This window comes from Dipteris shenzhenensis, chromosome 30, assembly GCF_047967505.1.
Source record: "Dipteris shenzhenensis isolate YYH24624 ecotype China chromosome 30, Dip_SZ_1.0, whole genome shotgun sequence".
Lineage (NCBI taxonomy): Eukaryota > Viridiplantae > Streptophyta > Polypodiopsida > Gleicheniales > Dipteridaceae > Dipteris > Dipteris shenzhenensis.
This window is the reverse complement of record NC_141625.1, coordinates 18,233,982-18,306,070: the sequence shown is the minus strand read 5'-3', so window position 1 is coordinate 18,306,070 and position 72,089 is coordinate 18,233,982.

The window sequence follows — 72,089 nt, the reverse complement described above, 5'->3', positions numbered from 1 at the left end:
GAAGGATCGGCACAACAATTGAAAGTATACAATGCATGTATCATGTATCATGTTTTGTTGCAACAATGCATGGGTCCCCTACTCGTTTCTATTATTGTCACCTTTTCCTTCATGCCTTTCGTGAATTGTGACAATCGTGTCCCTGGGGCATGGGATGTCGTAGAAAATGTGAGTCATATCTATCTACATAGCCTGCTGAAAAAATAGGGGGACTCTGATCTAATTCAACGGCGTCGAAAAATGGGGGAGGGTAGCTAAATCCTTTTGAGGGCATTCGCATGTGGAGGAGATGGTGGAGCTTTGAAAATGGGAGAGGGTAGCCGAATCCTTTCGAGGGCATTCCCATGTGGAGGAGATGGTGGAGCAAAGCTATGGTGGCGAGAGGAGGATAGGGCACCAGATCAATGGCACCAAGGCATGGTCGTGAAATTTGATGAATAAAATGAAGCAAGAGAAGGCGAGGAAGATGGACGGGAAGCTATGGAGAAGTGAGCAAGAAGAAGCTATGGTGAGCAAGCTTGAAGCAGCAACTATGCAGAGCGAAGCAGAGGTGAGAGAGACGATTGAGAAGAAGAAGAAGAAAAAGGAGGGAAAACATAGAATTTACGCCCAACAAAGTACTATTCTATGGAGAAAAGTGTACCCCCGATGGCTATTCCATGTGGAAAGTCACTCCCAGGCGGCCATTCCATGGAAGAAAGAGATTCTTGGGTGGCGATTCTTTGGCATAATTTAGCTTTCTTCTGGTTTACAAAAGGCTGAGTTATAAGGCAGTTTTTAAAAAACTACCCATCCTTTCCGAAAACCGCTCCTCTGCCTGAAACCACTCTCCAAAAACCGCCCGCCCTTCCCAAAACTGTCTCTTCTAACCACATGTAGGCTTGCCCGCACACATTGAATTCTCTCTTTTTTGGCATTCTCCATCAAAGGTGTCGATTTTCATTCTGAGACTTTTTGGGTGGTTTCATTCGTTTTCAGTGTGAGGATAGAAGATCCCCTTAACATCGCGAAATTGGGTGGAGTCAGCCAGATGAACCTTTTGGAGGTTTTCGGCCAAATATGGAGAAACCACCTTACAACAAAACTAAATGCATGAGAACAACTGCAGAATTGGCGAGCACACATATGACCTTTGCCCCTGCAGTGATGCATTTATGCATGCCACAAAAATGGAGCAGAACTCTCGAGTTTTTGGATTTTCTGGGTGCGAAGGGGTGCCCTTGAGCACCCTCTAGATTGCAAGATAAAGTCTAGTTTGTGAGCTCCAAAACTCATGTGGTAGGCTATCATACACAGACCCTGTATCTATTCAAAATCGTCAAAGGAGTCGCAGGCGTCATCGCATGGGGGCAACTCTAAGCCAACTGTCTAGTGCATTCCCTCTAGGATATATGCTCAATATGGATTCATTAGAAAGTGCACATAGTAAAAGACATGGATAATGTCAGCAATAATCTAAAAAAATACTCCAAGATACAAAATGAGTTTTTATTTATTATTGAAAATGTTGTCGAGAATCCATGACTTATGTGTATGTCATTACATTCTTCCAATCAATATGCTATGCATGCACATGTTTTGGATAACCTTGAATTCATCAAACAACAATTACCATATGAGCCAATCCTTTAGGAGATACTCTAAGCTGCAAAGATTCAATTTCATTTCAAAAATAATTATATTATTAATTAATTGGGCCTATGATCTCTGATCTCTCTCTCTTCTCTCTCTCTCTCTCTCTCTCAGAATCAACATCATAATCAGCTACGGATTCACCTCTAGTTGGATTCACATCTAGTTTCTTATTATTTTTTACATGAACTCACAGCTAGTTCCTTATTTAAATTTTTAACTCCTAGAAAGTACCATAGCCATAGATTTTGATCAAACCCCAATCTATGCAATTGCAAGATTCTACAAGTGTGGATGCTCTTTCTTGCACAAACCTTTGAGTGTTTGGCATCAACAAAGGAGCCTAAAACATTCAAACTCTACATATTGTGTCAATCTATAAATCTAGCTCTTAGTTAGCTATGGTGATCTAGAGAGAAAAAGGATTATCTTGACCATCTAGAATACGTTCCCCCCCTCAAACCTTTTCCTCTAAAAACCTCTACCATCCTCTCTTTTTTCCCTACTCCATGCTACTGACTTCTCTCAAACCCACATCATAACTTCAACTACCCATTCAAGCCCTAACTTTTGTGGACTTTTCCTCCATATCTTTTTCATCCTACCACCTACCATGGCTTTTCAAATTGTTCTTGTTGTCACCTCTATTGATCCAACTTCGTGGACCATTCCACCCCCCCCATTCCTGATGTGAATTTTGCTCTTCATTCTCCTGAATACCACCATTGTGAATGCTCTAATCTCCCTGCCCAAGTTTTCGTATCAGGTTCAGATATTGCCTATATCTCTTAACCCTATGTTAGATTTGTTTGTGATTCTAGCGCAAATTCGATGAAAATTTTGCATTCAAGGAATAATGTTTGAACACGTTCTCATATAGAGGTCTCGCATTCATTTGCCTTTATTAAAACATAAACCTTTTGTTTTTTTCTTCTAGAGTGTAGTAGAAAAACCTGCATACACCATGTGTTCAAGGGTTACCATTGAAACCCCTACTTCCATATAGGTCCTTCATTGCTTTTCCTTTGGAAAAGTTAATTTTATAGTTTTGTGAATCAAAAAATCCAAGTTTATAGGTATTATTTTCTATTTTATTGGATTAAAACACTCCTAGTGTTGGGACCACATAAGTTTGGTTACCTCCAATTTAGGTGGATCTCATAAGTATTCCACTTGTAAGGATTAATGACCAAATCAAATCATAAATTACCAATCCTATATGGGAGTACCACACTCATATATGGGACTTCAAATGTCATGTTCAACAAGATTCCAAATATATTTAAATATCACATTTGGAAATTCAAATATTCCATGTGGGACCATATTGATTCACTCCCAAACTGGACTTCTAAACTTGTATGTGGAACTTTAAATTGATGTTCAGGACTTCAAAGATTTTGTATGGTATATTGATACACTCCTATATGAGAGTACCAAACTCATATGTGGCTCTTCAAATGTCATGTTCAACAAGATTTGAAATACTCATGCAAGGTACTAGTTTAATCCATCAAAGGCTATTGGTTAAAGACTTCAAATACACACACGGGCTATTGGTTAAAGGCTTCAAATATTCACATGGGATAAATTGATTCAAATGTCATATTTAAGGGTTCAAATCTCGGGGGGGTCACTCATCATATGTAACCCTATCACGTGAGTTCAATAGAAGGATATTTTTTATTTCTAAAATTTACAGAAATAAATATACATAAGGGACTATTTTAAATAGTTTTGGAAAAAATTTACAGATTTGTATAGAAAAGGGGTACATTTTATTAATGAAAAATTTACATATAAGGGATTTTAAATATAGTCCTTGAACGCACGTGATATAGAGGGTTTATGCATAGTGACCCCCCTGAGGTTCAAATACTCAAGCGAGATATTGATTCAAATGTCATGTTTAAGACTTCAAATATTCATATGGGATATTCATTTTAAGATGTCACATATGGGGAATTCAAGACTTCAAATATTCATGTGAAAGATATTAACCTTTCCCGATGAACCGAATGGCATATCCCTCTACTTGAATCTCACATTGATATGCTAGGAATACTTGTAGCTCTCTCATAGTCATCACACGACCAATTAAAAACAAGTATACACCTCCATTGGACAACTTCTTGATTTCTAGCTTTGTCGCACGAATGCTAGCCCGCATGCAACTCCATACCACACTCCGTTTTCACATATATCTCTCTTGCTAGGCTCAGCTTCCCACTTAATGACATTCAAATGTCATGTTTAAGACTTTAAGTGGTAATCTGGGATATTGATTCAAACCATCAAGGGCTATTGGTTTATTTCCATAAGGGAGTTCCAACTACCATGCAAGAGATGACACAAAAAAGATGAAATTCCATGAGGGAACTTGAAGTCCCACCATGGAACCTAAAAATGCCTAAAGAAGGATATGGATAGGATATATTATTGAATGATTTTTTTAAATTGGTCCACGGCTTGATATACATATTTTTTCCCCTTTAAAACTTTTTCCATAAGTCTTGCAAGATTCTAAAGAACTTAAGCATACAAATTAATGTCACCAAGATAAGAACTAAAAAGTCTATGTACTTCATGAGGAGCTTGTGAATTTATTCAATATTTCAAATAAATACTTCTATTTGGTTAGCCATAAGAGTTGTATTTTTTCTTAGTTAGTTTATGAGGGATTGGTTCTTATAAAAAATCCCATCAACAAGCTCATGTATTAATATATAGCAATGCTTGGATACTAGAAACCTATATTCTCATTATAGGATATCCAAGTGTTATGATATTTTTGATTATTGGATGTTCATGAGAAAACGCATAAGTTTTTATATAATCCGAATTGAGATGCAATGGGTAATGGAATGAAATAAGGTTGCACGTAAAAGTTTGTAATAATGAAAATAACAAATATTCATTTTAGATATGGGATAGTTTTTATTTTTAAAAAACTTTTGAATAGTATTTAATTCCAAAAATCTTGAAATGATTCTTTAAAAATATTATTTCTTATCAGGTCAAAGAAAACCTTAAAATGTGACTAACTTGCACATGGGACTTTAGGGTGCTTGCAAGCTAACGGTGTCCACCTTTGTGCCACTCCGAGAAAAATGGGACACAAGGGGGACACCAAAGTACAAAGTAATTGAGGGGACATCTGGGGGATGGGCAAGTCGATCGAGATATTGCAAATCAGTAGCATGGCAACATGTGGAAAGGTGCTTAGGCTTGGGTGTTCCTAGGTGGCATCCCCAAAACCTCAATCAAGGTAATGACATGGCATTCCCTAGTGCATTGGCACCTTAGGTACTTAGTTGGTAGGGAAAGCACATGTTGAAGTGGCAAATACCTTAAACGAGGTATCTAGACGTGGCACCCACATAGAGGCTTTGAGTGGCAAATGACATGTCTAGTTGGCACAAATACCGCAATTGAGGTATCTATATGGCACAAATGGCACACATGTGACTTGGTGAGGTGGACAAGGTGGTGCTGAGGTGGCAAGGAATAACTCAATGAAGGTATCCACATGGCATTCATACATGGTGCCCACATGCTTGCCTGACGATTTCGAGCTTGCCAACAAACCTCCAAGATATGCTCAAGAAGACCATTCACTTCTTTCCTGATATGAGAGAAACCTGCAAGTTCTCGCAGGTTCAAGCAGCAATAGAGAAACTGAAAGGACGTGATGTATCTTTCTCAAGGGTGATCTACAAGAGTGTGTTAACCAACGTGAAAAATTGCGTGGATGGCAAATTCAAACTTTCATCTGAGTCCGCTGGAATTGCAAGGCACCTAATGGCATCTACCCTCAAAGGGATTTTTGAGCAATACGATAAGCAGATGTCTCATAAGGTGACTTTTGTACAAGAGAAAGCCACCGATGTAGCAAAGGCAGTGCAACTTGAGAAAAGTTTCAGGGAAGGTGCAGAAGCCAAGGTAGAGGAGGCACAAGCGAGGGCCTTGTAGGCACAAGACCAAGCTGAGGCCGCTACAAAAATGGTCGACATGGAAAGGCATATAAAAGAAGAATCAAAGAAGTGCATGAAGGAGCTCCAAGATAGGCTCAAAGAAGTGAGAAATGATGGGGACATGGCGGACAAGGAGCTAGAAAAGATGCGAAAGGATCTTGAATAATAAAGAGCTGAAAATGACGGTCTTTACAAACGGCTCTGCAACATGAAAAATGCATTGAACATTCAAAAAGACCAAATGATTGAGGAGCTGAAAAGGGAGAATGCAGAAACCAAAAAGGTGATGCAGGAACTATGAGAGAGCTTGAAGGCTAGGAAGGATGGCGCAGAGAGGAAATGGGGTGAAGAAGATAACAAGATAGCTCTCTAGGCTAGGAAGTATGCACAGATTAGCCACGGTGAGGGTTTTTTTTTCGAAACACTGTTGGAAGTATAAAGAGTAAGCTACAAGACCATGTAAGAAGATTACAATAGGGCTGTGCACGAGCTTGTCGTGGCTTTTGACAGTTATGAAAAGTAGTCCATCATCCTGAGGGATTTCCAAACTAGAGTGGAAGTCTTGGAAATGGGCCATGAAGATGTTTTTGAGCAATTTAAGCAGGTTCAACAAATGCTGAGGGATTCAAATGAAGCTATTGCACAGAGTGAGCAAAAAGTAGAGGAGATGAAGGAGAATATCCGCAGCCTTAGGATCAAGGAGAAAGGAATCAAGAAGCAACTTCATCATGTATAGAGCAAGACTATGGTATTGATGGCCGCAATAGTTCAATCGGATGCCTATCTCGCCATGCAGTAGGGTAAAAAATGCATGGTCTTCCATACCCCCATCATAAATGATTGTTGTATCTAATGGTCTGTGTGCTACCACCCTGTGCATGTTTTTTTCTTTGGTGTGTTCGTGCATACAAAATCTAGCTGTATAGAATGCCATTTTCCATTTCCTAGGTCATGCACAGATCAAATGTGCCCACCTGCACTACAGCTATCTACAACGAGCAAGTAGATGATGCAGCTCAATTTGCCATTTGGGCAAAAGATACAAAAGACAAGGAGCTCAAATTGAAGAAGGCCAAGACCGAGCCTGGTTGCAAGGAAAAGGAGCCTGAAGGGAGGAACTAGCCACCTTCAGGAAAGGAGCAAGAAGGGCCGAGCTTGCAAAACCAGGAAGCTTAAATCAAGGAAATAGGAAGCAGCATGAAGGGAGGGGCCGGGCCCTTGGAGGAAGGAACCAGCCCCATTCTGGAAAGGAGTAAGGAGGCCCGAGCCTACAATCAAGGAGCTCAATAAGGAGTCCTTGAGATGTAATGTGAAGTAAAGTAGTCTTTGAGATGTAATCTATGTAATTTGTATGTAATCTATTGAATTGTTAATCTTCTCCAGAGTTTACTTGGGCAATGTTTTCTCAGCTATGTGACTAGATAGTGTCCTTTGATCCATGCCAGTGGGGTGATAATAATGAGAGGAAAGATTTTTATTTGAGAAGGAATGTGAGATGAAAGAATTCGATTAGATCACTAATGTGAAAGTGAAAGATTTCAATTAGTCAACTAATGTGAGACAAAATATTTCGATTAGACAACTAATGTAAGACGAAAGATTTTGATTAGACAACTAACATGAGACTGAATATTGAGAAGGTCGGGCTCAATGAACTCTCTCCCTATTTAAGTGCAATGCAGACACAACTAAGAGCCCATTATGAAATCTAGCCCCAAAACTCTGTACACTGATCCAAACTCTATACACCGATCCCCCTATTGCCAATCCACCTATAGCGAATATATAGCACACCCAAATAACTTTGGAATGCTTTTGTTCTATCTGAAAATGATGTTGGATGGAATCCTCATAGAAACAAGACCCAGAGAAGGAGGAAAATAGTTGCAAGGAGGAAATGCTGCTCATGATGTAGGTTTCTTTTGGCAAGACATGATAGAGGCGTGAAGATGTATAGAGAGCAAATACTAGGATGAAGAGGACCCTCATTGAAAGGAGGAGTTACTACGGGTGTATAAGTCGCCAAAGTCAAGCAAGCAGTGTGTAATTCGAGTGTGTGAAGAGGTCTTACATTGCGCATCGGACTGGCCTACAGAGCTAGGAGATACTTGCTATAGAGAGACATAAGAGAATTGGGAGTCTGGAATTTCCTTGAGCCGCAAAATGTCATTGTATTTTGAGAAAATCTTTCAGAAATTTCTTGGACTTGTGGACTTTCTCATGGTGCTCGTAATACCTGATTTTGTATCGACCTGCTTCCACATTAGTACTTAAATGTTTAAGTAGCCCAATGGTTGAAATCTGACAGTTAACGAAACCAAGTCTAAAGGGCACTATTTTAGTATAGCACTATGCAACAAATTTTAGGATAGCACGGCAGTAGTGCAGGGATAGCACTATGATAATACAGGATAAGTTATTGCCAACGCAGTGATTAGTTGCACTAGGATATTAACAGCCACCACCAGTGTGGTGGTTTGCTTCTATTATTACAAGATGAATGGATTTGTAGGATGTCTAGATTCATTCTAGAAAACCAGTGCGGTGGTTGTTGGGATATACTAAAAACAAGCATGGGATGAAATCTTATGGTTAACGAAACAGTCTAAAGGGCACTTTAGTATAGCACTTTGCAACAAATTTTAGGATTGCACGGCAGTAGTGTAGAGATAGAAAGGCAGTAGTGCAGGATAAGTTATCGCTAGCGCAGTGGTTGGTTGCACTAGGATATTAATAGCCACCAGGGCGATGGTTCACATCTATTACTACAAGATGAATGGATTTGTAGGATGTGTAGATTTGTTATGGGAAACCAACGTAGTGGTTGTTGGGAAATACTAAAAACAAGCATGGGATGAAATCTAACGGTTAATGAAATGATAAATAGTATAAAGGGCACTATTTTAGTATAGCATTGTGCAATAAATTTTAGGATAGCATGGCATAAGTGTAGGGATAGCATGGTAGTAGTGCAAGATAAGTTATCGCCACACGGCGCAGTGTTTGGTTGCACTAGGATATTAATAGCCCCCACCAACACGGTGGTTTGCTTCTATTATTACAAGATGAATGGATTTGTAGGATGCATGGATTCGTAATGGGAAATCAGTGTGGTGTCTGTTGGGATATACTAAAAACAAGCATGGAATTTACCGTTTGCGGTTTACAAAAACAATTTAATAAAACCAACACGGTGGTTGTTTGGGATATACTAAAAAGAAGTAGTCTCAAATACAAATTCCATTTTGTAGGACAAGTGGACATATTGTTTCCTTGCAATGAGACTACATACATTTTCTTAGTACTATCACATTTGTCCTTGTCCACCACTGCAAGACACCCCAATATGTGCTCATGCATGTCTAAATCCAATTTGAAGACACTCTTGCCCTTCTTTTATTGTGGCACAGGTTGCATCTGGAACTTAATAGCTCTTACTAGATGAGAGTACACACATGTTTGTGGAATCTTATGTAGCAGCTCATAATTGTGGCCTCTCTTGGATGTTTTTTTGTACCAAAAAGCTCATACATTGTTCCCCAATTATCCTTAAATGTTTCCTCAACCTTGTGCTTAGGTTTTGTGCACTGCAACAGAAAATATGGGTCATCTTCCTCGTTCTCCCCAGATGCTATAACAACTGCAAAGTTATCCCCCTCTTCCAGACAATCAGTGAGGTCATCGAAACTCTTCCCAAGCTGTGGTGGCAAGTCATTTGTCTCTCCATTGTTTGTCACTCCATCTGAACATCACAGTTGCAATGTTCTCAAAAACAAGAGACAAACATACAGAACAAACATCCACGCACTGCAAAAACAAGAAATTAAAGTTTTCTTATTGTACTACAATATTCTTAAGGCTTTGTTTACTGTATGTTGAATGCACACCTGTGGAGAGGTTGGTTGTAAGCCATGTTACAACATCATGGGCATCATTGAGTTTTTCTTGAGGGCATTCACAACAAGACAAAGCACCCATAGACGTGCGCATAGACGCGTTTCATGAACTAAAATAAAAAACTTACGGGCGCGTCTATTTGCACGTCTGGAGACCCGCGTCTAATTGCATGTCTATATATCAGACTTACGCGCATATAGACGCGCACAAAGACGCGCTTATAAACGCTTTTATAGACGTGTGTATAGACGCAAAACGAACAGACAGACGCGAATATAAACGCGTTTTTAAACGCACTGATAGACGTGCCTTTTTTTTTTATAAATTTTACAGAATAGTGTTTATGTTGTGTATGCTATATAGTTACAAGAATCCCATATCCACATTCTGTAATTCAATTCTTACAGCCAGCCGCATTTTAATTACAATTCCAAATAAAATATTACAACTCCAAATCGCAATAAAATTGAAAGCTCAAAAAAGTGCTTGTATATACATATAGCACGAAGCTAAGCCACGTCATGTGGCTTCAAGTATAAAAAATAAGGAAGCTAAGCCATGTCACGTGGCTTCAAGTACAAAAAATAAGAGGAGTCTATATACAAGAGGCACGAAGCCAAGCCAGTGGCTTTAAGTACAAAAAAGAGTAGCTAGCATTACTTATACGACTAATCTATGTTCTCTAGGTCCTCGCTCCCTTCCACGCTCCCTTCTGCGCTCCCTTCTGCGCCTCCTTCCTCCTCTTCCTCATCGTCTTGTGCACGGGCCTGTAAACAAGGGACAACATATATCAATGTATGAAAAATCAAATCTTTACTTATAATTTTGGCATTATTTAATTACTTTCAAATACCTGGGGGGCCTATCCCCAGTAGCTCGGGTATACTGCTCCTCAGTAATCAACCCGTCATCATAGAAGTGCCTCCATGTATCTCCTCTGCGATGGTGGCGGTGGTAGGCTGTCTCCACTGGAGTAGGGTATCTACCCACGATCTCAAGCTGCATGACCGCGATACACTTTGTGGAGGGATTAGTACAAAGAAACAACCAACCTCCTAATAAACTACATAAGCAATATAATTTGAGATCGATACTTACAAATTGGGCCTCCCATGATTCAACACCCCCTGCTCCAAATTGCGCGCTCCCATATTCCTCCATCTGGATCCTCCGTGCCTCCACGTGCTGCAGACTGGGCTCCTCCCTTGTTGACTTCATTGCCTTCTTCCACTCACGCTTGTGAGCGGTGTGGGGCGGGCCCCTTGGAGGTTGACCTGCCTCAAGTCTGGCAAGCTCCGCTAGTGCCTGCCTCTTAAGGGAAGATCTTTTATTGCTAAGTATCATAACAATCTTTGACTTCCCCCATTTATCTGTGAACTGGCGATTGGGGGGGTTAGGATACCTAGAGTGAACAGTAGCGAGGGTCTCATCAGCCAACCTCTTTGGGTGGTCTTTATAGTGGATAAAACAATCTCTGTAATTGTTAGCAATTACAGAGTGCATGAAGGCCATGATGTCCTTCCCCCGCGCATCCATCAAGATGCCTCTTGTCTGAGTGATGTCATAATAAATCGTACCATCACCCAGAGGCACATCTAAATCATTTGAATCATCCTCCTCCTCATCGCCACATGGCCCAAAGCACTGTGCCATGCATCCGCCACCGCTCTCCCTGCTACTACGCCTGCTACCCTGTCGTGTCGAGCTCGTACGCTGGCCACTTGTAGCTGGGGACTGCACGGGACTACGCTAACCACTCATAGCTGGAGAACCGAGTCTCGATGGCTGGGGAGTACGTCGACGGCTCGTCGAGATAGAAGGACCTCCTGATGGCATGGGGGAAGGGGCATAAGACGGGATGGCAGAAGGGACATAAGACAGCATGGGGGAAGGGGCATAAGACGGTATAGGGGAAGGGGCATAAGACAGGGCATAAGACGGCTGTGCGGACTCCACTGGGGTGATCTCAGCCGGTGTGGGGTGGCTCGGAGTCTGTAGTGCCGACTCCTGGGGAGTGTTAAGGGTACCCGTCATGTACCCGTATAACTCCACAGGACTAGGAGGGTGCCCTAAAATGTTATATAAATCCTTCCATATCGATTCCCGCAGATCAGATGAGCTAGAAGCACTTCCTCCCCACATGTTAAACTGGAAAAAAGGAAACAAATCTATTACTTTGGGAGCTGAGAAGAAAGGGAAAAAAAAAAGAGGCTCTGTCAGAGCGCGTCTATAGACCTGTCTGATCTGCGCGTCTATAGACGCGTCTAACAGAGCGTTTAACAATTCAAGTAAAACCGCGTCTAACAGTTCGTCCAGCAATCCGTCTAACAGTGCGTTTACAAGCGCATCTAACAGCGCGTCTAACAGTCCGTCTAAACATCCGTCTAACAGCGCGTCTAAAAGCGCGTCTAACAATTCGTTTAAAACTCCGTTTAACAGAGCGTCTGTGTGAGCGTCTACATACGCGTCTGTGTGAGCGTCTACATACGCGTCTGTGTGTGTCTATAACAAGCCAGACGCGCAAATAGACGTGCCTATAGACGCGCGTTTAGACGCGCCCTCAGACGCCTCTATACACGCGCTTCGACAGGCGAGAATACTAAAAAGTCGAAAAGGACGTTTCGCCCGACAAAAGAACGTGTCGCTCATACCTAGATGCTGCGTTTCGTGGATGCGAGAAAGTACAAAACTGGAAAGAGCAAGCAAGAACAACTTCAAAAGGACTTACTTGGAAAAAGGTATGGAAGGATCTTTCTTTTCCAAACTTGTTTCTTCTCCTTGTTCGTACTCCTCCTCTTCTTTAGGCTTGGAAGCAAGTGTAGGTACAGTCCCTTTGTCTTGAGTGAAAGCTTGGAACTGTGTATGGGAGGCTCTCTCTTAAGCTTCGAATCTATAGAACTACTAATAAAGAAGGAAGAAAGCCGCTCGCGAAGTTTAAGTAGTCAAAAGAAAAGCAAAGCGAGCGGCGCACCGAAAAGCAGGTTTAAAAGTCGCGTCTGAATACACAGAGTAGATGCGTCTATAGTCGCGTCTATTAGCGCGTCTACAGGCGCGTTTAAATACACAGAGTAGATGCACGTTTAGACGTGCAATTAGACGCGACATTAGACGCGACGATAGACGCGGCGATAGACACAACACAGAGTTTTTAAGTTAAGCATTTGAAGAAGAGCAAATTTGGTGGGTTGTTTGTTTGTAGGATGTCTCCATCTTCAACAAGCAGCTCTAGTGAGGATGAATCCCTCCGTATCCACCATCGCGAAATGTGCTTGGAGCAAAAAATCAAATGTCTGTGTGATCGATGTCGAGGAAACATGTATCGTGCACGTAGGATTACACTCAATCATATCTCAAAGTATGGAGAATGGGATGTGACCGTAAATAGGGTAAGGGTTTGTAAGTTAAGGTTGATTGAGATACCTATCGGTGTTCATATGTTTGAGTTATAATGATCCCGTTTTAATTTGATACAGGATGCAGTGCCACACCCGCACATGTTACCCTATGCCCGTCGTGAGGAGGCGAAGCGTCGGCGATATGAGGTGGGATCTTCAGGAGGGACCGTTACGGATGCATGGAGTGATGGTGATAGTAGCCCTCCACCATTACCTCATGAAGCCATGGAGGAGGAGGTGTTTGATGATATGGTGCGGGATTTATATGTCCATCAAGGGAGGGATAATAGCATGGAGCAGGATGATCTTTTTACCGCAGCATCGACTCCACTGTTTGAGGGGTGCACATTCTCTATTCTACGTGCCTCCCTTGAGTTACTAAACTTGCAAACCATCTATGGATGGAGCAATGCAAGTTTGAATGCATTACTCAAGTAAGCTTTAAAGTCGATTTTGCAAACATGGTGAATTATGCTAGTGGGTCAATTACTCAAATGCTTTTCCTCATTTATGGTCTTCACGTGCAGGCTATTGTGTAAAATGCTTCCAAGGGAGAATAAATTACCGACCTCAAGAGATATGGCAAGGCAACATGTGACCTCTCTTGGAGGATTAGATTACAAGCGCATCCATGCATGTGTCAACGATTGCGTTTTGTTTCGTGGACTACATAAGGATGCAAGAGAGTGTCCTACTTGTGGAGAGGCAAGATATAGAGCAGATCTCAAAACCTTGGACGTGCCTCATAAGGTATTGCGACATTTTCCCATAATCCCTCGCATCCAACATATGTTCAAGTGCAAATCTATTGCAGAGCTCATGTCATGGCATTCCTCCCATCGATCAACCGATGGCAAGTGAACTCCCGCGGACTCTCCTGCGTGGAAGCATATTGAAGACACATGGCCAAGCTTCAAGGAAGAACCTAGGAGCTTGAGACTTGGATTGGGTATGGACGGTGTGAACCCATTTGGTCTCAAAAGCACGTCTTACAGTGTATGGCTAGTGGTATTGGTGAATTACAATCTTCCACCCTCTATGGCTATTAAGAAAGGACATGTCATGCTGTCCCTTCTAATTCCAGGGAAACATAAAGTCAAAAACCCTGATGTTTATTTGGAGCCTTTGATTGATGAGCTAGAGATACTTTGGAAAGGTATCGAGGTGCATGATGTGAGCAGGCCTCCCTCGTCACGAGACTTCAACTGCAAAGCAGTCTTGATGTGGACGATGCATGACTTCCCAGGCTATGGCGAGTGTTCAGGTAAGCATTGCATTTTTTAATTATGAATAGGCAAAGGACGTGGCACCCTAAACCCACCTTCCACTCTTAATTGCATCTATTGTTTCAGGTCTCACTACATCGGGTTACCATGCATGTCCTGTTTGTGGTCCTTCGCTAGTTGCCTCACGGGCAGACGCATTGAATAAGGTCATCTATGAGAATCACCATCGATTTCTCCCACCTGATCATCCTAGATATGTTGCCCCTTGGAATGAAGTCCTCCCACAATCACTCACTGCGGGAGATTGGATGAGAATTTGGGACGGTTCCATGACTCCTCCACCACTTGGCATGAGCCGGTAAGGATTTGTAACTATTGGCTGGAAGTAAAGATTGGCTATATTGGTTGAAAGTGAAGATTGCACGCTAACACTTTATTTTGTTTAGATACTCCATCTTTTATCGTTTACCATATTGGTCCCACCTCAAGATTAATCACCTGCTCGATCCCATGCATATCTTCAAGAATGTGGCATCTACCATTTGGGAGCATTTGAATGGGACACGAGATTCGGCAGGCATAAGGGAGGATCTACGTACCACAGGGAGGATGCGTGAAGCTTGGCCTCAAGAGAGACCAAATGGGCGTGTTTTTTTACCTCGTGCACCGTGGATGTTATCAAAGCTAGAGATGGCGACGGTGAAGCGCGCTATTACTACAATTCGTACTCCCACTGGATGCATGAGGTGTTTGAAGGGAGCCTTTACAAAGAGCAAGAAAAGAGGTGTAGAGCAATTATATGGCTTGAAATCTCATGATTGGCACAAGATGCTCCAAGTAAGTATTTTATATGCATAATATCTTTTTCCTTTCAAATTTGTGAGTGAATAGCTATAAGCAACTAATCAACCACCTCCTCGCGGGTTCAGTTCATACTACCTACTAGCATTTCACGTAGTGCATCAAAGGACGTGAAAGATTGTATTTACAAGATGGGCGAGCTTTTGAGGTATGTGAGCTCAAAGAAAATAGATCCCACCACGCTTGAGAATGCTCGAGTTATGTCAGTGGAGGCGGTTTGTTTAGTGGAGGAGACATTTCCACGTTCTATTCTCACAAGCCAACTACATCTCATAGTACATTTGGTGGATGAGATTGCTATATGCGGTACTATACATGCACGATGGTTGTTCTTCCTCGAGCGCTTCATGAAGACGTTGAAGGGCTTCGTGAGACAAAATGCAAGACCCGAAGGTAGCATGGCCGAGGGTTGGTTGGTACAAGAGTCACTTGTATATATTTCTGAGTTTCTTGTTGATGTGGATAGCTCTCTCCCACGACTATGGAGAGATGATGAAGACCTAAGGATGACCTCTATTGTGCCTCAAGGAAAAGGATGCAGCAAAGTAATAGACACGGAGTTGCGTAATAGTATCAACCTCTTTTGCATGCTTATTAGTGATGTGATGAAAAGATGGGTGACAAGATACGAGGATGCAAAGGCAAGAAGACAAGAAGAAAGGGCCCTCTTTCGTACACACCACGGATCTCGTGTGCCATACCCTCAGCGTCTAAGAGCACTTCCAAAGGATATTCATGTGGATTGGCTACTTGATGAAATGGAGAAAGCAGAGAAAGACGAGGGGATGCATATCACAATGGAAGAATGGGAGTATGCTAGGGGATGCATGAGCAAGGTCGGTATATAGAATGTTATGCATAAGTAGGAGGTTTTTATAATTTAGATTGCTTATTTAATTGATTTTTTCTTGGTGTAGTGCACTATGTTCAATGCTATATGGTGTGAGGGCAAGCATTTTCGAACACAACGGATTGATGATAAGAGAAACACACAAGATTGCGGCATCATTGCTAGCTTTGAGGGAGCCAATGGAGCCATGGATGATTATTGTGGCATAATCCAAGATATCATTATGCTTGACTTTCGACGCTTCTTTGTGTATGTTTTGGATGTAAAGTGGTTTAAGGACGTGGTGGAAAGAGGCCCTAATGCAACAATCAAACGCCATGCAAGTGGCTTTGTAACTATTGACTCCACAAAGTTTTGGCAAAGTAGGAAGGACACACTAGTACTACCGTAACAATGTGAACAGGTACTGTGCACACACATAAAAATACTCGCTTTTAAATATTTGATGCAAGAAAAGTAACATGATTGTATTTGTGTTTGAATTAGGTTGTCTATCAACTAATGGTGGATAATAATAGGTGGTGGCATGTCATACCTATTATGCCACGTTCCAAAGTGATGTATAGTACATTTACTAATATGGAGCGTATGGAGGATGATCATGGCCATGGACGTGATGATGACCGTGATACAAGAGAGGAGAATGATCATGAGATAGGAGATATAGATATTGAGGCCGGCATTACCCGTGAGGACGATCCTACCATTGGAGATCTTGATTTCGATGAGCACATGAGTGGCACAAGTAGTAGTGGGTTGAATGTATTTGTAGATCTAAACACTTGTTTGGATTTTGAAGTAGATAGTTTGGCAAGGGTTGATCTCATTGAGGATGAGATTGAACCGTAGCCCCACAATTGATATTGGCAAAACTATTTTACATATTGTTTCATTCTCCTCATTTCCCTTAATTCTTGTATATGTGGGCTTGCAAAAAATTATGTGCTTTGGTAATCATGGGCAATGTTTGGAAAGCAATGATGTACACCAAAATCTCACTTTCTATATTCTCTGGAGCACGTCTATTTACGCGTCTAAATGCGCGTCTGAGTCTTAGTGTAAACGTGCAAATAAACGCGCAAATACACGCGCAAATAGACGCGCTAATAAACGGGATGTTAGACAGGCCCGTATTTTCTCAGATCTAACGCGCAAATAAACGCGGTGATTTACGCGTAAATAGATGAGCGTTTAGCCGCGCCTATAGATGCGCCCGTAATTTCTCTACTAGAGCAACGCCTATAGACGCGCCCGCTATTTTGTGCGTCTACCAAGCGCGTCTATAGTTTCTTTGTGTTGTTGTGCACATGTAAGTTTTTAACCTTTCTACTTAATTTGGGTATTTATGATCACAATCACTACAAAATGCATCCTCATTGTTTTAATCATGAATGTTCTTTTGTAGTACACAAAGTACAGTGCATTGTGGTCACATGAACGGCATTTTTGTGTCAAATGCATCGATTCAAGGAGAGTCACGTATGATTATGGATTCATGGCTAGCTTTGTACAAGATAGTCGAGAAAGTGCTTCTGATAGTAATATCCTCTCCTCATAGTTAGATTATTGTGGGACCATACGTGACATCTATGAAGTTGATTTTAGATAATTTAGTATTTTCATTCTTGATGTCAAATGGTTAATAACTATCTACAATGGTCCCAATGCTACAGTTGTGGTTTCTTTGCTGTTGACTCCACCAGACCCTGGACTAATGAAAGTGATAATTTTATTCTTCCAGAGCATTGTGAATAGGTACACACTAATGAATTGATTAAAAGCTAATATCTTCATTTTCAAACAAATGGTGGTAGATGATCATAAATACATATTTTTTATACTTGAGCATAAATGAATATAATTACTAGCACCTAATTTGTATTTTCAGATATGTGGTCTTGCATCCGGATCGTTTGGATCCAAGATGGTGGTACATGGTCCAAGTTTCTCCTTGAAGCAAACAACTTTTTGAAGATAGGAATGTGGATACAGAGATGCCAACAGAAGATCCAAATAATGATGCCGATGGGTCTAGGGAAGATGGTGAAGATGATGATATGGGCCACGTAAAAGGTGACAATAATGACACTGAAATGTAGGAAGGTGCAGATCATGAATTTGGGGAAGAAGAGGGAGAACTAGAGCAGCCTGTGAACCAGAGGATCAAGTCTTAGGTAGACATACAATGGGGGATGATGATGTAGGTGATCAATTGTATGTAAACCTTGAGATAGACATATTTGGCGCATAAGACTTGGCTCAAGATGGAAGCCGTCAATATAAATGCTTCTAATTCATAGTTTTGATATTGACAAGATTTCTTATGTGTGATTTGGCCCTCGCATTTTTATAGTAACATTTTGTACATTAATTTGTACGTTAAGTTCACTATCAATATATGACTGTTTTGATCTCAATTTTGGTGTACATACTCTTGTATTTTTTATCTTTCAAATGACGAAACTTGTGGTCCAAACTTATTTTGGGAACCTTGGAAATGACGTTCTGTAAAAACGTTGGTATGGAAAATTGTACCCAGAAGTCGATGAAGGCATCGGTAAAAGCATCGGTGTAAGGGTTGGTAGCAGTCATATGGTAGTTGGTATGTATGTCAGTATAGGGGTCGATATATATGGATCCCTATACCAGCATACATATCGACTACCATATCGGCTACTATTTTGACATCTACACTGACACCTTCCCCACTCGGCAACCATACTGACGATCTTCAAGCCTGCACCTGCAAAGCATCGGTACACATCCTTGGAAAGAGGCCCATGTCTTGTAGTGATATACCAATAACCAGGCTAGCTTGGACTTATGTGATTGTCCTAGACTATCCCGCTGGTTGGAACATCATGCAATATATCACCGAGTTCGTTCTAGGTCAAACAGTAGTTATGTGAATGTTATGAACCAGCATGTTTAAACATAAAATATATAGATATTTATTTCACAAGATCCCTGGTTGCTGTCAAGGCTATAAGAGATAAATAAGCAAATTTTTTCTATAAGTGATATGTTCATTTACGAGCATTTCCATGTTTACATTTCAAGACATTGCTACCATGAAATTTAGGACAAATAACAATATTTAGCTTCATTCGCAGTTCCACATCCAAAAATTGATGTGGCTATTTGGCACATGTAACGTAGAACATATGTAAGCTTGCTAATCCTCAAGAGAGAGAAATAATCCAATTGTCTTGCCCCCTCCCAACATAATTTGATGATTATGAGCATGGTATTCTACCTAGCATGGGATGGCATGCAACCTTTTACCACATCCCTCTCTCTCCCAAGTAAGCATCTATTAGCAACATCATCATTTCCAACATTATGCTATGTGGACAAATGTTGGTATTTCACACACACTAGTGAAATAGATATAAGCATTAATTATAGAAGCACATATATACAAGCACTCTTTTTGCTAGACTCTAAGCTATCATACTTTGTAAACCTCGAGATATCTTTTCCACATAAGTGTGGTTTCATGGGGTACAAATTGTAATATATCAACAAGCTCATATCTAGATTTTCTCACGTGATAACACATGAAAAAGAAGGATCATAAACCTATGTATACTACGATTTATCCACACAAGTGCATCATAATTTTGCGAGTTGCTACAAGCCGGCAATTGCAAGATCCACAACCAGCTAGACTTTGAGCGAGATGAAAACGGCTGACATAGCAAGCCCATAACCATTTCAAGTCAAGTATTCTCTCTACACTCTAGGATTTTTTTAGTACGTTTTTTAAAAGAAAAGAACGTGTTTTTCGAATTAAAAATGGATGTGGATGTTCAAAATGCAAAAAACACATTTTTAATAATCGGTCAACGTGCATCGGTTGACCCGCTATATACCGCTCGATGAAAAAATACTGATCGGTGAATCACTACAATCGGTATATAAAAAACCGATTGGTGAAACAAAACACCGGTCAGTATATTCGCAAAAATACCGATCAGTGTAGTGAAATACTTATCGGTGAACACATGGCGTGCATGCATTGGCGCAAAAATTGACCGGTGTGTAGACGTACCGGCTAGTATGTCGAGTTGGGTTCTATAAAAGGGCACCTTCGCATCATTTTTTCCCACCTCTCACCAAAATTCACCACAGTTTTCCGTTGTTTTGCGCATCCTTGCCGTTTTCCGCTTCTCCTTCAGGATTTTGGTGAGCTTCTAACCTCACTATTGTTCTCAGTTAGGGTGCCTCGGCCGACTGGATTCACCTTACCTCAGCTCAAAGAAAAGAAAGAGAAATATGTCATATGTTTGTGCTTGCTTGCTTCTATGCGTGTGTGTGCTTGCATGATGTGTTTCACTTTAGGGCCAGATGATGACTCGCTTCAGCCATTTGGATTCATCTCACCTCGAGTGATATTCTAGTAGTATCATGATTAAGGTTGGGTGATGGCTCGCTTCAGCCGGTTGGATTCACCTCGTCCTAATTGAGAGAGGAATATGTGTGATGCTTATCACTTGGGGCCGGATGATGACTCGCTTTGGTCCGTTGGATTCATCTTGCCTTGAGTGACGTTCTATAATTAGGTAGTATCATGATCAAGGCCGGGTGATGGCCCGCTCCGGCCGGTTGGATATTCACCTCGCTTTGGTCTAGTATCATATATTCATATATATTGTACGTAGTGATCAATAGAGTTGGTTATTGTTCGGATGATAGCTCACTTTGGCCAGCTGGATTCATCTTGACGACGACCTTCCCAATGAGCTCAAGATGTGTGATCACACAATGTTGATCTAGATCATCTTGGTTCATTACATTGTGATTGCAGTTATATGCTTTCCTGTTTCATCTTTTATAGCCTATCCTTCTTCGACAGCCTGATAGAGTTTCTTGGAGTAATTTGTATGAGGCGTGCTATTGCTTGTAGGTCCACGTTATAATTATCACAATTAGAAATCCATGTTAGCATGTGCATAGATCTCAATTTTATTTCTTAATTTTTTTGCATTTGTTTTTGTAATGACTGTTGAGTGTTAACGTAATGCATTACGATAGGGCCTAGATGTCTCAATTACTTAATTGCTATGCATTGGTTTTTGTATGTACACGTCGTGACTCATCGTGGTAGTAGAATCTCATGAGTGCTTACGTAATGATTGTTGTGTGAATTAGATCCATACCTCTACCTTCCACATATTATATCATTGAGTGAGGAGAAAATAAGAGATATTTCGCGTACCAAGTCTAAGCTGGATGAAATGCATCAGTGCATACTTGCTCAATTTGAGGCGCAGGTGGTTACTTGTCGAAATAGCCAACTTCCTTGTGGGGGTGCAGGTCCGCACTGTCAAGTGATGAACTATACTTAGGGCATTTAATCAAGCCGTTATGGGATTGTAAACTCCACTTGTGCCAGAATGAGCCTTGGGAACGGATGATAATGGAATCGCTGCTAACTGAACTTCACACGCACTGTGTTGATGAACATGACGCAATGCGTCCAATGGACGATATGAGAACGTATATATAAAATTGTAATTTTGACATATTGTCATATTTCTAGCAAGTCCCCTAGTCTTTAAATATTCTTTAATTAAATTTTGCACTATTTTGAAACGGATGTTGGATAACACCATTGGTTGTTTAGGGTTTATGTTTTGAAATTTTGAGAAAACAATCTTCTACATTAGGATAAGAAGCAAATGTGTTTGAATGTATGCATGTATCATGTCCTGAACTCATATCTTTGCTATTATGTTTAGGGTTTAGCATTTCACCAAAACAATGGCATCGTTATCAAGAACACCCTCTTGACCATCCACACAGGCTGAGTACCAAGCCCAAGATGAAGGCACATGTAGTAGTGAAGCAATGAAGTTCATGATGGATGTGGTTGACGCTACCACGCATCTATCACTCAGAGAGCAAACAAAGGCAATTTCCACTCCTAGTATTTTCCACAACCCTAATGGCATGAAGTACTCGTCTATAAAGGTCCTCGTCTTGCATGATGATTTAGAGACTATATGGGATTGTAGCAAAAATGCCCCAGGCCACAGGTGATGGTCCCTTACATAGTGTTATAATGAAAGTTGCATGAAAAAGAATGCACAATGCATCTAGGAGATGATTTTTGCTAGGAAATTTCACTATGAAATTCTCAAATACTTTGCAAAGATGCTATATGCAAAGTTTGTGCTTGGTCATGAAGTGGACTTTGCCTCAGTCACTCGAGTATTGTTATGGATAAATTTGTCTAAGGAAAAAGGCATAAATATGTGTGTGTGTTTGTATGTGTGGCAATAGTATAATAAAATATGGTGTGCATAGGGCCCAGGGTTGAGGTGGCAGGGCATGACCATGTGCCACCCTTCCACGTAAGAGGACCCATAAGGTGTGATGTACATAATCCATGGTAGTAATATTATAAAATGTAAGGTGGCATGGTTCCTCCATGTGCCACCCCTCCACCTAGGCGGTCCCACGCCTGCATTTGGTGAGATATGGCCCAAGGACCATGGGAGGAGTAATATAAAATAGGTGGATATGGATATTATATTGAATTATTCCCTCCATGTAGGATAGGCCCATGTGGGGGGGTTGTAGAAAGTCCAATAATGCAAGTTAAATAATGGGAAAGCAGGATGAGGTGGCAAGATTCCTTATGCCAACCCTCCACTTGTCCTCCTAGATGTTTGAATGTATTATAAAATTGGGAAGAGGCCAAGGGAGTATGTTAGACTTGGGATATGGGGGTTGATGTATGTGGAAAAATGAGGCAAATTGTTGTCGCACACAATTGAGAGTGCGTAACCGCCTAGCCCACATGGGACACTCTTCCACACACACCATGCATGTGGGAGGATGCATTTATTGGGAGAGACCCCCTCTCTTGGCTATAAAAGGAGGGGGCTATTCCTTGATGGAACACGCTCATTCTTGTAAAGCCACCTAGCTAGTACTTTGATTTCCCCCTTCCCTTCCTTTCAAATAAAGCATGGCCCTCTTCCCTTGATGTCTCCATCTTTACATTCCTCCTCCCATCATGTACATGCTTCTCTTTCCCCTCTCCCTTTCCCCTTGTGCCATAGTCTCCCTCTTCATTCCCTCCCCTTATAATCCCTTTTTCCCACCCATGATAACGTTTTGCCCTCACGTTCTCCTTTCCTCTATGGCTCTTGAGCGTTGCCATGCTTAGCGTCTAGCCTCTTGTCTTGATTTCTTTTCTAGCTAACAAAACTGGTGTGGCTGCTAGGATCGAAATCTCCATGGCTAGTGGCATAAAATTCATTTCTCCTACGACTGGGTGTGATTCTGCGACACCTTCTGTCTCTGGTTCTAAGCTTCTGCACCTCTAATCTGCTTCTGGTTGTAGTTTTTGCGCATCTGCGCATCCCTACTTCTGCGCCTCTAGTCTGCCTGTAGTTTCGACACATCTGCAAAACGGTAACATCTGTGCTTCCTCTGGGGTCCTATGTGTGCATTTGCATGTCTCGTGGGCACACCCACACATCTCTTTGTCGCGATTGGTGCATTCACGTGCATGTCGCACATCTTCTGGCCACGGACACTGGCCGCGGACAGATTGCGTCTTCTGGTCGCGATAGATTTTTTGAGCTTCTACAAAACTATAATAGATCCTCACATCACGCCCCTCTCCTCTATCTCTATCTTCTCTTTCTCTTTCTCTTCTCTTTTTATTAAGGAGTGGGAATTGAACCCAAGACCTCCCCATTCACAAAAGAAAGACTTATCAATGGGTCAGCAAATAGGAAGTGATGAAAATGTAATGATTTTGCTTATATATTGAAATATCGGGAACTGTAACTCTCTAACCGTGGGGAGTTTCCTCTTGCTGTAAAAAGAAAAAGTATTTCATTTCATGTGCTCTATTCACATCTCCTACTAGATCGCCGATTCAAAACTTTTTCAAGTTCACTCCTTGGACGGATGCTACACGAGGAGGGTGGATATTTATGTCACTTCTCGACGAGTTCAAGGATTTGGTGCTTGGTCCTTCGCTCATTACAGCTACCAATTGGTGAGATCTCTTTCTTGATCTTCATGTCGACCTTCAACGACTGATTGTCCAGTGCATTGTTCAAGGAGATGATGGGTGGAATTATACACCATGGTTGATTCAAGGTGAAGAACTGATGATATATTGGGAGGACTTTGATTTCACTACTACTCATTGTGCGGTGATCGAGCTACTTGCTGCATCGGAGGTAATTCAAAGGGTGACATTCTTCGAAGGGTGATATCTTCTCGATCTCATTACAAAGGTTTCTAGGGCTTGGCTATGGTAGGTAATGTTTCGACCAAGGAATCCCTTTGTACCTAATCAACCATTTGTGCCTCATTTTGAGCTTCAAGTTGTAATTCTTTTTGGTCTAAAGATAAACTATCAACAAAGGATTGCAAGTTTATTTGGTGCTGAACGTCTTGCTTAAGTGTTGAATTCTCCCCACCCTCTCCTTCTACCTATCTTGGATTACCGAGAAACTTGGGATGTTCGGATCTTGGTCTTGGTGTCATGACATCTTGTCTACTTCAATTCGATGGAGCATACAAACCTTCGACCAAGGCTGTTGGTGTGGGTGTGAAGCTCACTTCACCGGGGGGTGAGGTGTATTGTTATAGCAAGTCTGTACCTACAAGTACTTGCAACCAAGCTGAGGACTCGGCACTCATTTTTGGGCTACAAAAGGCACAAGAACATCGCATCAAGCAACTTGAGGTGCAAGGAGATTCTCAACTTGCGTGTGAACAAGTTAGTGGAAGGTGGAAGGTGCGGAGCGAAGGCTTGGTTCCACGACATCAACAAGCATTGGAACTTTGCCAACAATTTAAAGAGGTAAAAATTCAGCATATCCCTCGAGCTCAAAATATAGTTGCTGATTTCTTGGCATGTGAAGCTTGTACTTCAATCGCGCATGAAGCGAGTGGAAGCACCGCCTTAACAAAGCTACAAGCCACAAAGGAGGGTGATCATCTGTAAGGAATGCAAAGGTTGTGGTCATCATGAAACTAAGTGTTGGGCATATTTGATATGAGTTTACCGACTTCAGAAGATCATCAGAAAGGTCCTCAAGGACATTGCTCAAAAGAAGGATGCCAGACTGCACACCCCTTAAAGAAATAGCATGGCGATTACAAGAACTAGAAGAAGCTAAAGGTGATGTGCAAGCTCTCCAACTGTTGACATTTGTCATGGCATTCTTGTTTGCCTTGATGAACAACCTCATGTAGCACCGTGTCTCTAGCACTCGCTTGTAAATATGGATGCGATATCATGAGGGTTGGTCCTTTTAAGATTATCTATGAGCTATTCTATGCTGAAGATTCTTCCCGTGTAGTATTTCACAATACACCAGTCACACCCTACCCTACCTATGTGTGCTTTGTGGATGTATCTTCACCTGATTTTTAGTTCAAGCTACCTCTTTCCATTGTTTGCCCATAGATAAGCCTCATTTAGTCTCTCTCTTTTCCATTTTCCAAGCATGGATGACATTTCCATGTTTTGTGGATGGGTTGAAGAAAATCCAAATGAGTATCTTGTGGCCTTCAAGTGCCATTGTGTTTCTCTCAACTTTCTTACTGAAGATAGATGGGTGTTGGTTCTTCCCACATTTCTAGAGGATTTGGCTCAAGTGTGGTATGAGAAGCAGGCCGACGACATTCGCCAAAGCTGGACAAGGTTAAAAGTAGCGATGATTGAGTATTTCAGCAAAGAAGAGGAGCCGGAGAATGTGTACCTGCAGGTGGCAACAGTCAGAAGGTGAGATGGCGCGTCGATATGTGGATCGAGCGGCCGTGCTTCTGGATCGTTTAATTGCCACGCAGGACGACAATGACGGATTTTGAGCTAGAATGACTCAGCATGTGCTGGGCTACCTTGTAGCAGGAGCAAGTGACGAATTCCGCCTCAAGCTTAAATGGGAGAATCCAAAAAATATGGTGCTAGCACATGAGATTGCTCAAAAGTTTAATAAATTTCAGTCTAACCTCGCTTCAAAGAAGAAGATTGTCCCTCCGTAACCACCTCAATTCTTGCAACAACAACCTAGGGGGTCTAACTCAGGGGCATACCCCCACCCCTCATCAGGGATGTATCCACTGCCTCCACCTCAAATGTATGGTCCTCCCTTAGATGCTTACCCTCAACAAGGAGTATATCCTCAACCTCTGCCTGGAAGATTTCCCCAGCCTTGCCCACGAGCCCCCCTCCTTCCTACTCCCCCAGCCCCTCCTCCTAAAGAATCCGGAGTTAATGACCTAGCCAAGGCCCGGAATGATCTTCGGCTTGAGATGGTGGGCATAAAAAATCAAGCCAATCGCCCTCCAAGAGAACGTGCCAATGTTGTGTGCTCTCTGTGTGCTACGAGTGCCACCAGAAGGGCCATTATCGCATGGAATGTCCCAATATTCCAAGGGTGAATCTTCTAACTGAATCTGGCACTGAGGATACTGATGTAGAGATCCTTGACCTCGGGAAAAGAAGTCATACCACCTCAAACCCCTCTCCAAATCATGGACCAGGCTGCCCCAGGAAGAAGGTGTCCTTCTCAAAGCCCTCAGATGTTGAGATGGCAGACGGACCAATAGAGAAGACTAAAAAATCTCGTAGGAGTAAGTGGTCACCCTCGGATTTTCCCATCGGCTCAGGGCAAGAGGAGTATTCGGTCGTTCAGGACCTTGCTCATCAGTCTTTGAGCATCATGCTCCCTCAACTAATAGCATTAAGCCCTAAGGTGAGATGTGAGCTGCAGCAAGGGCTCTCAACAAGGAGGAGCAAGAAAAAGGGAAAGGTATGAGAGGTTTCTTCTATCTCTGAAGAAATTGATTGGCACCCACATACAGTAGATGTCATCATAGATAATTGCCGTGTCAAAAGTGTGTGTGTCGATGGGGGAGCTGCATGTAATATCATGGTGCCCGGAATCATGAAGAAATTGAATTTGAAATGCACAAGGCATTCCTCCACTCGAATCAAGGTAGCAGATGGTTGATGACTTGCCACCCTAGGAGCCATTGAGGATTTGCCCATCATTGTCAATGGGTTGACCACCACCGTCAATTTCTATGTAGTGGACATCGAAGATACAGGCAAGAGTTACCCAACCATACTCGGGAGACCATGGTTGAGAAAGAGTGATGCAGTCAGCTATTGGAAGACAGGACACACGTCTTTTGGTGCTTCTAAGGAGAAGATCGCGGTGCAACCAAGTGCCACGGAACCAGAAGAAGAAGAGGAGAAAGACAGTGATACTCTCTCATCCTCGGTGTCTGAATCAATGGAAGAATCAGATGGGGAGGAGGAGTTCTCAGAGGAGGAATTTTACATGATGGGGGTGTCTCCGACCCCGCCACCTGCAGAAAAGGTAACAGCTAGTCCTCAATAGCTTGAATCTATGCTTTCCCTAGACCTCACTCCAAGTGAGAAAGATGAGTTCCTAGAAATGTTCAAAGATTTCCGTGACCTCTTTGCAACTAGCTACCACCACCTTTGCCATGTGACTGCCATAGAGCACAAGATAGAGTTAAAGCCTGATGCGAAGCCTGTGGCTCAGAAGTATTGAAGATTTGCAGGGCCCCTACAGACTGATGCTTTGTGCTTAGAGTTGTAGAAACTTGTAGACTTAGCTGGGTTTATTGTTCCGGTTCACAATACTGAATGGGTTTCACTAGTGGTAGTCACCCCAAAGAAAAACAATAAGTGGTGGGTCTGCATTGACTATAAGAAACTCAATGCAGCCACCAAGAGGGACCATCATCCTCTTCCCTTTCAAGACCTCATTCTTGAGAAGGTAAGTGGTCATGAGATGTATACTTTATGTGATGGTTACTCTGGGTTTTATCAAATTAGAATTGCTGAAGAATATGTGCTTAAAACCACATTTGCCACACCTTGGGGGACATTTGCATTCAAAGTAATGCCATTTGGCCTCACCAATGCTCCTGCTACCTTTCAAAGATTTATGCAGATGGTGTTTGCTACTTATTTGGGGGATTTATTAGAGGTGTTTTTAGATGATTTCTGTATATTCTCATCATGTAAGAAGCATGTCATGAAGGTTAGGTTGGCCTTCCAAAGGGTCAATGATGTAAATGGTAGTCTCAACCCTGAGAAATGCACCATTGGAGCCACTCAAGGGAGGTTACTGGGACATATTGTCTCATCCGAGGGTGTCAAGCCTAACCCCAAGAAGGTAGAAGCTATCCTCAAGGTCTCCCCGCCAACAACCACACGTCAGGTACGCTCATTTGTCAATCTAGCAGATATCACCGCTTCATTGATCAATATGCTGCTTTGACACGACCCATGACTATGCTATTGAAAGATGGGGTTGATTTCTCTTGGAATGAGAATTGTGATCATGGGTTTGCACAAATCAAGAATGCTCTGGCTTCAGAACCCATTCTACATAATCCAGATTGGTCAAATACTTTCTATATCAATCATGGGTTTGGTGAGCACACTCTGGCAGGTATTCTTCTCCAACAGGGGGAGGATCGGTTCATGTATCCCGTTTGATTTGCTTCTCGATAATTGCTCGACACCGAACGACGCTACTCAGAGGCTGACAAGCATGCCTTGTCTTTGGTGTTCTTCATTGAGAAATTGAAGCATTATGTGGCTGGAAAGTCCTTCATTATACTCACTAGCACTGGTCTTGCAAAGCAGGTTCTTCAATCACCAAATCCCATGGGCCGGTTGGCCAAATGGTTGGCAGTTTTACAAGAATATGATTTTTCTTTCAAAATTGTAAAAGGGGGTTGTTCCAACTTGAAGAATGCTTTGATTGATTTAGAGGAGTTCCGTGATGTAACCCTTGTAGCGGCCATAGAAGTTGGGGATCCATGGTATGGCAGTATCTATAGGCTTCTGACTGCTTTCTCCTTTCCTCCAGAAAGTATTAGGTATGAGAGAAAGAAGATCCGGAGAGATAGTAGGCGCTATACCCTCTTTGATGGGGTGTTCTACCGTCAAGGCATGGATGGGGTACTAAGACGGGCCATTGATGCAGATGAAGTACCTAAGGTATTGAAGGATTATGATGATGGATTTTGTGGAGGCCACTATGCCACTGACTATACAGCTAAAAAGATTTTACATGCTGGGTACTATTGGCCAACCTTGTTCAAGGATGTCACTATGCATTGCAGAACTTCTGAACCATGCCAATTCTTTGGTAGGAAGGATTTGTGTCCTGGGCAACATCACCCAGTGATGTCCATCCATCTATTTTAGAAGTGGGGAATAGATTTTGTTGGGCCCCTGCCCATGACTGCCCGATCATCCTCGCAATACTAATGCTTATCACTAGCATGGTGCTCGAGATAATGATTGTTTGTGGCTGTTTCATCGTGCTATATCGCCATGAGCTTCATATTCTACTGGACGCTCAGGGAACCCATTACCAATTGCCACTGGCGCACGAGTTGGCTAGAGAACACTTTTTGGTTCATTTATTTTGATCCTCATAAAGTCATATATGAATATAGCCAATCTTGATAGAATCTTTTATGCATGCAGGCATCTGTTGACTTAGTTATTCACCATGGATGATGGAGATGATCGATTACTAAAACAAAGTATTACACTTATGAGAATAAGATACATTTCAATTATCATCGTAAACAAATTTATGCAGAATTGAGAATACACCATTGTAACAGGAATATTTATTCAATACACCTTTGAAACAAACCTTCAAAACATTTATTGCAAATAGATAACAATACATGTCCAAAATTTAATTTTATATTATAAATATGTTTGTATACAAAAATCTTCCTCTCCTTAGCATTTAAATTGAGTAGAGCCTTGGATCGGGAGAGTATGTTGCATCGATGCCGAGCATGTCATACAACTCATGTGCCATAGGAGTGTTGCATGCCACACATGCACTTCTCACCTTTAAGATATTCACCAAATAGACAAGGTGAAAGTGATGATCAGAAGGGAGGGCAAAGTATCATGTGGCCCTATCAAAACAATCTTGGCAGATTGGACAACATGGCCCATCCATGATGTATTGTAATGTTCTAGGTAATGTGGATGCTTTGCGCATGGCGAGGCCAACAAAATCACAACTGATTGTGGAGACTATGCCCCCATCTTCAATATGTTGCAAGGTGGCTTGTGCATCACGTGCTTGTTGAGAATAATTGCTTACTATTATGCACATCTCTGCATATGCATTGTCGATATCAAGCCACTGACCAGTTTGGGATAATAGTGCATCCAATATTTCATTGTCGCTTCTCACCCGCTCAAGTTCTTGCAGCACTCATTGATGCTCTGTTGTTGTATCTTGTATAGTGGCAGCCATAAATGTGACATCTCGCTCGACACGTGGTCCCTGTCTAGCTCCCTCTTCGACATTCATATAGAGATCTAAAATTGTGATAGAGGCTACACATTCAATAAAATCACATACAAACTTATCAATTGATGTTGGGTTGGAATTCTTCAAAAAAACCCGAAAGTAAATGATTGACATATTTAAATATTATATTGAGAGTGGACTACCGACGCTTTGTGGAGGTTCAACTACCATGGGTCTGGCACCACTTCGCATACGTGGATCCTCGCGTGCTCGAGTGTTTGAGGCAAAGTCCACTTCACGCCCAAGCACAAACTTTGCATATAGCATCTTTGCAAAGTATTTGGGAATTTTTGAGCGAAATTTCCTAGCAGAAATCATCTCCCAGATGCATTGTGCATTCTCTTTGATGGCTTCATTATAACACCACGTAAGGGACCATTGCCCATGTTTAGGACCATTTTTGCTACAATCCCATATGGTCTCTAAATCACCATCCGAGACAAGGAGATTTATCGCCGCGTACTTCATGCCATTAGGGTTGTGGAAAATACTGGCTTGGGCAATTGCCTTTGTTTGCTCTTTTAGTGACAGATGCATGGTAGCGTCAACCACGTCCATCATGAACTGCATCGTTTGACTACCGTGAGTGCGTTCATCTTGGGCTTTGTACTTGGCCTGTGTGGATGGTCGAGAGCGTGTTCTTGATGATGATGCCATTGTTTTGGTGAAGTGCTAAACCCTAAACATAATAGCAAATATATGAGTTCAGGACATGATACATACATACATTCAAGCACATTTTCTTCTCATCCTATTGTAGAAGATTGTTTTCTCAAAATTTCAAAACATAAATCCTAAACAATCAATAAAAATACATAAATCCATTTCAAAACAGTGCAAAATTTATTTTAGGAATATTTAAAAGCTACAAAACTTGAAAATGGAAATATGATGAGTTGGAAATGGAAATATGATGACTTGCAAATGAAAAATTTATAGATAAGTTTTCATATTGTCCATTAGACGCATTGCGTCATTTTCATCAACATGGTGTGCATCAAGTTTAGTTAGCAGCAATTCCATTGCCATCCATTCCCGAGGCTCTTCTGGCACAAGTGGAGTTTACAATCCCACAATAGCTTGATTACATGCCCCGAGTATAGTTCATCATCCGACAATGCGGACCTGCACCCCACAAGGAAGTTGGCTATTTCACCAAGTAACCAACCGACAGCATAGCAATCTGATATGTTTGACCATGCGCCATTTGATTGAGGAAAAGCAGCATTTCTTGCGTAAATCTCTAGTGCATACCAAGGAAATCTTAACTTTGGAGCATGCGCCTGAACCGGCTCAGGCTTGCTCTCATTTCTGTGGAGACACCTTCCCCAATCAATAATGCTCCACCTGCATAGATTTTCCATCTAGTGTGAAATCCAGCACATAGTTTTCGACATTCAAATTAGTGTGTCTCTGAACCCCCTCTTGTGCACTGCATTCATTGCACTAGCAATAACTGTGCAAATGGCAAGAGCGTTCTTACAGAATAGGCACACTTGCATCTGACTCCGTGTATCATGCCATGCATTGCAAGGTTGCTCGAAAGGGTTGCCTTGCCTTGCCAAGTTTGGATAATCAGGATACATGGAAGGTAGTCTCATGAGCATGTACCTTCATTGAAGTATGGACTGATTAACCAAAGATTGCTAACATGTGTGTAACCAATTGCGTGACACCCGGTCCTATGCATTACAGTCATTGCCAACTCTGTCTTCAATGATCTATGTACATGTGCAGTATTGTGCGTCAACTTCTTGCCATCATAAGATAGGGTTGGCTTGAAACTTGGCACACCCTCTATCTTAACCCGGAACACTTTTCCTTCCACCCCCTCGCCTATTTCCTCAAGAATTGTCAATGCAACTAGTGGGAAGTGTCTACAGGAGTTCTCCACTTGCCATCAATTGATCGATAAGAGGAATGCCATGACATGAGCTCTGCAATGGATTTGCACTTGAACATATGTTGGATGCGAGGGATTATGGGAAAATGTCGCAGAACCTTACGAGGCACATCCAAATTTTTGAGATCTGCTCTATATCTTGCCTCTCCACAAATAGGACACTCTCTTGCATCCTTATGTGGTCCACGAAACAAAATGCAATCATTGATGCATGCGTGGATGCGCTTGTAATTTAATCCTCCAAGAGAGGTCATATGTTGCCTTGCCATATCTCTTGAGGTCGGTAATTTATTCTCCCTTGGAAGCATTTTACACAATAGCCTGCATGTGAAGACCATAAATGAGAAAAAGCATTTGAGTAATTGACCCACTAGCATAATTCACCATGTTTGCAAAATAGAATCTAAAGGTTACTTGAGTAATGCATTCAAACTTACATTGCTCAGATGGTTTGCAAGTTTAGTAACTCAAGGGAGGCACATAGAATAGAGAATGTGCACCCCTCAAACAATGGAGTCGATGTTGTAGTAAAAAGATCGTCCTGCTCCATGCTATCATCCCTACCTGAGGACTGATGGACTTATAAATCCCACACCATATCATCAAACACCTCCTCCTCCATGGCCTCATGAGGTAATGGCGGAGGGCTACTATCACCATCACTCCATGCATCCGTAACGGTCCCTCCTGAAGATCCCACTTCATATTGCCAACACTTCACCTCCTCATGACGAGCATAGGGCAACATATGCGGGTGTGGCACTGCATCTTGTATCAAATTAAAAAAGGATCATATATCAAACACATGAACACCCATAGGTATCTCAATCAACCTTAACTCTTTAACACTTACCATGTTTACGGTCACATCCCATTCTCCATACTTTGAGACGTGATTGAGTGTAATTTTGTGTGCATGATATATGTTTCCTCGACATCGATCACACATACATTTCATTTTTTGCTCCAACCACATTTCGCGATGGTGGATATGGAGGGATTCATCCTCACTGGAGCTACTTGTTGAACATGAAGACATCCTATAGATAAACAACCCAAAAAATGTGTTCTTGCATGAGTTGCAAATGTCAAAACTCTATGTAGCATCTAAAAGTGCATCTAGCACCGCGTCTATATTGTGGAACGCGTCTATAGGCACATCCAAAACATAGTGAAGATGTGCTAATAGACACGATGTTAGACGTGCTTTTAGACACGCAGACTGTGAGCTGATTTTCAAACCTACTTTTAGTGCGCTTGCTTTCCTTCACATACTTTTAGCATCGCGCGGCCTGCTTTCCTATTAGGAGACACAGCTTTAGGCATCCACACTCATCTTCCAGCACCCACACTCATCTCCAGCCATACACAGTCATCCCCAAGCATATAAGAGAAGAGGGTGAACAAGGAAGAGAAGAAGGAGAAGCAGCTTTGAAGAAAGACAAGAAGCTTCCATACCTCTATCCAAGGTAAGTCTCTTAGCAGTTGATCTTCTTTGAAAGTTGCCCTTGGATTCGTCCTTTGTTGTATGCAGGGAAGGGATGTTTTTGGTACTAGTGTTGTTATTTTTGGGGTTGGGCACATGTCCTTTTCAACTTCTTTTAAAAAGGCATTTGTCAGAGTGCATCTATAGACGCATCTAACAATGCATCTAATTTTTGGAAAAATAGGTAGCCGCACTCGTAGACGCACTATTAGATGCATCTATAGATGCACTACAATAATTTTCTTATGTGTTCTTCCCTTTCCCCTTCCTCTTTCCCCTTCCCCTTCCCATTTCCCTTCCTTCTCTTTCCCTTAACCATTCGTGAGGCCATAATGGATTGCATGAATGATGGAAATAAGTGATTGCATGAGCGCGGATTCAAGAAAGAGGAAAATTGGACTAAAGCATGAGGGTGGGATAAAGAAACAGGGCATGCATGATGGAGCATTCTTTTTCTCTCTTTTTTCTCCTCTTTATTCTTCTCTTTTCCCCTCTCTTTTCCTCTATTTTCCCCTCTCTTTCCTTCTCTTTTTCCCTCTCTTTTTCTCTCTTATCTCCTCTCTTTTTCTCTCTTTTTTCTCCTCTCTTTTCTCCTCTCTTTTCATCTCTTTTTCTTTCTTATCTCCTCTCTTTTCCTCTCTTTTTTCTCATCTCTTTTCTCCTCACTTTTTCTCTCTTTTATCCTCTCTTTTCGTCTCTTTTCGTCTCTTATCTCCTCTCTTTTTCTCTGTTTCTTCTCATCTCTTTTCCTCTCTTTTCTCCTCTCTTTCCTTCTCTTTTTTCCTCTATTTTCTCTCTTATCTCCTCTCTTTTTCTCTCTCATCTCCTCTCTTTTTCTCTCTCATCTCACTTTTTCTCTCTTTTTCCTTCTCTCTTTTATCCTCTCTTTTTACCTCTCTTTTCCTTTCTTTTCTCCTCTCTTTCCTTCTGTCTTTTTCCCCACGTGAAGCTTCAATAGCCTGACATTGAGCAAGAAAATATAGACTTTTGTCACTCTAATTCAAAGAATGCAGGAGTTTGTAAATGCTTGCTCAATGTTAGGCTGTCACTCTATTTTTTCTTTTGCATGATGGAAAGAGGGCATGCTCGATGGTTATCTTCTTCTTTTCTTTTCTTCAATTCATCATATGGCTAGGATGCTCTTTAGCCTCACCTAATCTTTGGGATGCCATCTTTCTAGAGTTATATAACATTTTGGGGCACCCTCCCACTCCTGGGGAGTTATACACATACATGACGGGTACTCTAAAAACCCCCCAGAAGTCGGCACTATAGAATCCAAACTACCCCAACCCCACACTAGCTAAGATTACCCCAGTGGAGTCAAGACAGCCTAGCAGGCTATAGAGCTATGCCCCTTCTCCGCAATCATCATAGCACTCCCTTCTCCCCTGATGGTATGATCTTCTATGACATCACTCAGATAGGAGGCATCTTGATGGATGCATGGGGGAAGGACATCATGGCCTTCATGTGCTCTGTAATTACTAACAACTACACAAATTGCTTTATTCACTACAAAGAGCAACCAAATGAAGTTGGTTGATGAGACCATTGCTGCTGTTCGCTCTAGGTATCCCGATCCCTCTAATGTTCAGTTATGGGCAAAGTCAAATATTGTTATGATACTTGCCAATAAAAGATCTTCACTTAAGAGGCACACACTAGCCGAGATTGCCAAGAGAGAGGGAGGTCAACCACCAAGGGGCTAGCCCCACACCACTCACAAGCATGAGTGGAAGAAAGCAATGAAGTCAGCGAAGGCGGACCCCAGTTTGCAGGACATGGAGGCACGAAGGATCCAAATGGAGCAATATGGAAACGTGCATTTTGGAGCAGGGGGTGTTGAAATCATGGGAGGCCCAATTTGTAAGTATCAATCTCAAATTATATTGTGTTTATGTGGTTTATTAGGAGGTTGTTTCTTTGTACTAACCGCTCCACAAATTGTGTCATCTTGTAGCTTGATATCGTGGTGGGCAGGTACCCTACTCTTGTCGAGATAGCCTACCACCACCACCATCGTAGAGGAGATACATCGATGCACTTCTATGATGATGGGTTGATTATTGAGAAGCAGTATATTTGGGCTACTAGAGCACCCACCCAGGTATTTAAAAGTAATTAAATAATGTCAATATTGTAAATAAAGATTTGATTTTTCATACATTGATACATGTTGTTCCTTGTTTACAGGGCCGTAGGGCTGACCAAGAGGAAGAAGATGAGGAAGAAGGAAGTGAAGAAGGGAGTGAGGATGCAGAGAACTTAGTTAGTCGTAGAAGTAGTGCTAGCTACTCTTTTTTGTACTTGAAGCCATTGGCTTTGCTTCGTGCCTCTCTTGTATATACACTCCTCTTATTTTTGTACTTGAAGCCACAGGACGTGGCTTGGCTTCGTGCTATAGGTACATATAAGCACTTTTTGGGCTATGAATTAATATACACTCCTTTTATTTTTTTGGCTTTCCATTTCCTTGTGCAGCGTTCTATCAATGAATGCCTTGTGAACTAAACATTTTGGAGTTGTTATGTTTCATTCGAAATTGTAATCGTTGGCTATAGATGTGCTTGGAATCATGCTAATTAAAATGCAGTTGGCTGTAAAAATTGAATTACACAATATGGAAATGGGATTCTTGTAACCACATAGCATACACAACATACATAGCATTCTGTTCAACCACACAAAATTTTTCTTTTATAAAAAAAAAAAGATTCTATAGAGCGTTTATAAGTGCATCTATGTACGCATCTTTTTATTTTTTTTAAATTTCTATAGAGCATCTAAAAGCACGTCTATAGGCGCATCTGTCTATTATATAGATGCACCTATAGATGTGGGTCTATAGACATGCGAATAGACATGCCCCTAAGTTTTTTTTAAAGTTAAGGAAACACGTTTGTGTGCATGTCTATGGGTGCTTTGTGTTGTGTATCACCCAGCACTCTAGGTGGGAAACTTAGTACAGCCTCTTTCTCCTCTATCCGCTCCACCTCTTCGCGCCTTGTCCATCTACAGTCAAATTGAGAAAGTATGCCCTGATGCATTTCATCCAGCTTAGACTTGGTATGCGGAATGTCTCTTATTTGCTCCCCACTCAATGTTATAATATGTCGAATGCACTCCCTATGGACAAGTTGTTGCAACTCAATTCTCCAAGTGTCTCTCCCTCTCTTTGAAGGGGTGGCTGCCATGAGAAAGGAAGAGGTATTGATCTAATTCACACAACAATCATTACGTAATCACTCGTCAGGTTCTACTACCATGATGAGTCACGACGTGTACATGCAAAAACCAATGAATATGATTTAAGTAATTGAGACATCTAGGTCCAATCGTAATGCATTACACTAACACTCAACAGTCATTGCAAAAACAAATGCAAAAAAATCAAGAAATAAAAATGAGATCTACAAACATGCTAACATGAATTTTTAATAGATAATTATAACGTGGACCCTAAAAGCAATAGCGTGCCTCATAGAAATTACTCCAACAAATCCTATCAGGCTATTGAAGAAGGATAGGCTATAAAAGATGAACAAGAAGACATATAACAGCAATCACAATGTAATGAATGAAGATGATCTAGATCAACATTGTGTGATCACACATCTTGAGCTCGTTGGGAAGGTCATCGTCGAGATGAATCTAGCCAGCCAAAGCGAGCCATCACCCAGACAATAAGCTCTATTGACACCTACATACAATATATATGAATATATGGTAGTAGACCAATGCGAGGTGAATCCAGCCGGCTAAAGCGAGCCATCACCCGGCCTTGATCATAATACTACCTAATAGAACGTCACTTGAGGAAACATGAATCCAACCGGCCAAAGCGAGTCATCATCCGGCCCCAAGTGATAAACATCACACATTCAAACACATATAAGCATGCATAAATAAGCATCATACATATTCCTCTCTCTCTATTCCTCTCTCAATTGGGACGAGGTAAATCCAGCTGGCCAAAGCGAACCTTAATCCTAATACTACTAGAACATCACTTGAGGCAAGATGAATCCGGCTGAAGCGAGTCATCATCCAGCCCTTAGTGACACACATCATGCAATCACACACATAGAAGCAAGCAAGCACAATCATATGACGGATTTCTCTCTCTTTTCTCTCTAGCAAGGCGAGGTGAATCCAGCCGACCAAAGTGATCCATCACCCGGCCCTAACTTAGAACAATAGTGAGGTTAGAATCTCACTAAAAGCTTGTAGGAGAGTGAAAAAAAATGAAGATGCAAAAAATTGCAAAAAATTCCGGTGAATTTTGGTGAACTGTAGAAAAAAATGACGCGAAGGGGGCCTTTTATAGAATCCAAATCGACATACCAGCCAGTATGTCCACACACTGATCGGTTTTTGTGGCCAATGCATTCATGCCATGCGTTCGGTCCATGCACATCGATCGGTGTCACACTACACCGATCGGTATTTTCTTGAGTATACCGGTTGGTGTGGTGATTCACCATCCAGTTTTTTGTATACCAGTCAGTGTGGTGATTCACCGATCAATTTATTTGCACCGACCAGTAAATCCCAACACCGATCGGTATTTTCAAAAAAATACCGGTCGGTATATAGCCGATCAACCGGTGCACGTTGACCAGTTGTAAAAAATGCATTTTTTGCATTTTGAACGTCCACATGCGTTTTCAAAAGACACGTTCTTTTCTCAAAGAAAACGTACTAAAAAAATCCCAGTGTGTTGTACATGTGTTATAAATTTGTATCAGTGTGCTTCCAGAATAAGTGTGTGTCCAATGGATGTGATACTTTGTGTACGCCTTAATGAGACTAATATAATTCTTCTTACAAATTTTGGCGTAGATCATTTTTTGTGTACGCCTTAATGAGTACTTCCACATTTTTTACCATGCATCATGCCTGATGATTGAAAACACTACTACACACGGGCCTTATTCTAATGATTAAGCATCGACGTTTAGCACTCGTGGGGCGCTAATCATCGGTATGCAAAGTGGGCTTAAAAAGTGTCGCTATATAACGACACTTTTATAAACATCGCTATATAGCAACACTTGCCAGGCTTGTATAAAGTCGTTATATGGCGATGTTTTATAGAGTGTTTCTTTTCCATACCGACCTTTAAAGATAGTTTTACCCAATGACAAAAAAAAATTCTTTTCATACATGTTTGATACTATGAAAGAATAAAAGTACAAGAGCATGTACATCAAGTTTGAAGCTCATATATTCATGTCCATGTTTGACACTTGGCTTTAAGTCTAGTGCACCAGACAAGTCTATCTCCAACTCTATACTGAGTTGATCTCTAATATCATCATCGTACTGTGGCATCGTACGTTCACCATAGACTTGATCATCTTCTTCAATAAAGTCGGGTGATTCTTGATGATCGTCATCTTCTTCCTCAATATCATGATCTCCATCTTTCTCCCGTGTCATTATGCACATCTTCCTCTTGGCTCATATTGTGATCTTCATCTTCTTCTCTAAATCCATCTGGATCAATTGGATCTAGCATTGGTAGTGGCATCTCCATATCCACATCTCTATCTTCAAAATTTTGCTTACTTCATGGTGCAACTTGGATCACATACCACCATCTTGGATCAGAACGATCCGGATGAAAAACCGCCTATATTGAAGATGGGTGCCAAATGCCATCAATTATATGAAACTATGCTTAAGTACATGTACCAATTGATATTTAAAAACAAAAGATTCCATTAATTAAATCATTAGTATGCACCTGCTCACAATACTCGGGAAGAACAAAGACCATCGTAAATAGTTCTAAACCATTTTACATCAAGAATGAAAATACTAAATCGTCTGAAATCAATTTTATAGATTTTGTGTATGGTCTTACAATAATCTAATTGTGAGGAGAGAAGACTGGTATCCGCCGAAGCACTTGCTCGACTATCTTGTGTGAAGTTAGCCATGACTCCACAATCATATGTGACTCTCTTTCAATCGATGTGTTCCACCTAAAAATGTCATTGGTATGTCTAGGAGCTTTGGAAATATCAGACCCGCACTCCTGTCCATAAGATCTGTAACTCCTCTATTAAAGGTACCATATACATGGCCTCAGACTTGAACATCATGTGCATTGCCCCTAAAAATAGAATCCATCATGTCCACCATACCCTCCTCATCATTTGGCACATCCGGGAGACTATACTCCTTCTCAAAGTGTGAAGATATACGCACACCACCCTCGCCACCCCCCTCATCTTGTCTCAAGGTTTCGTGTAAATATAAGATCTTGTCTCAAGATTTCGTGTCGTGTATGTAGGCAATATTAATCATGAACTCAAATAGCATTGACTTTCCGATGATCCATCACCACATGCACCACCAACGGTGGGTACTGGTTTGGGCTCCTCCCCATACATCCTCAAGTGGCGCATGACAATATGGCATTGATGTCGTACTTTTCACTTGCAATGAGTGCAGTGACAATACAACCTCTCCGTAAGCCATACTCCTTCTTAAAGTGTGAAGGTATACGCACACAACGTACCCTCGTCACCTTCCTCATCCTGTCTCAAGATTTCGTGTAAATATAAGATCTTGTCTCAATATTTCGTGTCATGTACGCATGCAATATTAATCACAAACTCAAATAGCATTGACTTTCCGATGATCCATCACCACATGCACCACCAACAGTGTGTAGTGGTTTGGGCTCCTCCCCATACATCCTCAAGTGGCGCATGACAATACGGCATTGATGTCGTACTTCTTGCTTGCAATGAGTGCAATGACAATACAACCTTTCGTAAGCCACTCTGCGCTCCCGAGCATTGGCGCATCATTTGACAAGCTTCCACTCATCCCTTCCATCTGCACACCTCCAAAATCACTACTACACACGCATCCTATTGCGACGTTTACGTACCGACGATTAGCGCCCGCTTAGCGTTAATCGTCGGTATAAAAATCGGGTGTCGTAAATCGTCGCTATATAGCGACTTTTAATAAGCATCGCTATATAGCGACGTTAGTAAAAGTCGCTATATAGCGACTTTGAAAGGTCGCTATATAGCGACGTTAGTAAAAGTCGCTATATAGCGACTTTTAAAGGTCGCTATATAGCGACACTGAGACTATATTATAGCGACGTTTTACAGAGAGGTTTTTTTTTTTTTTTTAGCCTTAAAATTTATTTTCTTCCAATGACAAAATTTTTTAAATTTTCATACATGTTTGAGCTCATAGAGAAATAAAAAATGAGAGCATGTACATCAAGCCTTTGAAGCTCATATATTCATGTCCAAGTTTGAGATGAGAAAAATCAAATTAAATAAGAGCATTTACATCAACTGTTTCATCTTGAGCCAAGTCTAAGGCGCCAAGCAAGTCTATCTCCAACTCTATACCGAGTTGATCTCCTATATCATCATCGTACTCTAGCATCGTACGTTCACCTAAAAGTATTTGATCATCTTCTTCAATTAAGCTTAAGTGTGGTGATTGATCTTGACGATTGTTGTCTTCCTCATCAATATCGTGATCTCCATCCTCCTCCCGTGCGATGTCATTATGCGCATCTTCCTCTTGCCTCATATGGTGATCTACATCTTCTTCGCTAGATTCATCAATTGGATCCGGATTTGGTAGTGGCATCTCCATATCCACATCTCGATCTTCAAAAATCTGCTTACTTCGTGGTGCAACTTGGATCACGTACCACCATCTTGGATCAGAACGATCCGGATGAAAAACCACCTATATTGAAGATGAAAAATCACGTGCCAAATGTCGTCAATTATATATATATCAATGGACTTAAAAAACGAAAGCTTCGACTAATTAAATCATTAGTATGCACCTGCTCACACAGTGCTCGAGAAGAACAAAAGTATCACTTTCATCGGTCCAATGTTTGGTGGAGTCTATTGCAAAGAGACCGCTACCATCTTTTCTCACAGTTGCATGGTGACCGTTGTAAGTAGTTCTAAACCATTTTACATCAAGAATGAAAATAGTAAATCGTCTGAAATCAATTTCATAGATGTCGCGTATGGTTCCACAATAATCCAACTGTGAGGAGAGAAGATTGGTATCCGAAGCACTTGCTCGACTATCTTGTGTGAAGTTAGCCATGACTCCACAATCATACGTGACTCTCTTTGAATCGATGCGTTCTATGCGAAAATGTCGTCCATATGACCATAATGCACTGTACTTTTTGTACTGTAAAAGAGCATCATTAAAACAATGAAGATGCACCTATTTTATAGCATATATTGCCACAAATAATTACTTAATTACATCAAGAGATAAGAAACTTACATGCACCATACATCCAGATGATAACTCCCGCTCGCGCTCGTTTATTGTCTCTCCATCACGTTCGGCTTTACGTATAGCTAGTTGTAGCCAATCAAGTGACATGTGAGTAGGGAGAAGAGCCAGATCTTGTGGATATGGTTGTGATCGCCTGTACATTACTCTGAATCTCGTCCTTGCATTTATTCTTTCTGCTTTGGCCACTTCATATCTCTCAATCCACTTCTGCATCTCAGGGCTATTGAGGATACAAAACTTATTGAATTTCTCCATTTGCTCTTCGCTCATCTTTCTTTCAATCCCTTTTCCTTGGGGGACCTCGCCAATGATGCGATCATCATCCTTGTTGTGCCAAGCTTGCGGCATATCAGGATCCGTGGATGCAAGAAACTCTGTGATATATACTAATGACTCTTGCACAAGCCATCCCTCTGCCATGCTTGCTTCTGGTCTTGCTCTTTGTCTTACAAACCCCTTTAAAGTTTTCATAAACCGCTCGAGAAAAAACATCCATCGATTATGAACGGTACCTGCAATAGCCACCTCATCAACTATGTGCACAAGCAAGTGGACTTGAGTTGTCATAATGCTTGAGGGAAAGTGCTTCTCAAGCAAGCATACGGCTTCGATGGATTCCACCCTAGCCTTCTCGATGCTCGATATAGAGATCTCTTTTTGAGATATCCACCTATTTCACATGTCCATGCATATGTAAGATATTTGAGATATCCACCTATTTCACATGTCCATGAAGAAAATAGATAATGCGAATTGATAGTAAGCATACCTCACAATACCACAGATCTTGAATATAGCATTTCTAACATCTTCTTGTAAGCACCCTTTTATTGTAATTGGAAGGATGAACTATCAAAGCAACAATGAAATCATGTCAACAATATAACATAATAATAATTACGCTAATGCATCACTATTATCGGTACACTAATTCTACTTAGAATACCTGTAAGACCTTGTGCCAATCATGGGACTTGAGGCCACTAAGCTTATTGTCCTTTGAAAATGCTCCTTTCAAGCAACGCATGTACCCTGTCGGTGTTTGAAAAGAGGCAATGTCTGCCTTGATCGCTGCCTCCTCCCTCGTAGAGAGGATCCACGTTGCTTTCGGGAGGACAACTTTTCCTGAAGCATGCACTTGGGGCCACAAACGAGACATCCTATTCATAGTACGCAAGTCTTCCTGAAGCATGCACTTGGGGCCACAAACGAGACATCCTATTCATAGTACGCAAGTCTTCTCGCACTCCTCTCGAGTCCTTGGAACCAACCAAGTGTGCCCAAATGGTAGCCCCCACATTCTTAAAGATATGCATGGGATCCAAGAGATGATTGATTTGTAACTGACCCCAATAAGGAAGCTCGTGAAAGATCGATAGCCTCTTCATACCAGGAGGAGGTTCCTCTCCATTCTCCCTCCAAGCTTGAATCCAATCACTTGCTTTCAAATATGATGGTGGTGGATCAAGCTGACCTCCACGTGCGAGATGGTCGAGCGGAAGGTATCGAGCATGACCTTCATAAACATTTTTCCTCATGTGTTTGGAGTAGCGTGCAAGCGATTTCAGAGCGGGTCCACAAAACAGGACAAGCATGGTACCCACTTGTAACAAGCCCTGCACGCGTGCATGAATATTTTAGTACAAGACATGCGTGCAAAAGAGAGTAAAAAAAGCATAATCCCTCATTGTACATGTAAAGACATAACCACGTACCTGCGCACTCTCCATATCCTGGGTAGTCATGCATGGTCCACATCAAGATACCCCTGACGGAAATATCATTGGTATGCCTAGGAGCTCTGGAAATATCAAAGACCTGCACTCCTCTCCATAATATCTGTAACTCCTCTATCAAAGGTGCCATGTACACGTCCATGTTTCTTGCCTTGTACTTTCCTGGCACAAGTAGTGCAAGCATGAGGTGTCCCTTTTTTATTGTTAGCCATGGTGGGATATTGTAATTCACCACGACTATGGGCCATGTCGACCAAGATGTCGAGCGTAACCCGAAAGGATTCACGCCGTCCATGGCTAGCCCAAGATGTAAGTTGCGTGGCTCTCTCGCAAAGTCCGGCCACTGATTATCTATGTGCTTCCAAGCCGCACAATCTGCGGGAATCCTCAATGTGTGATCAGTGGACCGATGAGATGCATGCCATGTCATCAACTCCGCTATGGATTTGCATCGAAACATGTGTTGTATTCTTGCAATGATGGGAAAGTGTCTTAAGACCTTTACCGGTATCCTCTCACCCTGCAAGTCATCTCTATATCGTTGTTCCCCACACTTTGGACAACTAGCCAAATCTCCATGCTAACGACGAAAGAGAATACAATCATTACGGCAAGCATGGATGGTATCATAATCCATACCCACCATTGTTAGCATCTTTTTCGCTTCATCTCTTGATGCGGGCATGGTATTTGGTGCAGGCAACATCTTTTGGAGCAACCTATGACAAAGACACTATCCAAATGATGATTCTCAAAACAAACAATATCCAAATAATGAGTCAATCAAATTAATGCAAGGGCTAACCTCATTAAGGCCGAGACACTTGTATCCGACCACCCATACTGTACTTGTAGATTCAAGATTGAGAGACAAGCACGTAGTTTAGACATCCTGGCACCCTCGTACAATTGTGTTGATTGCAACTCTCGCATTTTCACCTCAGACTCTGACATCACGTGTACGTGGGATGTATTGCCCCTAAAAATGGAATCCATCATGTCGACCATACCCTCGTCGTCATCTGGGAGACTATAGTCTTGTTGAAAGTGAGAAGGTATATGTGTACCCTCGTCACCCTCGTCATCCTGTCATAAGCTCATTCGTGTAAATAGAAGATCTTCTAATTCCGGGTATACAATAAGATTGCGAACTTAAATAGCTTTGACTTACCGATGATCCATCAACATGTGCAACACCAACGGGGGGTACTGGTTCCGGCTCCTCCCCATACATCCGCAAGTGGCGCATGATAATACGACGTTGATGTCGTACTTCTCGCTTGCAATGAGTGCAATGACAATATAACCTCTCCGTAAGCCACTTCGTGCTCCCGGGCATTGGCGCATCATCGGATGAGCTTCCACTCGTCCCTTCCATCTACACTTATAAAACCAAAACATAAGCATGAAGAGGAGATGTACACAATTATGAGCATAGCATGTTTAATTTGAGCTTCTCTTGAGGCTATATAAAAAGAATGACATCGCTATATAGTAAGGATTGAAACAAAAAATCCTATATAGTAAGGCTATGTAGTAAGAGGAGATATTGACAATTATAGGCATAGCATGTTTGAGTCACAAGAGGCCTCATTAAAAAATAAACAGTAAGCGTCGCTATATAGCGACGCTCTGTTCCGTCGCTATATAGCGACGATTTTAATTGAAAGCGTCGCTATATAGCGACGTTTTCAATTAAAAACGTCGCTATATAGCGACGAATAAGCGTCGTTATATAGCGACGCTGTGGGTTAAAACCCGAAACGCCGAAACCCGCGGCGTTTTGCTCAAAGCTTTCCTAATCTCTCAAGTAAGCTCTCCAAAATCTCCTCCCACCTATTTTCACTGACCTCCCATCTATTCCAAGCAACCTCCTACCCTATTTCCCACTCCTCACCCTCCTCCTACCTCTTGTGCACCCTCTCTCTCCTTTTTCCCTCTTTGGTTTCCAAAAAGAAAGTTCTTCAAAAGGTGAGTTTCTTTCAACAATGTAGGCTGTTTGTTTGTTAGCTTTGGTTTTGTGAGTGTTTCTACTTGTATTGCTAAAGTTTTAAACTAGTTTTCATGCTTGATTAGAAAGGATTCAAACAAAAAACGAAATTTCAAGAAAGAAAGAAAGAAACTCACCTCTTCTTTCTATATTTCTCTTCCTTCTCTTCCTTCTCTTCTCCTCAATCTCCTCCTTTCCTTGTCTCCTCAATCTTCTCTTTCCTTGTCTCCTTTCAAGAAGTTGCTTTTGTGATCTCCTCTTTCCACTAACATCTTATTTGAAAAAATGGGTTGTTTTCTCTCTTTTGTAGGGCTTGTCCACTACACCGAGCAGGACATAGTCTCTCTTTTGTGGGCCCAGTCCACTACACCGAGCGGGACATACTTTTACAGGTAAGTGCTTCCTCTTCTTTCCATTTAAGCTTTTTGTTATTTGCATTGGCCTGCAGCTAGCACCTTAAGCGCTAGCTGCAGTGATGGGCGTAGGAACCCTCTCTTCCCCCTTCTCTTTTTCTCATTTTCCCCCTTCTCTTTTTTCCCTCTTCTCTTATTCTCTCTTTCCCCCTCTCTCTTTTCCCTTCTCTCTTTCCTTTCCCCGTTATTCTCTATTTCCGCATCCCTCTTATTCTCTTATGCTTATGCTTCTCTCATTCCCCCTTATCTATTTCCCCCTTCTCTCATTCGCATAAGCTTCTCTCATTCTCTTTTTCCGCATGACCATAAGCATGAGCTTATGCTTATGCTTATGCATAAGCATAAGCATAAGCATAAGCATAAGCTCATGCTTATGCTCATTCATGAGCATGAGCTTATGCGTAAGTTTCCGCATAAGCTCCTTCTCTCATTCCGCATAAGCTCCTTCTCTATTTTCGCATGAGCATAAGCATGAGCTTATGCTTATGCTTATGCTTATGCTTAAGCATAAGCATAAGCATAAGCTCATGCTTATGCTCATTCATGAGCATGAGCTTATGCGTAAGTTTCCGCATAAGCTTATGCGGAAATAGAGAATGAGAGAAGCTTATGCTTCTGTCATTCTCTTTTTCCGCATAAGCTCCTTCTCTCATTCCGCATGAGCATAAGCATGAGTTTCCGCAAGTTTCCGCAAGCATAAGCATAAGCATAAGCATAAGCTCATGCTTATGCTCATGCATGAGCATGAGCTTATGCGCAAGTTTCCGCAAGAGCTTATCCGCAAGTTTCCGCAAGTGCTCCTTCTCTTTTTCCGCATAAGCTCCTTCTCTTTTTCCGCATGAGCATAAGCATGAGCTTATGCTTATGCTTATGCATGAGCATAAGCATAAGCTCATGCTTATGCTCATTCATGAGCATGAGCTTATGCGTAAGTTTCCGCAAGAGCTTATGCGGAAATAGAGAATGAGAGAAGCATATGCTTCTCTCATTCTCTTTTTCCGCATAAGCTCCTTCTCTCATTCCGCATAAGCTCCTTCGCAAGTTTCCGCATGAGCATAAGCATGAGCTTATGCTTATGCTCATTCATGCTTATGCTTATGCTTATGCTTATGCTCATGCTTATGCTCCTTCTCTATTTCCGCATGAGCATAAGCATGAGTTTCCGCAAGTTTCCGCAAGCATAAGCATAAGCATAAGCATAAGCTCATGCTTATGCTCATGCATGAGCATGAGCTTATGCGCAAGTTTCCGCAAGAGCGTTTCCGCAAGTTTCCGCAAGTGCTCCTTCTCTTTTTCCGCATAAGCTCCTTCTCTTTTTCCGCATGAGCATAAGCATGAGCTTATGCTTATGCTTATGCATGAGCATAAGCATAAGCTCATGCTTATGCTCATTCATGAGCATGAGCTTATGCGTAAGTTTCCGCAAGAGCTTATGCGGAAATAGAGAATGAGAGAAGCATATGCTTCTCTCATTCTCTTTTTCCGCATAAGCTCCTTCTCTCATTCCGCATAAGCTCCTTCGCAAGTTTCCGCATGAGCATAAGCATGAGCTTATGCTTATGCTTATGCTTATGCTTATGCATAAGCATAAGCATAAGCTCATGCTTATGCTCATTCATGCTTATGCTTATGCTTATGCTTATGCTTATGCTCATGCTTATGCTCCTTCTCTCATTCCGCATGAGCATAAGCATGAGTTTCCGCAAGTTTCTGCAAGTTTCCGCAAGCATAAGCATAAGCATAAGCATAAGCTCATGCTTATGATCATGCATGAGCAGGAGCTTATGCGCAAGTTTCCGCAAGAGCTTATCCACAAGTTTCCGCAAGTGCTCCTTCTCTTTTTCCGCATAAGCTCCTTCTCTTTTTCCGCATGAGCATAAGCATGAGCTTATGCTTATGCTTATGCATGAGCATAAGCATAAGCTCATGCTTATGCTCATTCATGAGCATGAGCTTATGCGTAAGTTTCCGCAAGAGCTTATGCGGAAATAGAGAATGAGAGAAGCATATGCTTCTCTCATTCTCTTTTTCTGCATAAGCTCCTTCTCTCATTCCGCATAAGCTCCTTTGCAAGTTTCCGCATGAGCATAAGCATGAGCTTATGCTTATGCTTATGCTTATGCTTATGCATAAGCATAAGCATAAGCTCATGCTTATGCTCATTCATGCTTATGCTTATGCTTATGCTTATGCTCATGCTTATGCTCCTTCTCTATTTCCGCATGAGCATAAGCATGAGTTTCCGCAAGTTTCCGCAAGTTTCCGCAAGCATAAGCATAAGCATAAGCATAAGCTCATGCTTATGCTCATGCATGAGCATGAGCTTATGCGCAAGTTTTCGCAAGAGCTTATCCGCAAGTTTCTGCAAGTGCTCCTTCTCTTTTTCCGCATAAGCTCCTTCTCTTTTTCCGCATGAGCATAAGCATGAGCTTATGCTTATGCTTATGCATGAGCATAAGCATAAGCTCATGCTTATGCTCATTCATGAGCATGAGCTTATGCGTAAGTTTCCGCAAGAGCTTATGCGGAAATAGAGAATGAGAGAAGCATATGCTTCTCTCATTCTCTTTTTCCGCATAAGCTCCTTCTCTCATTCCGCATAAGCTCCTTCGCAAGTTTCCGCATGAGCATAAGCATGAGCTTATGCTTATGCTTATGCATAAGCATAAGCATAAGCTCATGCTTATGCTCATTCATGCTTATGCTTATGCTTATGCTTATGCTCATGCTTATGCTCCTTCTCTATTTTCGCATGAGCATAAGCATGAGTTTCCGCAAGTTTCCGCAAGCATAAGCATAAGCTCATGCTTATGCTCATGCATGAGCATGAGCTTATGCGCAAGTTTCCGCAAGAGCTTATCCGCAAGTTTCCGCAAGTACTCCTTCTCTTTTTCCGCATAAGCTCCTTCTCTTTTTCCGCATGAGCATAAGCATGAGCTTATGCTTATGCTTATGCATAAGCATAAGCATAAGCTCATGCTTATGCTCATTCATGAGCATGAGCTTATGCGTAAGTTTTCGCAAGAGCTTATGCGGAAATAGAGAATGAGAGAAGCATATGCTTCTCTCATTCTCTTTTTCCGCATAAGCTCCTTCTCTTATTCCGCATGCAAGTTTCCGCAAGTTTCCGCATGAGCTCCTTCTCTTATTCCGCATAAGCTCCTTCTCTTTTTCCGCATAAGCTCCTTCTCTATTTCCGCATGAGCATAAGCATGAGCTTATGCTTATTCATGAGCATGAGCTTATGCGGAAGTTTCCGCAGGAGCTTATGCGGAAATAGAGAATGAGAGAAGCATATGCGGATCTCATTCTCTTTTTCCGCATAAGCTCTTTCTCTTTTTCTGCATAAGCTCTTTCTCTTTCTCTTTTGCGTGAGCATATGCGGAAATAGAGAATGAGAGAAGCTTATGCTTCTCTCCTCCTCTATTTTCGCATATGCGGAAACATGAGCATAAGCTCATGCTCACCCATGAGCATAAGCATAAGCTCATGCAGAAAAAGAGAAGGAGCTTATGCGGAAATAGAGAATGAGAGATGCTTCTCTCCTTCTCTTTTTCTGCATAAGCTCCTTCTCTTTTTCCGCATGAGCATAAGCATGCGGAAACTCATCCTTCTCATGCTTATGCTCATGCATGTGCATGAGCTTATGCTTAAGTTTCCGCATAAGCTCATGCTTATGTGTGAGCTTATGCGGAAATAGAGAATGAGAGAAGCATAAGCTCATTCTCTATTTCTGCATAAGCTCATTCTCTATTTCCCACTCTATTTCCCCCTTCTCTCATTCTCTGTTTTCCCTCATCTCTTTCCTTTCTCTCATTCTCTATTTCCTCATTCTCATTCTTTTCTTTCCTTTACATCTTCTTTCCCTCTTATCTTTCCCTCTTCTTTCCCTCTTTCCTTTCCCTCTTCTTTCTTCTTGCCTATGCCTATGCCTATGAGAATGCTCATGTTTGTTTATTTGTTTTCTGTTTTCGTGTTTGTGTCTATGTTAGACATGGGATCACGTCGCTCATCGGACGAGTACGGACAGCCTCGCAGGAGGAGAGCTCATGATCTATATGCTCCAGAGGACTTTGATTCCTCTCAGGCGACTACCCCGAGGACTACCCCTGGTCCAACTCCTCTCGGTCCTAGCACTGTGACTACCCCTGGTCCGACCCCTCTTCCACGTAGCACTGCGACTACCCCTCAGGGGACTCCTTTGCTAGCCGCGCATGGCTTTGTTGGGACTCCCGACGAGTTTGTAGCGCAGATGAGCGATGAGGAGGCAGCGAGATTCTTCTCTCTGCTCTCTCAGAGGACCTCCGCAATTCCTTCCCCTACACCGACGGGTGGACGTACAGCCCAGCCATCCCCTCGCGCCCCTTCGACCGCGGGATCATCACCTGCGCATGCCTCCCGCAAGGGAAGGAAGAGTAGGATGGGCGGCTCATGTTGTGCTGACTCAGGAGATGTAGACGAGTCAGCACACTCATGCTCCTTTAGGTCTCCACTTGGTCCGGAGACACAGTATCAGTCAGGTCCCTTTCCCTCTCCTACTCCCACAGCTACTCCTCGATCCGGAAGCGGTCGCGCAGCTTCCACTCCTTCAGACTCTGCTACCGTCAGTCCCCCTTACTCATCAGGGGATCTCTCCTATCAAATCACATCTGCCGGAGAGATAATAGAAGACAAAAAGGGCAAAGCAGTGATGGCCGCCATGAGGCGGTTGATGAGTCATCACTTCAAGAGCAGCATAAATATCGATTGGCGGTATCAAGATGGCCAAAAGAAGCAGGCGGTGATCGATGAGTTAAAACAAAGATTTCCTAATCCACCAAATGTGGAGTTTAATAACAGTTATATGCTCGAGCGCATGGGTTTGGTCCTAAAGCATCGCAGATCAACCATGCGTACTTCCATTACAAAGGGGTTGTCTAAACCCAGCTGGGCAGACAAAGCTGATTGGAAGTACTTCAAGAAGCAACATAGGGACCATCTTGAAATGTTCGAGGGTCAGAGGAGGGCTGCGAAGAGACGGCTGGATGTCGTAAATACTTCGCACTTTGGTGCAGGTGGACGGTATGCATTCGAGGCAACCGTGGTAAGTTTACTTCTTTCCATTTAATGTATTGTTCTATTTGTTTTACTTACATATTACATGCACTTTAGCTAACTCTAACTCTCGTAAATTGGATCCACAGCAAGCTGCGATGGGTCGTCTTCCTACGGATGCAGAGACGCGGCGCGCATTTCGGATAGGAACCAAGCCGTGGTTCATTGAGCAAGAGGCAATGGGAGCGACAGTCGATTGGGCTGAGGTGGCTGCTCGCACGGTATAAGTTTACTCCTGCTTGTAATCTCACTTTTTAATTTAAGTTCCAATCTAATTTTCGATTTATATGGTTCACTCTCAGGGTCAAAGCTCAAGCGTCCCATCATCAGAGACGAGCGATCAACAGGGGCAAGGATCGGACGCAGGTGCCGATGACGAAGGAGAAGACGCAGGTGTCGGGGAGAAGGGAGAAGATGCAGGTGCCGAGGACCAGGGAACAGCCCAACAAGACGATTCGGATTAGTAGTGGTAGTAGCATTTTTCATATCCGCTCGTTAGAGCCATTTTGTATCGCCCTTTCACAGGGTAATTTTGTTTCAAACACAGTTGTATATGTATATGCATTTCTTCCTCATCGTTCACAAGAACAATTTTGTATCACCCTGCAAGCAAGGGAAATTTTGTTATAAAAAACTTTCTTTTGTAATTACAAAAAAAAAAAAAGGGTTAGTGGGGCTAAACAGGGCCAAAAGGAAGCCCTGTTTAGCCCCACTAACCATTTTTTTTACCTTCTGTTAATCGTCGCTATATAGCGACGTTTACCAGTGTCGCTATATAGCGACGATTAACAGAGTCGCTATATAGCGACGTTTTTATCGTCGCTATATAGCGACGTTTACATCGTCGCTATATAGTGACGATTAACAGCGTCGCTATATAGCGACGGTTTATAGCGACGCTCCTTTTCCGACGATTTTAACGACTTTTATAGCGACCTTTGCGCCCGTGAAAAAAAAAAATTTTAATGTAAAAAGCGTCGGTATTTCCGTCGGAAAATGGCCTATGCCTTGTAGTGAATCACAACACAAAATGCAAGGAAATACATTAAGATCCAAAAAATAGCCACCCATGAGCTCCTTCCCTCTCTTCTTAGATTAAGTGCCCTGAATCGTCACTATATAGCGACGCTTTGCCCTATTTTGTTGCTATATAGCAACACTTTTAGGGCTTAAGTATATAGCGACACTTTTAGGGTATAGGTGTCACTATATCACGACCTTTAAGGTATGAGTGTCGCTATATAACGACTGACCAGTGTCACTATATAGCCACACTAGGGGACTAAAACCCAAAACCCCGCACGACGCCGTCTTTCACAACTCTATTGCATAAAAAGTAAAAATCTCCCCTCCCACGTTATATTCAGTGATCTCGCTTTCCTCCTCTATTCCCCACACTCCTCACCCCTACGAAGCCCCTCTCCCATTGACACTTGTGCTCCCTCTCCACCCTCCTCCCTCTCTACTTGTGTGAAAGGAAGTTTTTCAAGAAGGTGTCTCGTTAAGCAATGTAGGTTCATTTTTTGTGAGATTTCATTTTGTGAGTGTTGAAGCATGTTTCTCCTTGCATTGCTAAGCCTATGTGCTAATTTTCATGCTTGATTTTCAGAGATTAAGGACAGAAAACCAGATTTGCTCCTCTTTTTGGTATTTCTCTTTCTCCTCTTTTCCTTTTTTTCAGTGCTTTCTCCTTGTTTGTAGGCTTATGCTTGTCTCCTCAATCCAATCCCTTTGGAAAGTTGCTTCTCCAAACTCCTCCTTCCTCTAACTAGTTATCTGAAAAATGGTATGTTTCTTCTCTTTTGTAGGGTCCACAAAACACCGAGCGGGACTTTTCCAGGTAAGAAAGTGCTTCCTCTTTTTTCCTTTTTTTGTTTTCGTTATTTCCATTGGCCTGCAGCTAGCGCTTTAAGCACTAGCTAGCTGCAGTGATGGGCCTAGGAACCCTTTCTTCCCCTCTCTTCTCTTGTTTCCTCTTCTTCCCCTCTTTTCCTCTTTTCCTTCCTCTTTCCCCCCTTTTTCCCTCCCTCTCTTATTTCCTCTTCTTCCTCTCTTTTCTTCTTTTCCCCTCTTTTTTTTCATTCTATTCTCCCCTCTTCCTTCCTCTTCCTCCTTTTCTTTTCCCCTCTCTTATTTCCTCTCTTTCATCCTCTTTTCTCTTCTTTTCATAAGCATATGCATTTGCCTATGCTTATGCTCATATGCCTATGCTTATGCATGAGCATATGCTTTTCCCCTCTCTTTTTTTCTTCTCTTTTTCCCTCTTCCTTATCTTCTTTTCCCCTCTCTTATTTCCTCTCTTTCATCATCTTTTCTCCCTCTTCATAAGCATATGCATTTTCCTATGCTTATGCATGAGGATATGCTCATATGCTCATGCATATGCTTTCTCTTTTTTCCTCTCTTTTCTTCTTTTCCCCTTTCTTTTTTCATTCTTTTTCCCCCTCTTCCTTCCTCTTCCTTCTCTTCTTTGACATGTATATGCTTCTATCGCTCGGCTCGTTTGAGCAATTTTGTATCACCCTTTTCACAAAGGAAATTTTGTAACAAACAACATTCTTTTGAATCACTTTTAAAAAAACATTATGGGGCAAAACAGGGCTTGTTGTGGCCTTGTTTAGTCCCACTAATGTTTTTTTTATCTTCTGTTTTTATGCCCGTTAAAAAAAAACATTTTAGTGTAAAAAAGTCGGTATTTCCATCGGAAAAGGGCCTGTGCCTTGTAGTGAAATATGCATCATGCTTGAGTGTTGAAAATACGCATCAGTGTGCTTTTGGCATACGTGTGTGTGTGATGGTAGGTATGTTAGAATCCAAGAGCATGTGCCTAGCGTGCCCCCCGCCAAGACCGCTAGCACCTCACGGAAGTGCACAACCTTCATGGCCACTACGGAGGCTCTGGCATGTGTGTATGGCAGGTCCCCACCCCTGCCATAAGGCACCCTTGCCTAGCCAGCCCTCCAACCTCCACAAAAGGCAAGCTTGGGGGAATTGAAGATAGGAGGGGCAACTTGGACTATTTATGTCCCTTCATCTTCCACACACCTTTGTATGTGGGATAATTCAACCCTTTCTCCTTCTTCTTATCCCCTTTGTCCATGAGAGATTTGCACCTCCAACACCCCCCTCCAATCGATCATGGAGAGAGGTGGCCGGGGATCAGACCCGGGCTCTGATACCATGTTAGAATCCAAGAGCATGTGCCTAGCGTGCCCCCCGCCAAGACCGCTAGCACCTCACGGAAGTGCACAACCTTCATGGCCACTACGGAGGCTCTGGCATGTGTGTATGGCAGGTCCCCACCCCTGCCATAAGGCACCCTTGCCTAGCCAGCCCTCCAACCTCCACAAAAGGCAAGCTTGGGGGAATTGAAGATAGGAGGGGCAACTTGGACTATTTATGTCCCTTCATCTTCCACACACCTTTGTATGTGGGATAATTCAACCCTTTCTCCTTCTTCTTATCCCCTTTGTCCATGAGAGATTTGCACCTCCAACAGGTATGATACTTTTCAAGCATAAACAAGAACAATATCCTTATTCTTGTAAATTTTTATGTGGATTGGATATATGCTTCTAGTATATGTGCATATATATATATATAATGTCCAATGGGTATGATATTTTTCACAATCCTTAATTGAACTAATCTCGGGGGTTTCACAATTTATAAACACTATATATCACGTGCGTTCAAGGCCTATTTATAAGGGCCCTTATCCATGAATTTTTCATTAATAAAATGCACCCTTTTCCTATTCAATTTGTACATTTTTTTCAAAATCCTTTTTACAACACCCTTCTGTCTGTGAAAATGTGAGAAAAAATGAAATTAAATATGCCCTTATGTTAAACTCACATGATAGTTACATATATTATTGAGTGACCCTCCCAAGAAACTAATATACTTGTGCTTGCAATGTTTTATGGGATCAAATATCATTTGCACGATTTTACATGCATATTTCCTCTTTTCTTACCATGCATCATGCTCAAGCATTAAAAATATCCATTGTTGTGTGTTAACGGACTGGTTATTAGGATTCCCTTTAACAAATATGGGTGGAAATAATTGTAACATCACAAGATTTGTAGGAAAAGACATGTAATATCATTGATTAGATGAGCACTGTAACTTATTCCGTCACTAGGACCAAAGACTTGTGGCAAAATTCAAACGTTCGTTTCAGAACGCAATACTAAAATGTTCTGAACGTGTTCTGATCAGCCTAGGGGAATTTTAAAAGGCACTAGTACAAATTTTTATTGACAATGCAGTTGCAGATAAGTACCATGCAGTAAGTTTGTATACCATGTGGTAAAATGGTGGCATACCACATGGTACTTTAATCTACCACGCCATGTCCTATATGCTGCACGGTGATTTAGGATTATACTATATGCTATTTAGCTACATCGTGTGGTGTATATCGCTTACATAAACTCACTGTCGCATTCATACTATTCACATTATCAAGATTCCCCATATTTCATGGAGACTCTTGGAAACCAGAAGTAAAAAAAAGAAGGATAGACAAAGATACAAAATAAATTTGGAAGTTTTGTTGATTCTTCTAAAAAGTATTTTGGTGCCTGTGGTGGCCTCGTTTGCTAGCCATAATCCAATTTCACTTAGATACTAATTGGATAGTTAGCACTTAAATACTAATAGGAAAATAAGTTTGTTACCTGCATGAAACATTTTAGGTGGCTTTGAAAAGACTTGGGATTTTAATTTTAGTTGCATGAAACATTTTAGGTGTATTTGGAAAGACTTAGGATTTTAAATAGTTGGTTACATGAAATACTTTACTTTGGAAAGACTTAGGATTTGAGTTTTAGTTGCATGAACTATTTTAGGTGTCTTTGGAAAGACCTAGAATGTCAATTTGCTAGTTGCATGAAATGCTTTACATTGGAAGAGCTTAGGATTTAATTTTAGTCGTATGAAATATTTAGGTGTCTTTGGAAAGACCTAGGATGTAAATTTGTTAATTGCATGAACTGCTTTACTTTGGAAGGACTTATGCTTTTAATTTTAGTTGCATGAAATATTTTGCGTGTCTTTTTTAGCACATTCATATATTTATTAATATATAGCTATAACTTTATTTAAGGAAAAAGTAATGGGCCGGGTGGAGGTTCGCATAAGACGACTTGCAACAACTCGCTCATTGATGAAAAATATTAGTCCTTGTGCGAGTTAGGGGTTTGCATACGCTAACTATAGCATATCACACGTGGATATAAATGTAATATTATATACTAGTAGTACTCTATAAGGTGGGATACAAGAGTGTAGATAGGGATTTGCGGCGGTTTTAAAACGTCGGTTTTAAAACACTGTATTAAAACGTTTAAAAAAATTTCTAAGTTGCTCTTGGGCATTTTAAAATGCCCCAGTAGCGATTTTTATCCAAGACCAGCTTGTTCCCGACCGATATACCTATACAATGGCTGCTATCTTGACACAACACCGACCGATATTTGATAGTATCGACCGGTTTAGGATACACCGACCAGTTTTTCTCTTCACCCACCGATTTTTCTCTACACCAACCCATATAATTAGCAACACGAGCTGGTGTTTAGCGACACTGGCGTGTTGTTAATGTTATATAAACCCAGCCCACTCTACGACTGTACTATTCACATTAAAATCTGAGATCCCTAGAATACTGTGGAGTCTTGGGAAAGACAAGAAGCATAAGAAAGAGGATAAACAAAGCTATAAAGAAATTTGTAAGTTTTGTTAGTCCTTCTATGTTTAAAAAAGTATCTAGTGCCCATGGTGGGCTCGCTTTTGCTGGTTGAAATCCACTCGCACTTAGATACTAATTGGAAAATTAGCATTTACATTATACATACTATTAATTAGGTGAAGAGTAAGTTAGTTGCATGTGACATTGTACTTAGCTTTGAAAAAATGGATGATTTTGATTTTGTGCATGAATTATATAAGTTGTTACTTGTATAGATTGTAAACTCTTTGGAATGACTTGTCACTTAGGACTATGTAGTTGCATGGCTTGGAATTTGAGTTTAGTTTCATAACTTAAGATTTCATTCTAGATGCATCAAATATAGTAGATGGATACTATAAAATTTTAGGAAAATGGTAGAGTAGACATTAGTGCATGAAATGGTTTACTTTTGGAATAGTTTATGTTTGTGTGTATGATTTTCTTACTTTTAGCATATGTATTTATTTATAAGCATGTAAGTATACCTAAAGAAAAAGTCAATGGGCCAGTTGGAGGTTCGCTTAAGCCGACATGTAACAACTCGTTCGGTGATGAATAATATTATACCACATGCCAGACGGAGGTTCACTTAGGCTAACCTGGAACATCTCCTATGTGGGTAAATTTCATACCTTATATTACTGAAACTCTACAAACTAGTATTTAAGATTGATGAGGAAATATTTGACTTTGAACCAGTTGCGGGTTTTGCATATCGCTTGAAGTCTACCTAGTTGTGGAGCTCGCAATTATCGGCTCATAGCAACTCACAAAATTATGTTGCGTATATGTTGAAAGATAGTGGTATACATAGGTTCACTATCCTTGTGTTTTATGGATGGTTAGATGAAACAAATTAGATATGGATATATTACATACTTTTTTATAATTTGTAGCTTCTATAAGAACTCAAACATCATAGTACATATATACATAGAAAAAAAAATATTGAGAGTTGAGGATATTAGGTTAACAATTTCTCCTAGCTTAGAAAGTAGTAATAAAACAATTTCTCATAGCTTAGAAAGTAGTAGTAAAATTATTTATAAGTACTTGTGTAAGTGATGCTAGCTACTACACCAATGCGTGTAAAATACTGGCATCCGTCAATAGAGCATGATGTTACGGATGATCATGGTGCAAATAGATGCCTATTTCAAGAGGTAGATTACCACGTTCACAATCATCCAATTATTTTGTTAAGGGACAAGACAGTTTGATGATTTCTCTCTCTCGAGGTCTACCAAGCTTGCATGGAGTATTCTAAGTCAGTGTTACAAATAGCCACATTGATTTTGGATGTAGAACTGCAAATGATTCAAAATAATGTGATGTGTCCTAGATCCTAAATGACATGGTAGTATCGAGAACATGATTACTAATGTGAATATACATAGAACTAATATAAGTTTTTATATGTCTTATAGCCTTTATTGGAAGCATGGCTCCAGAAAAACGAGGAAGAAATCCAACAAAGGCTCACGATTATGTTACGATGTTGCCTAACAAGAAGTGGAAATGCAACTTTTGTCATGAAGAGTAATCAGGCTCCAACACAAGAATGCAAAAGAATTTCTTGGGTGATAGCAACAAATAGATTGGAAAATGCAAGGGGCCAGGAGTTGAGAGAGTTATAGCCATTCTAGGTAGCCAAATGCCTAAAAATACAGACAACCAGGTAGATGATATAGTCACATGTCACCAATCCTAGCCTTAAGAACGTATGCCTAATGATTTACTCACACCTCTAGCTAGTCATAATCTATAGATGTGCCACCTCAAAGTAGTGGTGTGGACAGACGACAAGCTGTTGTATAAAGTATATGGATAGTGGACAATGTAGTGACATTTCTCGTTCGCAATCGCATGCGCGTTCGCTTCAAAGATCTTTGGAAGAGTCATTTAGAAAACAACATATAGAGAAAGCGTAACAAGATGTTTTTGAGGCCATTTGTTGCATCGGTTACCCACCACTAAGCATGGTTCAAAACCTGCATTGGAAGAGAGCTATGGAATTTGTAGCAAAGGCGGTTTACATTGTCGAGTTACAATGCTGTCCGCAATAACTACTTAGATGCATACTATGAGAGGATGAAACTAGAGATGGAGCAAGTAGTATACGATGGTATTGAGAGAATAGAATGTATCATTAATATTGATGGATGGAGATATTTCACCAAGAGGCCTCTTATCAATATCATGGTAGTGACATTTAAGGGGGAGGCTTTTCGTCAATCCATCAACACAAGTGGTAATGCCAAGACAGGTGAATACATTGTTGAACAATTGGAGGCTGCAAACCTAGCTGTTGGGGAGAATAACACTATTTAGATAATCACTGATAATGCGAAGAACTGTACGAAAGCTGGAAATTTTATAAATTGGAAATACCCTACCATTTTGGCATCGTCGTGCTCTTGCCATTTCCTTGACCTTGTGCTTGAGGATTGCTCGGGGGGGTCACTCATCATATGTAACCCTATCACGTGAGTTCAACAGAAGGATATTTTTTATTTATAAAATTTACAGAAATAAATATACATAAGGGACTATTTAAAATAGTTTTGGAAAAAATTTACAGATTTGTATAGAAAAGGGGCACATTTTATTAATGAAAAATTTACAGATAAGGGATTTTAGAAATAGGCCTTGAACGCACGTGGTATAGAGGGTTTATATATAGTGACCCCCCCGAGGAGGATTGGCATAAATCAGCAAAGATTGTGTGGTTTAAAGCCACTATAGATGAAGGAAAAAGATTGGTATTATACTTCCTCAACCACGAGATATTGTTGGGCATATTCAAGAACCACCAACTTGCAAAACATCCACTACAGTTTTTGAAACCTGGCGAAACACGTTTCGAAAAAAACTATATAATGTTGGATGGTTTGCTCAAGCTACATGGAGTTGTAATGGAGACATTATTCACTGTAGAAGCCAGCGAGTGGATAGTTGAGTCAACCACACAAAACACTCAGAGTGAATTCATAAAGATAAAGCAAATGGCTCACACTGCTAGCTTTTGGAAGAGAATAGCTGATGCGGCTAATGCAATGAGGCCGGTATGGTTTGCCATTTGGAAATTAGAAGTGAAAGATCCAAGTTTGGGAAATGCTTACATGGCATGGTGGATTGCTCAGCGGGACCTCTTAAAGGAAAATAGAAGATCCAAAGTGACAACATTGGCTACAATGCCGTTGATCATGCCACTTTGCAAAAGATGTTTTGAAAGCGATAGAATCATGCTCACAATGGCCTCCTCCACTATGCTGGCCATATTCTAGATCCCCAATGGTGGGAGTATCGTCCAGAATCATTGAAACATGTAATGCAGCCTTGGCATAATCTCTCTTGGGATGATTTTTTGAGGATGGATCTGAATATGCTGCTGCTGTGAAGGAGTTATCCACTTTTCAAAAGAGGGAAGGGTTGTTTGCATATACAAGAATACAATACCTTGCAAATGAGATGCCTGCATGGAGATGGTGGGAAGAGGCTGGAGCTTTGACACCTCATTTGTAAGCCTTGGCATTGAAAGTGCTATCCCAGCCTTGTAGCAACTCAGAGAGTGAACAAAATTGGACTAATTACAAGTTTGTTCATTCAGTCACAAGAAATCACTTGAAGACAGAAAGAGCAGAGAAATTGGTATATGTTTATGCAAATGGTAGAGTTTTGGATGATGTTAAGGGAGAGAGAAACGATGGAGATTTAGCCAAGTGGGCACATTGTGATCTCCCAGGTCCATTGCATGATCCTCCCATTGTTGGACAATTGCAAGTCACAGCAGTCAAATCAAGCTCTAGCGATGAGGAGGATGAGGAAACTTTGTGATCACTCATGAGCAATCATTCCCAGGCTTGAAATACTATATACACTATTGATTGTGCTTACATTCTGACTTATTGAATATTGTGCTAACTGATTGAAATCATACCAATTTTGTTAATTCACGTCATACCTATTGGAAATTATGTAAAGGCATTTTTTTGTTTGACATCCACAGCAATTTCGTTAATTGACGCCATATCAATTGGAAATTATGCTATAGCATTTAGATGGTATTACAATCGTGCTTACATTTTGTTAAAATAAAATTGACGTACATTGATGTCATCAATTTTGTTGATGGATATCATACCAATTGGAAGTACTACTACAGTATTTAGATGGTATTACAATTGTTTTATTTCAATGTTCAAACTTGGAATAGATTATCCAATTGCTTGCAACCAAGTTGCAACCTTAATGTACTTGTGTAAGTGATGCTAGCTGTGTTGCACTAGTGTGTGTAAAATACTGATATGCGTCAATAGAGCATGATGTTGCATCAATTTTGTTAATTGATGTCATATCAATTGGAAATTATGCTACAGCATTTAGATGGTATTACAATCGTGCTTATGTTTTGTTAAAGTAAAATTGACGTACATTGATGTCATCAATTTTGTTGATGGATATCATACCAATTGGAAGTACTGCTACAGTATTTAGATGGCATTACAATTGTTTTACTCCAATGTTCAAACTTGGAATAGATTATCCAATTGCTTGCAACCAAGTTGCAACCTTAATGTACTTGTGTAAGTGATGCTAGCTATTGCACTAGTGTGTGTAAAATATTGACATCCGTCAATAGAGCATGATGTTGCAGATGATCATATAAGTGTGGATAGATGCTTACTAAGGAGAGAGAAGGATGTGGGAAAAGGTGATTTGCCATCCCACGCCTATTTTAATAGATAGATTACCACATTTATAATCATCGAACCATGTCAGGAGGGGGCAAGACAATTGGATGATTTCTCTCTCTTGAGGTCTAGCAAGCTTGCATGGAGTACTCACATGTTGAAAGTTAGGTTAAAAATAAATTTCAAAGGGATAAATTGTTTTTTATGATCATGAAAGCAATTGAATTAATTGAACTCCTTAATTTGATAGCACTGAATGGCTCCAGAGAGGAATGGAGGTTCAATAGTAGCACGCAACTACGTTACAATGATAGCAGGAAATCATTGAAGATGTGATATCTGCCATCAATAATTTCAAGGCTCACCAGCGAGGATGTTATGGCACTTCGTGGGAGATGTTAATAGGACAATGCCACGGTGCAGAGGCAATGGTGCACAAAGAGTGGCCGCCATCTTACAACCACCTACTAGTATTGACGTTGACATAACAACGTAGTCTACAGATGCGGGTGAAGTTATTGCAAATGTGGACAATAATGTTATGATGCTAGATGGTGGATGGTGGAGATGTAATGTCTGTCATCAAACATACATTGGCTCTCGCTTAAGAAGGAGGTTGCATTTCTTGGGTGATGTGCATGGAAGAATTTCAAAATGCAAGGGACTAAGAGATTAGGCCCCTGCAAACTCTTGTTGCTACTATTTTGCGACTTGTTGTCCAGTGAAACTAACATTGAATTTTTATTTCACTTCAAATCATGCTCATAACAATTACTTCAACAATTGCACTTATTCCTAGTTTTGCAAGTTAACTAAAGGATGTTACAAAATTATCATTTGCAAACTATGATCTCTTATTAAAGTTCCTCGAGTGGACCCTATTTAAGTGGAGTAGACATTGCATTATTTACAATTCCACTTCAAAGTATGACAATAATAATGCATCCACATTAATAATTACTTCAATAACTTTCAACAATCAATGCATCCACGTTAATGAATTCAGCAATTTTCAACAAACATTGCATTTTAAACAATTTAGCATGGAGCACTTCAGCCTTGTCACAATAATAATCTGACTTGGAGATTGCGTGTCCATCATTTAGAAATATTATTGTTACAAAAAATGGGCTAGCACTATCCATACGAAATGAGCTCATTAAAAAAATAGGCCGTAAGATGGAAATATTCATACAATATCGAGTATATGGTAGTATGAACACAAAATTGCCTCAGGAAAAACGAAGCCAACAGATGGCTACATGCATATAAGATGTTATCAAGACTATTCTCTAGCCGACTCATGTGCTAGCGGGTGGTATGTGGGTGCACTAAGCCCGCAATAGAATATGCACCATGAAATAGCCACAAACAATCATCACCCCGAGCACCATGCTAGCGACAAGCATGAGTATAGCGAGGATGATTGCCATGGAGATGGTCGAGTACTAAAACAAAGTATTACATTTATGAGAATAAGGTCCATTTCCATTATCATCGTGAACAAATTTCTTCAGAGTTGAAAATACACCATTGTAACAAGAATATTAATTCAATATACCTTTGAAACAAACCTTCAAAACAATTATTGCAAATAGATAACACATGTCCAAATTTTAATTTATATTATAAATATGTTTGTATACAAAATTCTTCCTCTCGTTATCATTTAAATTGTACGTAGCCTCAAATCGGGATAGTATGTTGTGCCGATGCTGAGCATCACGTCATACAACTCATGTGCCATAGTAGCGTTGCATGCCGCACATGCACTTCTCAACTTTAATTTAAAGTGTTCACAAGACAGACAAGGTGAAAGGGATGATCACAAGGCAACGCATAGTATCTTGTGACCCTGTCAAAATGATCTTGGCAGATTGGGCAACATGGCCCATCCATGATGTATTGTAATGTTGTAGGTATCGTGGCGAGGCCAAAAAAATCATGGCTGATTGCCAAGACTATGCCCCCTTCTTCAATATGTTGCAAGGCGGATTGTGCATCACGCGCTTGAGAATAATTGCTTGCTATTATGCACATCTCCGCATATGCATTGTTGATATCAAGCCATTGGCCAGTTTAGGATAATAATGCATGCAATCTTTCATTGTCACTCCTCACCCACTCAAGTTCTTGCAGCACTCGTCGATGATCCATAGTTTCATCTCGTACAATGGTAGCCATAAATGTGACATCTTGCTCGACCTTCACTCCCTGTCTAGCTAGGTGGCTTTACAAGAATGAGCGTGTTCCATCAAGGAATAGCCCCCTCCTTTTATAGCCAAGAGAGGGGGTCTCTCCCAATAAATGCATCCTCCCACATGCATGGTGTGTGTGGAAGAGTGTCCCATGTGGGCTAGGCAGTTACGCACTTGCAATTGTGTGCGACAACCCTTTGCCTCATTTTTCCACATACATCAACCCCCATATCCCAAGTCTAAGATACTCCCTTGGCCTCTTCCCAATTTTATAATACATTCAAACATCTAGGAGGACAAGTGCAGGGTTGGCACAAGGAATCTTGCCACCTCATCCTACTTTCCCATTATTTAACTTGCATTCTTGGACTTTCTACAGCCCCCCCCACATGGGCCTATCCTACATGGAGGGAATAATCCAATATAATATCCATCTCCACCTATTTTATATTACTCCTCCCATGGTCCTTGGGCCATATCTCACTAAATGTAGGCGTGGGACCACCTAGGTGGATGGGTGGCACATGGAGGAACCATGCCACCTTACATTTTATAATATTACTACTATGGATTAAGTACATCACACCTTATGGGTCCTCTTACGTGGAAGGGTGGCACATGGTCATGCCTTGCCACCTCAACCCTGGGCCCTATGCACACCATATTTTATTATACTATTGCCAGACATACAAAAACACACACATATTTATGCCTTTTTCCTTAGACAAATTTATCCATAACAGTTCCCCCCCAAGGTAGGGAATGCACAGCATTTTCCATGCTTGGGTCCATCACGCACAAAGAAGGGCTTGATGTAATGCTTGTTGATCACCTTCTTGCCATATGGCTCATGCAGCTCCCGAACTTGTATAGACCCATTGCTACATTCCTTGATGACTTTGTATGGAACGCTCCACAATGGAAGGAGCTTCTTATCCATTTGGTGGTCCAATCTGTTATCAAAGCATAGCACAACATCCCCCTCAGCAAAGTGTCTTTCCCATCCCTTGTGAATCTTAGCATCCAAGCGGGCCTTTTGTCGATTCTTTTGAATCTCTGTTTGATGTAGGGCAAGGCGTCAGGTTTCATCTAGCTTCTCAAGTTGCACCAACCGGGCCTCTACATGTTCATCTTCTGTCATCCTCTATTCTTATGCCAATCTCAAAGCCAGAATCTCTATCTCTAGTGGTAAAACAGCCTCAGTACCGTACACCAACTCAAAAGGAGTGTGACCTGTAGACGTTTTATGAGTGATGTTGTAAGCCCATATGGCTTCTGTGACCTTATGATCCCACTGGCTCCTGTTCCCTGTAGCCATTTTTCCCATGGTTTTACAAAGGAGGCCATTGGTCCACTCCGTTTGACCCATGGATGCTGGATAATAGATGCTAGAAGTGCGATGATCAATACCCATGCGATCCATGAGTAACTCCACTGGTTCATTAAAGAATGGACTCCCATTGTCAGATACTATTTCCATGGGTGCCCCAAACCTTCTGCAGATATGTACAAATATGAAATTTGAAACTGCCTTACCATTTGCTGCGGGGAGGGTGATAGCTTCAGCCCACTTAGTGACATACTGAGTGGCTACCAAAAGATACTTCTTTTTGCAGGCAGTCATGGGCAGGGGCTCGACAAAATCTATTCCCCACTTCTGAAACAAATGGATGGACATCACTGGGTGATGTTGCCTAGGACGCAGATCCTTCCTACCAAAGAATTGCATGGTTCACAAGTTTTGCAATGCATAGTGACATCCTTGAACAAGGTCGGCCAATAGTACCCAGCATGTAAAATCTTCTTAGCTGTACAGTCACTGGCATAGTGGCCTCCACAAAATCCATCATGATAATGCTTCAATACCTTAGGTACTTCATCTGCATCAATCGCCCATCTTAGTACCCCATCCATGCCTTGACGGTATAACACCCCATCAAAGAGGGTATAGCGCCTACTATCTCTGCGGATCTTCTTTCTCTCATAGCTAGTACTTTCTGGAGGAAAGGAGAAAGCAGTTAGAAACCTATAAATACCACCATACCATGGATCCCCAACTTCTATGGCTGCTACAAGGGTTACATCAAGGCACTCCTCTAAATCAATCAAAGCATTCTTCAAGTTGGAACAACCCCCTTTTACAATTTTGAAAGAAAAATTATATTCTTGTAAAACTACCAACCATTTGGCCAACTGGCCCATGGGATTTGGTGATTAAAGAACCTGCTTTGCAAGACCAGTGCAGTATAATGGACTTTCCAGCCACATAATGCTTAAATTTCTCAATGCAGAACACCAAAGACAAGGCATGCTTGTCAGCCTCTGAGTAGCATCGTTCGGTGTGAGCAATTGTCAAGAAGCAAATCGAATGGAATACATGAACCGATCCTCCCCCTGTTGGAGAAGAATACCTGCGAGAATGTGCTCACCAAACCCAGGATTGATATAGAAAGTCTTTGACCAATCTAGATTACGTAGAATGGGTTCTGAAGCTAGAGCATTCTTGATTTGTGCAAACCCATAATCACAATCCTCATTCTAAGAGAAATCAACCCCATCTTTGAATAGCATAGTCATGGGTCGTGTCAAAGCAGCATATTGATCAATGAAGCGGTGATAGTATCCTACTAGATTGACAAATTAGCATACTTGACGTGTGGTTGTTGGCAAGGAGAGCTTGAGGATAGCTTCTACCTTCTTGGGGTTAGGCTTGACACCCTCGGTGAGAAAATATGTCCCAGTAACCTCCCTTGAGTGGCTCCAATGGTGCATTTCTTAGGGTTGAGACTGCCATTTGCATCATTGACCCTTTGGAAGGCCAACCTAACCTTCATGACGTGCTCCTTACGTGATGAGAATATACAAAAATCATCTAAAAACACCTCTAAGAAATCCCCCAAATAAGGAGCAAACACCATCTGCATAAATCTTTGAAAGGTAGCAGGAGCATTGGTGAGGCCAAATGGCATTACTTTAAATGCAAATGTCCCCCACCAGGGTGTGGCAAATGTGGTTTTAAGCACATCTTCTTCGGCAAATCTAATTTGATAAAACCGAGATAAAACCCGAAGTAACCATGATAGAAAGTATACATCTCATGACAACTTACCTTCTCAAGAATGAGGTCTTGAAAGGGAAGAGGATGATGGTCCCTCTTGGTGGCTGCATTGAGTTTCTTATAGTCGATGCAGACCCGCCACTTGTTGTTTTTATTTGGGGTGACTACCACTGGTGAAACCCATTTAGTATTGTGAACTGGAACAATAAACCCAGCTTCTACAAGTTTTTGCAACTCTGAGCGCAAAGCATCAGTCTGTAGGGGCCCTAATCTCTAATACTTTTGAGTCCTATCTTGTGCTCTATGGCAGTCACATGGCAAAGGTGGTGGTAGCTAGTTGCAAAGAGGTCACGGAAATCTTTGAACATTTCTAGGAACTTGTCTTTGTCACTTGGAGTGAGGTCTGGGGAAAGCATATATTCAAGCTGTTGAGGACTAGCTGTTACTTGTGCAATAATGACCCTTCTGGTGGCACTCGTAGCACACAACATTGGCACGTTCTCTTGGAGGGCGATTGGCTTGATTTTTTATTCTCAACAGCTCAAGCCGAAGACATTCAGGGCCTTGGCTAGGTCATTGACTCTAGATTCTTTAGCAGGAGGGGCCGGGGGAGGAGGAAGGAGGGGGGCTCGTGGATGAGGCTGGGGCAATCTTCCAGGCGGAGGTTGAGGATATACTCCTTGTCTCGGGGGGGTCACTCATCATATGTAACCCTATCACGTGAGTTCAACAGAAGGAATTTTTTTATTTCTAAAATTTACAGAAATAAATATACATAAGGGACTATTTAAAATAGTTTTGGAAAAAATTTACAGATTTGTATAGAAAAGGGATACATTTTATTAATCAAATTTTTTATAGATAAGGAATTTTAAATATAGGCCTTGAACGCACGTGATATAGAGGGTTTATACATAGTGACCCCCCCGAGCTCCTTGTTGAGGGTAAGCATCTAAGGGAGGACCATACATTTGAGGTGGAGGCGGTGGATACATCCCTGATGAGGGGTGGGGGTATGCCCCTGAGTTAGACCCCCTAGGTTGTTGTTGCAAGAATTGAGGTGGTTGCAGAGGGACAATCGTCTTCTTTGAAACGGGGTCAGACTGAACTTTATCAAACTTTTGAGCAATCTCATGTGCTAGCACCATAGTTTCTGGATTCTCCCATTTAAGCTTGAGGTAGAATTCATCACTTGCTCTTGCTACAAGGTAGCCCAACACATGCTGAGTCATTCTAGCTCAAAATCTGGCATTGTCCTCCTGCATGGCAATTAAACGATCCAGGAGCACGGCCGCTTGATGCACATATCGACGCGCCGTCTCACCTTCTGACTATTGCCACCTGCAGGTACACATTCTCTGGCTCCTCTTCTTTGCTAAAATACTCAATCATCGCTGCTGTTCACCTTGGCCAGCTTTGGCGAATGTCGTCGGCCTGCTTCTCATACCACACTTGAGCCAAACCCTCTAGAAATGTGGGAAGAACCAACAGCCATCCATCTTCAGTAAGAAAGTTGAGAGAAACACAACGGCACTTGAAGGCCACAAGATACTCATTTGGATTTTCTTCAACCCATCCACAGAACACGGGAATGTCAGCCATGCTTGGAAAATGGAAAAGAGAGAGACTAAATGAGGCTTATCTATGGGCAAACAATGGAAAGAGGTAGCTTGAACTAAAAATCAGGTGAAGATACATCCACAAAACACACATAGGTAGGGTAGGGTGTGACTCGTGTATTGTGAAATACTACACGGGAAGAATCTTCAGCATAGAATAGCTCATAGATAATATTAAAAGGACCAACCCTCATGATATCGCATCCATCTTTACAAGCGAGGGTTAGAGACACGGTGCTGCATGAGGTTTTTCATCAAGGCAAACAAGAATGCCATGACAAATGTCAACAGTTGGAGAGCTTGCACATCACCTTCAGCTTCTTCCAGCTCTTGTAATCACCATGCTATTTCTTCAAGGGGTGTGCAGTCTGGCATCCTTCTTTTGAGCAATGTCCTTGAGGACCTTTCTGATGATCTTCTGAAGTCGGTAAACTCGTATCAAATATGCCCAACACTTAGTTTCATGATGACCACAAACTTTATGCTTGTTGATGTCATGGAACCAAGCCTTCGCCCCGCACCTTCCACCTTCCACTAACTTGTTTTCACACGAGTTGGGAATCTCCTTGCACCTCAAGTTGCTTGATGCGATGTTCTTGCACCTTTTGTAGCCCAAAAATGAGTGCTGAGTACTCAGCTTGGTTGCAAGTACTTGCAGGTGCAGACTTGCTATAACAATACACCTCACCCCCGGGTGAAGTGAGCTTCACACCCACACCAGCAGCCTTGGTCAAATGTTTCGTATGCTCCGTCAAATTGAAGTAGCCAAGATGTCATCACACCAAGACCAAGATCCGAACATCCCAAGTTTCTCGGTAATCCAAGATAGGTAGAAGGAGAGGGTGGAGAGAATTAAACACTTGAGCAAGACGTTCAGCACCAAATAAACTGCAATCCTTTGTTGATAGTTTATCTTTAGACCAAAAAGAATTACAACTTGAAGCTCAAAATGAGGCACAAATGGTTGATTAGGTACAAAGGGATTCCTTGGTCGAAACATTACCAACCATAGCCGAGCCTAGAAACCTTTGTAATGAGATAAAGAAGAAATCATTCAAGACGAGCTTATCCACTAGAATTAATAAGCAGATGCACCAAATCTCCCCCAAAGCTTGGGGAACATCCCACCCTTCAAAGAATGTCACCCTTTTAATTACCTCCGATGCAGCAAGTAGATCGATCACTGCACAATGAGTAGTAGTGAAATCAAAGTCCTCCCAGTATATCATCAGTTCTTCACCTTGAATCAACCACGGTGTATCATTCCACCCATCGTCTCCTTGAACAATGCACTAGAAAATCAGTCATTGAAGGTTGACATGAAGATCAAGAAAGAGATCTTGCCAATTAGTAGCCGTAATGAGCGAAGGACTAAGCACCAATTGCAAATCCTTGAACTCGTCGAGAAGTGACATAAATATCCACCCTCCTCGTGTGGTGTGCGTCTAAGGAGTGAACTTGAAAAAGTTTTGAATCGGCGATCTAGTAGGAGATGTGAATAGAGCACATGAAATGAAATACTTTTGCTTTTTACAGCAAGAGGAAACTCCCCACAGTTAGAGAGTTACAGTTCCTGAGATTTCAATATATAAGCAAAATCATTACATTTTCATCACTTCCTATTTGCTAACCCATTGATAAGTCTTTCTTTTGTGAATGGGGAGGTCTTGGGTTCAATTTCCACTCCTTAATAAAAAGAGAAGAGAAAGAGAAAGAGAAAGAGAAAGAGAAGATAGAGATAGAGGAGAGGGGCGCGATGTGAGGATCTGTTATAGTTTTGCAGAAGCTCAAAAAATCTATCGCGACCAGAAGACGCGATCTGTCCACGGCCAGAAGATGTGCGACACGCGTGTGAATGTGCCAGTCATGACAAAGAGATGTACGAGTGCACCCACAAGATGTGCAAATGCATGCACAGGACCCCAGAGGAAGCAAAGATGTTATAGTTTTGCAGATGCGTCGGAACTGCAGGCAAACTAGAGGCGTAGAAGTAGGGATGCGCAGATGCGCAAAAATTGCGACCAGAAGCATATTAGAGGCACAGAAGCTGAGAACCACAAACGAAAGCTAAGAATCGTAGAAGCTGAGACACGTGCGTGAATGCACCAGTCGCGACAAAGAGATGTGTGGGTGTGCCCACGAGACGTGCAAATGCGCGCACAGGACCCCAGAGAAAGCGCAGATGTTACAGTTTTGCAGATGCACCAAAACTGCAGGCAGACTAGAGGCGCAGAAGTAGGGATGCACAGATGCGCAAAAACTATGATCAGAAGCAGATTAGAGGTGTAGAAGCTGAGAACCGCAGACGGAAGATTCGCAGAATCACACCAAGTCGTAGGAGAAATGAATTTTACGCCACTAGCCATGGAGATCTCGATCCCAGCAGCGACACTAGTTCTGTTAGCTAGAAAAGAAATCCGGACAAGAGGCTAGACACTAAGCATGGCAACACTCAAGGGCCATAGAGGAAAGGAGAACATGAGGGCAAAACGTTATCATGGGTGGGGAAAAGGGATTAGAAGGGGAGGGAATGAAGAGGGGAAAGAGAAGCATGTACATGATGGGAGAGGAATGTAAAGATGGAGACATCAAGGGAAGAGGGCCATGCTTTATTTGAAAGGAAGGGAAGGGGAAAATCAAAGTACTAGCTAGGTGGCTTTACAAGAATGAGCGTGTTCCATCAAGGAATAGCCCCCTCCTTTTATAGCCAAGAGATCTACCACCATTTGTTTGAAAATGAAGACATTAGCTTTTAATCAACTCATTAGTGTGTACCTATTCACAATGCTCTGGAAGAATAAAATTATTACTTTCATTGGTCCAGAGTCTGGTGGAGTCAACAGCAAAGAAACCACAACTGAGTATTTATATGTAGCTACTTTTGAAGTGTTCAAAAAAGCAAAACGCTATGTGGTAGCCGTACGGAGCTTGAATTGAAGTCGACCGAAGGAAGACTTGCCGCACAGCCTCTGGGATTTGCTAAAGCATTTCACAATAGCCTTGCCCATCATTTTTCAAATGTATGGATCGCCTTGTGTATCTTTCTCAATGGGACAATCAAGGCATCAACTTCATTAAGAGTGCTTGATGTCTACCTCAATGTAGGAGACTCCCCTGAGATGAACAGGAATCAGTATTTGCTACTAGAAATTCGCTGCCATTGGGCTTTTTTTGCCTTGGTACTCTATGCTTCCAAACGTTGTTCTATCCAATACTTGAAGAGCTTCTATATTGTAATAATTAACCACATTACTTGGAGTTTTGAAATTGGTATCATTGGTAGGCTCGACAGCCTGGGGTGACTTGGTTCGATTATACACGAGTGATATCGTGTTTGATGTCTGCAAAACAAAAAGGGACTATGATTTTGTAGTTTTTCAACTCTGTTGGGTTGGCAGAGAGTAGTAATGTGCCGGGGCATCTTTCCTCTCCCTCGAGTTGAATCAAGGTTGTGTTCGTGAGTCTCATGTGTTCCAGTAATGGGAAACAAGGAGAGACTGCAAAATCCATACTTTGAAGTCCACACAAATAGATAAACATTATATCGATATATCCCACTTGGAAAAATCTATGACTAAAGCCCTAGCAGCATATGATGACAAGTTACGATGGCCTGT